Genomic DNA, 72,089 nt, shown 5'->3' with positions numbered 1-72,089 from the left:
CCTGCTCCAGGGGATCTTCCAGACTCCAGAATCAACCCGGGGTCTTCTGCATTGCAGGCGGATTCTTTACCAACTGAGCTACGAGGGAAGCCCAGGTAAAGGGTTCTGAACAATTAAAATAGCATTGAAGGTAAGTGTTCATGCTCACCATTTTATTTTTTTTTCCTTATCTGTATTTTATTTCCCTTTTTTCTCTTTCCAGAAACAAACCGAACTATTTATTTATTTGCTTTCTTTTTTGAATGATTTTTTGCTTGATCTAATATGATCTTGGGCATTTCTTGGCACTGTGGTCATGCTCAGTCGTGTTCGACTCTTGGCGACCCCATGGACCATAGCCCACCAGGCTCCTCTGTCCACAGAATATTCCAGGCAAGAATACGGAAATGGGTTGTCATTTCCTCTCCAAGGGAACTTCCCAACCCAGGGATTGAACCATGTATCCTCTACATCTCCTGCACTGGCAACAAATTTTGACCCTGAGCCATGGGAAGCCCTTTTCCTGGAATATGCCTTAAGAAAATAATTTGAGATGTTGAAACATGCTAAATTCATGGTGTTCTTTTAAGGACAACTGATTTGCAGAATGATGATGTATAGTTATTACCTTTTAAACAGTATCATACAAATTTAGAGAATTTTATTATGAAAAAAGGTCCATTTTAGGAACAGTAATAACAGTTTTAGAAATTATTTTATGTACTTTGTGGAGAAGCAATATAACAGAGTGACTAGTAGCACTTGCTTTGGAACTATCCGTTACAGGATTTCTTTTCTTGATTTGCAACCCTTGTAGCTCTGTAACATTTGAAAAAATCACTGAAACTTTTGGACTAGTTTCCTCAACCTCACCAAGTAAGTAATAATTCCAGATATATAGTGTTATTGTAGATATTATATCACACAATTGATGTAAAGCATTTAAGGCCTTACAACGAAATGCTAACTATTAGAATGTTCACATCCTTGCTTATTTTTAACTTATAATGTTTTATTTTTTTCTTAAAGAATATTATTCTAATTTATAAATTATCTTTAGTTACTTAAAAAACAAATACACAGACAACTAAGTAAATGCTCAACACTTCAAGATTTCTTCAAAAAACTTGGAAAATATAAAATTGGAAAAAAAAAAGTTTTTTATATATGTTCTGGGCATTCCTGTTGCCTTAGTGGTAAAAAAATTGGCCTGCTAATGAAGGAGATACAGGCTCAATCCCTGATTTAGGGAGATCCTCCAGAGAAGGAAATGGTAACCCACTCCAGTATTCTTGCCTGGCAGTCCCCACAGACACAGGAGGCTGATGGGCGACCGTCCATGTAGCCACACACATGTGTCAGACACAACAGAGAAGCTGAACAGCAGCAATAACATATTCTTCTGAGGGACTTCCCTGGTGGCTCAGTGGAAAAGAATCCTCCTGTCAATGCAGGAGTTACCAGTTTGAGCCCTGGTCCCAGAAGATTCCCTGGAGAAGGAAATCGCACTCGCTCCAGTATTCTTGCTTGGAAACGCCCATGGGCAGAAGAACCTGGCAGGCTAGAGTCCACGCGGTCACAAAGAGTTGGACACCAATTAGGGGCCAGCAACAACAGCACATGCTCTAGATCGATAGTTCGTATGTACATGGTATTGCATTAGATAAGTCACATTTCTCTCATTTCCTATGAAGTTTTCAGCAGCTTTCTTTGTACTCTTACAAGTTTACCATTAGTTATTCTTCTGTCATTGAAATCTAGGGTGAATGTGTTTTTGGCAAGTGGGAAAAATCCAGACTCATTTTGCAATGCTTTGGACATGACATGTGTGCAAATTCATCAAGTTAAAAATCTGCATGCAGTGATATTTCTTCAGTAGCTTTCTGAAAACACTTAAAACCCCTAAATGTGTGTGGTGTGTCAAAAGCTTCAGAAAACTGCTTTTTTGGTTGAAATTCTGTGCATTTTAAAATAGCATTGCCTTTCTCATAATTCCTATGTTTGTTATGATTATTAAAAATAAATTCTTGAATTAAAGTTTCACCCTGTTAATGGACATATAGCTTATTTCTATGTTCTGGCCTTTGTAAATAGCATTGCAATGAACATTTGAGTGTATGCACTTTATGAATTATAGTTTTTTCCAGGTATATGCCTAGGAGTGGGGTTTCTTTGTCATATGGTTGTTCTTTTTGTGTTATAATCTTCATGATAGCCCACTGCTCCACAGTGACCTTGTCCCACTCCTTACCTGCATTAACTCATTCTTTATTATTCAATCAATCACAGTCATTTTGATTTGACGACTGACACCCTAACTCTTCTGTCCACACTAATACTGATAGTTCTTGGAATTTTTCCATTTTCCCCTTTCATTCAGAAATGTCCTATTTGCAGAGAAATGCATGCTTTCCTTCCTATTTTATTCTTAATAAGAACATTCAAATGTGTACCTATTCCCTTCCCCCTTGTGAGTTTCCTTTATTTTCCATAGCAGTTATTTACATTTAAGCTTTTGTCATATTTTCTAGCGTATTTGGGTTCTTGTCTGCTGCACCTCACACTATCCTGTAATACGTTTAATGAATGAGGATTCTTGTTTAGTTTGTTCAGCACCATCTCCCCAGCACCTAGCTCTAAACCTCAATGAATGTACCTGAAGGTTGCAATTTATAGAGGATGAAACTAAAGAACACAGTAAACCACTGGTCCATGATCACTCACTAGTCAAAGAATAAGCTCATGTTTGAACACTGATAGTCTAACTCCACTGTTAATATTTCTCATCACCACTGATTGGACATTTTCAACAACATTGTACTATGATTACCAGAACTGAGAAAATAAAATTCATTACTATATTAAAGAAAGTATTACATAAAATACCAGGGGCTGTTGAAAGGCTTATACTGTTGGCAGACATTTTCTAAAACATGCTAATACCAGCCAGCATGATTTGGACAATAGTAGCTAAGTCTTTTCAAACATCCAGGCCCAGCCCTATACACAGAAGGAAAATTCCATTAAGCAAAGAACAGTCTTCCCAAAAATGATATTGTTCTAGGAAGAAAATCTGTAATAGTCAGGGTACAGGCTAGCTTCATGTAAAAATGTGATTCAGAAAGACTGGCTCAGCAAAGAAAAAAGTATCCTTGGTTATAAACTTCCAGATTTTGGCTGACTAGGGTATGTGGATGAGTCTTTTTCACAACATAATTCTCGAAACTGGGCTTCCTTAGTGAATCAGTGGTAAAGAATTCTGCTGCCAAGGCAGGAGCAGCAGATATGGGCCCTGGTCAGTAAGATCCCCTGGAGAAGGCCCAGGCCAGCATTCCTGCCTGGAAAATCCCATGGACAAGGGAAACCTGGTGGGCTACAGTACATGTGACCAAAAAGAGTCTGACATGATTTAGCGAATAAATGATAACAATCCTGCAAACTAAGTTTCTTTTATGTTGCTGATCATTGACCTCCCAAATGCTGTCCTCTTCTGCACTGTTGAATGATTGATTGTGTTTTTAATAATATTTGGTACATTTCATCAGAAAGCCATCTGGTTTTGGTCTAATCTTTGGTATCTAAAGTTATTTAAAAGCATAAATTCACTTAAGTGCATGCATGAGAATGTTCATAAGCACTATGAATGAAAGCCAAAGAATAGAAACAACTCAAATGACCATCAAGGGATTCGTTGGAAGGTCAGATGCTGAAGTGCTGCAGCTGAAGCTCTATTACTTCGGCCACCTAATGGGAAGAACTGACACATTGGAAAAGTCTCTGATGCTGGGAAAGAGTGAAGGCGGGACGACAGAGGATGAGATGGTTGGATGGCATCACAGCCTCAATGGACATGAGTTTTAGCAAATTCCAGAAGTTACTGGAGGACAGAAAAGCCTGGCATGCTGCAGTCCCTGGTGTCACAAAGAGCTGGATGTGATTTTGTGACTGAGCAACAACAAAATATTATTTACGTGAGATGAAGGAAAAGGATCATGGGAATTAAAAAAAAAGAATAAATTCCAGTAAATTAAAGTCAGGAAAATAGAACAAAGGAAAAATATATAGACAAAGAAAGCAAGACATACTTCAAAGATGTTCAAAGATGAACACCAAGCCAAAATAACAGAAACCATATCACAAGATACAAACAAGGTTTATTTTCCCCTGAAAAGAAAAAAAAATTAAACTTCCTATAGAATGGATATAATGTATTCTAAGTCAATGAAAAATGATCAGTACAAAAGTACTTATTAAAGTCATATTTTGCCATTTATTAAATTAATTTTTATATAATTTTAGGAAATAAATTTCTTTAAAATTGCTTTACATTTTTCTTATCTACCCATAAATATTTTTATTTCACACGTCTCTTAGTAAGACAAACATTTCATGATTAGAATTGGTCTTCCTAACTTCATCAAATTTACAATAATTTATTACAACTGTTTTATACAAACCTACAAATCTGCTTCTGAAATTCTGGTGTATAAGCAGAGTTTCCCATAAGAATTCCTTTCAAGTCTACTTGACAACTGGTTTAATTATCATGAATTAATGAAACACTGGGCTGGAAGAAGCACAAGCTGAAATCAAGATTGCCAGGAGAAATATCAATAACCTCAGATATGCAGATGACACCACCCTATGGCAGAAAGTGAAGAGGAGCTAAAAAGCCTCTTGATGAAAGTGAAAGAGGAGAGTGAAAGAGTTGGCTTAAAGCTCAACATTGAGAAAATGAAGATCATGGCATCCGGTCCCATCACTTCATGGGAAATAGATGGGGAAACAGTGGAAACAGTGTCAGACTTTATTTTTGGGGGCTCCAGAATCACTGCAGATGGTGACTGCAGCCATGAAATTAAAAGACGCTTACTCCTTGGAAGAAAAGTTATGATCAACCTAGATAGTATATTCAAAAGCAGAGACATTATTTTGCCAACAAAGGTCCGTCTAGTCAAGGCTATTGTTTTTCCAATAGTCATGTATGTATGTGAGAGTTGGACTATTAAGAAAGCTGAGCATTGAAGAATTGATGCCTTTGAACTGTGGTGTTAGAGAAGACTCTTGAGAGTCCTTGGACTGCAAGGAGATCCAACCAGTCCATCCTAAAGGAGATCAGTCCTGGATGTTCATTGGAAGGACTGATGTTGAAGCTGAAACTCCAGTACTTTGGCCACCTGATGGGAAGAGCTGATTCATTTGAAAAGACCCTAATGCTGGGAAAGATTGAGGGCAGGAGGAGAAGGGGACAACAGAGGATGAGATGGTTGGATGGCATCACCGACTCAGGGACATGGGTTTGGGTAAACTCCAGAAGTTGGTAATGGACAGGGAGGCCTGGCTTGCTGTGGTTCATGGGGTCACAAAGGGTCAGACACAACTGAGCAACTGAACTGAACTGACTTAACCTTAAGCATACTCTCAATAAATATTACTTCTATCTTCAGTATAATTTTTGGAGTTTCAAAACGGACTAATTTTTTTCAATGATTCGACAGTAATAAGAAAATACTTCGATAATGGAAGAAAGATATATGATGTTGAGCCAAAGTGGAAAAGTCATGCCCATATACCTGGATGGAACATATTGTGTGAGCTCACATGGAGGTTCTTCATAGGGGCTCCAGAATGGAGAAGTAATTCACGATGTGTGCTGAAGATTTCCTATAATTAATGTGAGCTAACATCAATCTACAGAATCCCAGGATTATAGCTATAATAGGGTGTGAAACAAATCACAGAATGAATGACACCTGCAATACACTTACATCAGTGAATATTTAATATGGATCAGTTTAAATGTAATAATCAGCATATTTGTAAATTGTTACATTGATGGCCTCAGTTCAGTTCAGTTCAATCACTCAATCGTGTCTGACTCTCTGCAACTCCGTGAACTGCAGCACACCAGGCCTCCCTGTCCATCACCAACTCCCGGAGTTTATTCAAACCTATGTCCACTGAGTTGATGATGCCATCCAATCATCTCATCCTCTGTCATCCCCTTCTCCTCCTGCCCTCAATCTTTCCCAGCATTAGGGTCTTTTCCAATGAGTCAGCTCTTCCCACCAGGTGGACAAAGTATTGGAGTTTCAGCTTCAGCATCAGTCCTTCCAATGAACATCCAGGACTGATCTCCTTTAGAATGGACTGGTTGGATCTCCTTGCAGTCCAAGGGACTCTCAAGAGTCTTCTCCAACACCACAGTTCGAAAGCATCAAGTCTTCGGCACTCAGCTTTCTTCATAGTCCAACTCTCACACACATACATGACTACTGGAAAAACCATAGCCTTGACTAGATGGACCTTTATCACCAAAGTAATGTCTCTTCTTTTTAATATGCTATCTAGGTTGGTCATAACTTTCCTTTCAAGGAGTAAGCGTCTTTTAATTTCATGGCTGCAATCACCATCTGCAGTGATTTTGAAGCCCAGAAAAATAAAATCAGCCACTGCTCCCACTGTTTCCCCATCTATTTCCCATGAAGTGATGATGGGACCGTTTGCCATGATCTTCATTTTCTGAATGTTGAGTTTTAAGCCAACTTTTTCACTCTCCACTTTCACTTTCATCAAGAGGCTCTTTAGTTCTTCACTTTCTGCCATAAGGGTGGTGTCATCTGCATATCTGAGGTTATTGATATTTCTCCTGGCAATCTTGATTCCAGCTTGTGCTTCTTCCAGTCCAGTGTTTCTTATGATGTACTCTGCATATAAGTTAAAGAAGCAGGGTGACAATATACAGCCTCGACGTACTCCTTTTCCTACTTGGAACCAGTCTGTTCCATGTTCAGTCCTAACTGTTGCTTCTTAACCTGCATACAGGTTTCTCAAAATGTGGGTCAGTTAGTCTGGTAGTCCCATCTCTTTCAGAATTTTCCACAGTTTATTGTGATCTACACAGTCAAAGGCTTTGGAATAGTCAATAAAGCAGAAATAGATGTTTTGTTGGAACTCTCTTGCTTTGTCGATGATGCAGCCAATGTTTGCAATTTGATCTCTGGTTCCTCTGCCTTTTCTAAAACCAGTTTGAACGTCTGGAAGTTCACTGTTCAGGTATTGCTGAAGCCTGGCTTGGAGAATTTTGGGTATTACTTCACTAGTGTCTGAGATGAATGCAATTGTGTGGTAGTTGGAGCATTCTCTGGCATTGCCTTTCTTTGGGATTGGAATGAAAACGGACCTTTTTCAGTCCTGTGGCCACTGCTGAGTTTTCCAAATTTGCTGGCATATTTAGCGTGGTACTTTCACAGCATCATTTTTCAGGATTTGAAATAGCTCAACTGAAATTCCATCACTTCCACTGGCATTGTTTGTAGTGATGCTTTCTAAGGCCCACTTGACTTCGCATTCCAGGATGTCTGGCTCTAGGTGAGTGATCACATCGTCATGATTATCTGGGTTGTGAACATCTTTTTTGTACAGTTCTTCTGTGTATTCTTGCTACTTCTTCTTAATATCTTCTGCTTTTGTTATGTCCATACTATTTCTGTCCTTTATTGAGCCCATCTTTGCATGAAATGTTCCCTTGTTTTTTTTAATTTTCTTGAAGAGATCTCTAATCTTTCCCATTATGTTGTTTTACTCTATCTCTTTGCATTGATCACTGAGGAAGGCTTTGTTATCTCTCTTGCTATTATTTGGAACTCTGCATTCAAATGGGTATATCTTTCCTTTTCTCCTTTTCTTTTTGCTTCTCTTCTTTTCACAGCTATTTGCAAGGCTTCCTTCGACAGCCATTTTGCCTTTTCGGATTTCTTTTTTTGAGGATGATCTTAATCCCTGTCTCCTGTACAATGTCATGAACTTTGGTTCATAGTTCATCAGGCATTCTGTCTATCAGATGTAGTCTCTTAAATCTATTTCTCACTTCCACTGTACAGTCATAAGGGATTTGATTTAGGTCATACCTGACAAAGGTCCGTCTAGTTAAGGCTATGGTTTTTCCTGTGGTCATGTATAGATGTGAGAGTTGCAGTGTGAAGAAGGCTGAACGCTGAAGAATTGATGCTTTTGAACTGTGGTGTTGGAGAAGACTCTTGAGAGTCCCTTGGACTGCAAGGAGATCCAACAAGTCCATTCTGAAGGAGATCAGCCCTGGGATTTCTTTGGAGGAAATGATACTGAAGCTGAAATTCCAATACTTTGGCCACCTCATGGGAAGAGTTGACTCATTGGAAAAGACTCTGATGCTGGGAGGGATTGGGGGCAGGAGGAGAAGGGGATGACAGAGAATGAGATGGCTGGATGGCGTCACTGACTCGATGGACGTGAGTCTTAGTGAACTTCGCTAGTTGGTGAGGACAGGGAGGCCTGGCGTGCTGCGATTCATGGGGTCGCAAAGAGTCAGACACGACTGAGCGACTGAACTGAACTGAACTGTACTGAACTGAATGTTCTAGTGTTTTCCCCTACTTTCTTCAATTTAAATCTGAATTTGGCGATAAGGAGTTTATGATCTGAGTCACAGTCAGCTCCCAGTCTTATTTTTGATGGACTAATAATGTTTTATTCTAGGATACACAAACGTTAGTAACTGAAATGGAGCATTTTCTTCTCTAGTTGTTTAGCATCAAGATATCAACATTTAAGTTCTTTGCAGCTTTATTCAGTACTAAAAATACACTATGGTTATAAACCAACTTCTCTTAACAAGTTTTTCATTGCCTCTTTGACATCTTTATTCCTTAAACTGTAGATGATAGGATTCAGCATGGGAATGATAATGGTGTAAAATGTTGACACGATCATGCCGTGGTTTGAGTCATAGCTGGAAGTTGGTTTCATATATGTGAAGAGGATGGTCCCATGGTAAATGGACACTCCAGTTAGGTGAGAGCCACATGTATAGAAGACTTTCCTTCTCCCTTCAGCGGAACACATCCTCAGAATGGCCAGCAGGGTGAAGCCATAGGAGATCAGGACAATCAGGACAGTGACCATCTCAATAGAGCCCACAAGGCAGAAGAGCAGAAGCTGGTTCGTGTGAGTGTCAGAGCGAGAAATAGTGAGGAGGGGAGGGATGTCACAGAAGACGTGTCTGATTTCACTGGAGGCACAGAAGGAGAGGCTGAAAGTGGCCACTGTGTGTACAGTAGCATGCAAGATGCCACCCACATAGGAAGCAATGCTGAGTGGCACGTAGACGCTGGGAGCCATGCTGACTGAACACAGGAGAGGATCGTAGATGCCGCAGAGCAATCATAGGCCATTGCGGCCAGAAGAGAGCATTCTGTGGGCCCAGAAGCAACAAAGAGAAGCTTTTGTGCTGCACATCCAAGATAGGAAACAGTTTTATTCTCTGACAGGAAATTAATCAACATTTTTGAAGTGACCACTGAAAAAGCAAGGGAGTTCCAGAAAAAAACATCTATTTCTGCTTTATTGACTGTGCCAAAGCCTTTGACTGTGTGGATCACAATAAACTGTGGAAAATCCTGAAAGAGACGGGAATATCAGACCACCTGACCTGCCTCTTGAGAAATCTGTATGCCGGCCAGGAAGCAACAGTTAGAACTGGACATGGTACAACAGAATGGTTCCAAATAGGAAAAGGGGTGCGTCAAGGCTGTATATTGTCACCCTGCTTATTTAACTTATATGCAGAGTACATCATGAGAAACGCTGGAAGAAACACAAGCTGGAATCAAGATTGCTGGGAGAAATATCAATAACCTCAGATATGCAGATGACACCACCCTTATGGCAGAAAGTGAAGAGGAGCTAAAAAACCTCTTGATGAAAGTGAAAGAGGAGAGCGAAAAAGTTGGCTTAAAGCTCAACATTCAGAAAATGAAGATCATGGCATCCGGTCCCATCACTTCATGGGAAATAGATGGGGAAACAATGGAAACAGTGTCAGATTTTATTTTTGGGGGCTCCAAAATCACTGCAGATGGTGATTGCATCCATGAAATTAAAAGACGATTACTCCTTGGAAAAAAAGTTATGACCAACCTAGATAGTATATTCACAAGCAGAGACATTACTTTGCCGACTAAGGTCCGTCTAGTCAAGGCTATGGTTTTTCCTGTGGTCATGTATGGATGTGAGAGTTGGACTGTGAAGAAGGCTGAGCACCGAAAAATTGATGCTTTTGAACTGTGGTGTTGGGGAAGACTCTTGAGAGTCCCTTGGATTGCAAGGAGATCCAACCAGTCCATTTTGAAGGAGATCAACCCTGGGATTTCTTTGGAAGGAATAATGCTAAAGCTGAAGCTCAAGTACTTTGGCCACCTCATAAAAAGGGTTCACTCATTGGAAAAGACTCTGATGCTGGGAGTGATTAGGGGCAGGAGGAGAAGCGGTCGACCGAGGATGAGATGGTTGGATGGTATCACTGACTCGGATGACGTGAGTCTGTGTGAACTCTGGGAGATGGTGGTGGACAGGGAGGCCTGGTGTGCCGCAGCAAGCTTTCATGGGGTCGCAAAGAGTTGGACATGACTGAGTGACTGAATTGAACTGAAGTGAACTAAAGACTAGCAGGCATCCAGGAATGATAAGACACTCAGAAAATAGTACATTGGGTTTTGGATCCGAGAATCCACAATGACCAACATAACCAGTCCCAAATTTCCTACTAGTGTAAAAAGATAGATTTCCAGAAAAAGTAAAAATATGTAGACTTGCACCTCTAAATCATCTGCAAAACCCATCAGTATAAACATGTTTAATTTAGTCACGTTTTTCATCTGAATCTGTTATGAATCTAAATCTGATGAGAGCTGCACCATTTCAGTTTTTCTCTATAGGTTCTAAAGGCAGTATTTTGTGAAAATAGAATCCACCCAACTATATCTTCCTATTTGTTTCTTAGCAGGATCTAATGATTTCCTTTGTAGTCATGGAATGGTCAGTGATGAAGATGTTGGATTCAAATGGATGCATTTTGCTGTTAATAAAAGAAGGTATTACACTTAATTGTTGACTAGATTCATCATGTTAAAATAGCATGTCAATTTAAGTGATTTATTTTCTAGTTTATTTTTTGCTATATTCTTTACCATCTGCTTTCATACTACATAGCTTTAAAATCAACAAATATGAATAACCATAGGACTATTACAACCATGAAATATTATAGTGGAAAGTACACAATTAAATACTAGCTTTGCTATAAGGTGCATGAAGTGTCTTTTTATGTTCACAACTGTAAATATGGAAGTAATCACATGTCACAAGATTGGGTTTGATTTAAATAAGAAAACAATATAAAACTATTTAATATTAAATGTTTCCAGATAAGACATAAATGAAATCTATATTTCAACTTTTTGTGCAGAGCTGTTTGTTTAAACGAAATCATTTTAGATCCATTTTTCTGACAATTACACTGTCCCATTAATTTCCATTCAAGAATGATGATACGCTGAACAGCAGACAGTATTTTGGAGATATGTGCCCATTTTGCAAAGAATAACAATGTGAATGTTAATTTTTTTCTAAAAATAGGTGTCATTAACGTGTTCATGTTGGCCTCTGCAGCTTACCATACTGTTACTGATTTTCAAATTTTATTTTAGTAGCAATGTGAGGTGTTTCTATAGTCATATACTATTGTCTCTGCAAAGTTCTTGGATATATTTTTGAGATATATTTCTGTCAAAAACAAATCTTTTAATATATCATAGTTCTTTATGAGGTTTCTAAAATATTTGTGAAATTAATGTCACCTGATCATAGAAAAAAATAGTTTTTTACAAGTTTTTTGCAATAAAATCACTCTATTTGCCACAAAATTGTGTTTGATTTATTGTTTTCCTCTATATTATCACACTGTTTCTCATTTGGTGATATACGAATAAAGGAAAGTACATATATATATACACACACACATACATTTTTTCTAAAGTTAAAGAGTCAATTGCATCTGAACTGAAATCTCAGCTAATTGCTGAAACACAATTAATTACTGGATTCATCACATTCAATCAGCTCAGTTCAGTTGCTCAGTCGTGTCTGACTCTGCGACTACATGGACTGCAGCATGCCAGGCCTCCCTGTCCATCACATTAAAGGGCAGGTTTTGGCATGTTACCTTTTATTTTTCCTTCAGCATGTCGTAATTAAGAAGCATTAAAAAGTGATGAAAAATCTGCCATATACAGGGCTAGGCTGAATTCAAAAACTTATAAGTAATTTATATTTATGATGTTAAACAGACTACATTTTTATTGCATTTAGATGCCACACATTCAGAAGAGAATAAATAAAAATCTTCAACTTGGTGTTAGAAGAAAGCCACGTCTCTATTTTCCCAGAAACGTTCCCATAGATCCATTTAGAGGCTATTTCTAATGAATAAATAGATTGATAAGTGTAAGTTTAAGGACTTCCCTGGTGGCTCAGTGATAAATAATCTGCCAACCAATGCAGGAGACACAGGTTTGATCCCTGGGTCTGAAAGATCCCCTGGAGAAGGAAATGGCAACCCACTTTCATATTCTTTCCTGAGATATTCCATGGACAGAAGCCTGGCAGGCTACAGGCCATGGGGTTGCAAAAGAGCCGGACACGAATTAGGAACCAAACAACAAAGACAAGTGTGAGTTTACAATACCAAAAAATGCTCATTTGATCCTTAGAAAAGTCTAGAGAAAAAAAAAAAAAAGCTTCTGATTTCTGTACGAAAGTGAAGTTGCTCAGTCGTGTCCAACTCTTTGTGACCCCGTGGACTGTAGCCCTCCAGGCTCCTCCGACCATGGGATTCTCCAAGCAAGAATACTGGAGTGGGTTGCCATTTCCTTCTCCAGGGGATCTTCCCCACCCAGGGATCGAACCCAGGTCTCCTGCATTGCAGGCAGATGCTTTAACCTCTGAGCCACCAGGGAATAAATCCATACAACTTACATAATAATTATAAGAACACAAAGAGACAAAAATAATAAAGTATAATTAAATATGAATTGTTATATTAAGAAAATTGTTTTTGTTCAGTCACTAAGTGGTATCTGACTCTACTACCCCATGGACTGCAGCATGCCAGGCCTCCCTGCCACAGTTCAAAAGCATCAGTTCTTCAGCCCTCAGGGTTTCCCTTGTAGCTCAGATGGTAAAGAATCTGCCTGCAATGCAGGAGACCTGGGTTGGATCCCTGGGTCGGGAAGATCCCCTGCAGAAGAATATGGCAACCCACTGCACTATCCCTGTCTGGAAAATCCCATGGACAGAGGAGCTTGGTAGGCTGCAGTCCATTGGGTTGCAAAGAGTCAGACATGACTGAGCGACTAACAGTAACAGCCTTCTTTCTGGACTAAACCTCACATCCGTACATGACTACTGGGAAGAATGCACCTTTGACTCTATGAAGCTTTCTCGGCAAAGTGATGTCTCTGCTTTTTAATACGCTGAGTTTGTCATTGCCTTTGTTCCGAGAAGAGGACGTCTTCTCATCGCATGGCTGCAGTCAGCATCCACAATGATTTTGGAGCCAAAATCTGTCACTGTTTCCAGTTTTTCCCCTTCTATTTGCCATGAAATGATGGGACTGGATGCCATTATCTAATTTTTTTTTTTCTTTTTAATGTTGAGTTTTAAGCCATCATAATAAAATCGTTTATAGAACATCAATTAATATACAAATATGTATTAATAAATTTGGGGCATCATCAAAATTACATTACTTTTTAAAATTTTGTGTTCTCTTTTTCACTTCAAACATATCTCCTTCTTTATTTCTTTTCCTATTTCTTTCTCTCTCAAATCCATGAACTATATATAGAAATATTTACTATAGAGAGTAAGATAAAAAAACAGGAATTAAGCAGGTAGAAATAAGCACGGAGAAAACAGACACAGATATGCAAGCAGATTTTGAAGACTGCACCAGCATGTGGTCCTCTAAGGAAGCCATCACAAAATATATGTTCATGGATATGTACAGGAGAAATTTCAGGGACATTGCAATTGAAGATTTGCTTAACTGATATGCTTATAATAAGACAACTATGAGAAATTATGAACTTTATTGGGAGCTAAAACCTTGTATTAAAATCTCAGATTTAGTGCTTACTAATAGCATATGCTTGGGAAAGTTATTTCTGAACCACCAAAAAAAAAAAAAAAGAGAAAAACTAATTGACCATAATTTTCAGGCATATCTTATTCTTCTACCTGAATATGATGTAATAGGAGGGAACACTTTTCAATCAGCTGCATTAAAATATGTTTTATTAGGTTAAAGTATTAAACATTTGTGAATGATGCGTATACATGAAATATAACTTCCAAACTTTATTTAACTCCAATAGAGTGAAAAATTTTAAATCACATTGAAAAATAACAGCATTTAGCTAGGTTTGATGCAGGATACAGGATGCCTGGGGCTGGTGCACTAGGATGACCCAGAGAGATAGTATGGGGAGGGTGGTGGGAGGGGGAGTTCAGGATTGGGAACACATGTACACCCGTGGCAGATTCATGTTGATGTGTGGCAAAACCAATACAGTATTGTAAAGTAAAATTAAGTAAAATTAAAAAAAATAATAAAAAATACACATATTTGTTATACGGCACTAGATAGATATCAACATACTCTTCTATTGAAATTAAACACAGTAAATACCAATATTCTATAAGAAACTGCATTAAATGCATTAAAATGCATTTCACTCACTGAAATCTGTCTGTTCTGAAATCAGAATGGTGAATCATCTCCTCTAAAAACTAGCCCTCCCGTAAATGTCCTTTGAAGTTAACAGAGTGCTTAAAATTAGAATTTATAAATGGCATTCTGTGATCCAGTCTAAAAAACAAAAGCATATAAAAAGCTTGGCTTATGGACTTTTTGAGCTCAGAAAAGGACAAGGTAAGAATTAGTGTCATTTTTCAAAATAAAAGATATGAATGTTAAAAAGAAAATGTGGCTTGTCAATTTAAAATAATAATGTATTTATTTAAATTCTCCTGTTCTTCTGGCCAGTATAAATTTATAATAATCTTTGATGTCTCTATTCTTACGTGTAGAGCTAAAAGATGAGTTTATTAAAGAAGGTATGCTTTATTCAAAATTGTGTCCAATTAGAGAATTTATTTCATTATAGGGCACTGGAGTCGTGACAGAGAAAAAGTATGATGTTTAGCTACTGCATCCGGTTTTTCAAACAGGCTTTTTTGTTAAGTGGTACTTGAAAAAAAAAAACAGAACTGGCTGTGTTAATGCCTTACTATTTCCCTTTAATGGATGGGAACTAGAAATTATAATTTTTTAGCAAAATATAATGAATCTAAAAGACAAAAACAAAATGTTTCCCAACACTCATGATAAAAAATTTAAAGTACCAGGTGTTGTTGGAAGCAGTATTACAGATAGTAACCTCAATAAGAAGGAAAGTTAGGAGGGCAGCTATTATGTATTATTGAGTGGCTACTAGAGGGTTAGGAATTTTATGCATATTACCTAATGTACTCTACATAGCAACCTGCAAGCTATATAATTCAGCATAATTTTGTATTAATAGATGGGAAAACCAAGGCTCAACTAGACATAAAACTTGACCAGAATCATGAAGTTCCTACGAGAACCAGGACTGAAGCCTAGATTTCTCTGACTTTAGACTCTGTACTATTTCTACATGATTGCATTAAAATTTCATTATGACTTGGCATAATTCAGGAAATTTTACAACCTAGAAACTGTATGAGATAGAAACTTTGAATAGTTTCTTTTTTTAAGCAATTAAGTTTATTAAGCCAAGAAGTTAAAACACGTACACCCACATACAAGTGGCTTTTAAATCAATTAACTGGCAATAAATACATTTAAAATTAGTTTGTATTCTTCTGTCAAAAATTTGTGATTCCAAAGTGTAATATACCCAATGGTTGGTTAATAGTTAATTTTTCTCAATTTAACAATTTTCATAAAATTTAAATGTAACTCCTTAATTGTTCTGCCCCCATACAGAAAATTATCTTTCATCAAAGAAATTAATGGAAATTTCTAATTTACAATTCTATTGACCAAATGTATGTATGGAATCCTTCTTATTTTCTTTGCTATGTTTCCTGAAAGGAGTATATTCTATTTGTAATAAAACTTTGATTTAACTCAAATCTTCTCTCTTGAATAGAAATATTAAGACACTTATTCCAGTTTCAAATTCAAAGGTATATTTTCTAAAATATCTTGCGAGTTATGAAAACACTTTCCTCTTACCTGTGGAAATGAACTCTTTACTTAAGATACTCTGTGAATATTATGTATTTATATTCTTATACTCCACCATCTTCTCAAGTTCTTCTTAAAGTCTACAGTGAAGTCTCTAGAGGAAAGCACTCTACTTTCTGGGACAGAAAAGTTTCAAGATGAACTTTTTTCATTGTAAACAAGTGGATGCTTCTGGATAATGAACTACCTGATGAGAATGATTACATCAACATACTTTAATTTAAAACAATCCCTCAGTGGAAAAAAATCTACTATTATAAGACTGTTCTAAATTCCGGTCCTAAATAGCTGTATGCTATTAGGTTGATCCCCTGGAGAAGGAAATGGTAACCCACTCCAGGATTCTTGCCTGGAAAATCCCAGGGACAGAGGAGCCTGGCAGGCTACAGTCCATGGAGTCACAAAAGAATTGGACAACACTTAGGACTAAATGGCAACAACACATGAAGTTGATAACCACAATTCTGCAAAATCCAGTTGTCTCTTTCTGGAAGTAAAGCCTTTCTAGTTCTCTTCTCTAAAACATGAAGATATTGAAATCATAACATATGACAAAATTTATAATTCTTTGTTGTTGTTCAGTGGCCAGGTCATGTCAGAGATTCTTTGTGACCACGTGGACTGCAGCACATCAGGCCTCCCTGTCCCCCAACATCTCCCAAAGTTTGCTCTCATCCTCTGATGCTCTCTTCTACTCCTGCCCTCATTCTTTCCCACATCAGGGACTTTTCCAGTGAGTTGGCTGTTCGCATCAGATAACCAAAATACTGGCACATCAGCTTCAGTATCAGTCTTTCCAACAAGTATTCAGGGTTGGTTTCCCTTAAGATTGACTGGTTTGATCTCCCTCAGGAGAGTTCTCAGCACCACAGTTCGAAGGCATAAATTCTTTGACATTCCACCTTTTTTAAGATCCAAATCTCACAACTGTATGTGACCACTAGGAAGGTAACGCCCTTGACCCTTGACTATATGGACCTTTGTCAAAAGAGTAGTGTCTCTTCTTAAATAAGGATAATTATATGTGTGTGTGTGTGTGTGTGTGTGTGTATTGTAAATTTTAAAATACTACACTTTTAGTTCATTAACAGTTTAATAAGAGTAGACTTCCCTGCTGCCTCAGTGGTAAAGAATCCTCCTGCCAATGCAGGGGACACGGGCTTGATCCCTGATCTGGGGAGATTCCACTTGCCTCAGAGAAGCTAAGCCCATGTCCGTGTCCCACAACTACTGAGCCTGTGCTCTGCTCCACAATCTAGGTTCAGCCCCTGGGTTGGGAAGATCCCCTGGAGAAGGGAACAGCTACCCACTCCAGTATTCTAGCCTGGAGAATTCCATGAGCAGAGGAGGCTGGCAAGCTAAGTCCGTGGGGTCACAAAGAGCTGAACATGACAGAGCAACTTGCACGTTCACTTTCTGCTCCACAAGAGCAGAAGCCCACGCAGGGCAGCTGGAGAGCAGCCGCCATCACCTACACTATAGCAGAGCCCCTGCAGCAGCGGAGCCCCAGCACAGCCCAAGCAAAGAGATGCAGCTATGTAAGAAAGCTCAGTAAGAATGATGAGATGTGAAAACACAGATAGGAAGGACTGAGGGAGAGATGTGATGGCGCACGGGTCACTACAATCTTCTGTGTTATAGAGCGTTAGAATGTGAGAGAAATGGAGGAGAGAAAGGTCAGACATTTTGAGTGTATAGGGTTCCATATCTGTGGAATGTAAAGACTCCACTTCCGAAAATCGATTAGTAACACTTTGTACATAAGTAATCTGTGGCAAACACACAGATACCAAAGTTCTAAATTAAGAGATTCAGTTCAGTTCAGTTCAGTCGCTCAGTCGTGTCTGACTCTTTGTGACCCCATGAATCACAGCACGCCAGACCTCCCTGTCCATCACCAACTCCCGGAGTTCACTCAGACTCACGTCCTTCCAGTCGGTGATGCCATCCAGCCATCTCATCCTCTATTGTCCCCTTCTCCTCCTGCCCCCAATCCCTCCCAGCATCAGAGTCTTTTCCAATGAGTCAACTCTTTGCATGAGGTGGCCAGAGTACTGCAGTTTCAGCTTTAGCATCATTCCTTCCAAAGAAATCCCAGGGCTGATCTTCAGAATGAACTGGTTGGATCTCCTTGCAGTCCAAGGGACTCTCAAGAGTCTTCTCCAACACCACGGTTCAAAAGCATCAGTTCTTTGACACTCAGCTTTCTTCACAATCCAACTCTCACATCCATACATGACCACTGGAAAAACCATAGCCTTGACTAGACAGACCTTTGTTGGGAAAGTAATGTCTCTGTTTTTGAATATGCTATCTAGGTTGGTCATAACTTTTCTTCCAAGGAGTAAGCGTCTTTTAATATTATGGCAGCAATCACCATCTGCAGTGATTTTGGAGCCCCCAAAAATAAAGTCTGACTCTGTTTCCTCTGTTTCCCCATCTATTTGCCATGAAGTGATCAGACCAGATGTCATGATCTTCGTTTTCTGAATGTTGAGCTTTAAGCCAACTTTTTCCACTCTCCTCTTTCACTTTCATCAAGAGGCTTTTTAGTTCCTCTTCACTTTCTGCCATAAGGGTGGTGTCATCTGCATATCTGAGGTTATTGATATTTCTCCCAACAATCTTGATTCCAGCTTGTGCTTCTTCCAGCCAAGCATTTCTCATGATGTACTCTGCATAGAATTTAAATAAGCAAGGTGACAATATACAGCCTTGACGTACTCCTTTTCCTATTTGGAACCAGTCTGTTGTTCCATGTCCAGTTCTAACTGTTGCTTCCTGGCCTGCATACAAATTTCTCAAGAGGCAGATCAGGTGGTCTGGTATTCCCATCTCTTTCAGAATTTTCCACAGTTTATTGTGATCCACACAGTCAAAGGCTTCAACATAGTCAATCAAGCAGAAATAGATGTTTTTCTGGAACTCTCTTGCTTTTTTGATGATCCAGCGGATGTTGGCAATTTGATCTCTGGTTCCTCTGCTTTTTTTAAAACCAACTTGAACATCTGGAAGTTCAGGCTAGTAAAAAGGAATGTTGGTTTTAAAATCTGAATGTAAATAAACAAAAGAAGAAGAAAAAAAAGATAATACTGACAGGTAGCCCAACTGTGAAGACAGGATCCATCAATTAAATGCAACTCTAAATTAACCTATATACAGATTTAATACAACTACAAGTAAAATTAAACAAGTCTTTTATAAAAATAGATCTTCTGACTCTACAGTTTACATGAAAAAACAAAGAAGTCTGAGAAAGTATAGTCAAGTAGGAATAGTGAGATGTCAGTCAGTAAAAAAACCTAGAAAAGTGAAACAAAAATTTTCTTTTTATTAATGTATAAGTTATATGCTATTATATTGATTAGGTTGATCCTTAATTAGTAATTAGTAGTTAGAAAAAGTATATTATTATATATACTATTAATATAATATACGCTTTTTCCAACTACTCCTCCCTCTATGTTTAAATGAGCTGGACATTTTGAGTATCATAAGGAAATATATATATTTATAATATTTAATATGTATTATATTATAATACAACTATATAATATTTAATTAATATATATATTAATATATATATATATTACTCACTCAGTCATGTCCAACTCTTTGTGACTCTATGGACTGCAGTCCACTAGGTCCATGGGACTTTCTAGGCAACAATACTGGAGTAGATTCTCCTCTGGGAATCTTCCCAATCTTGATTTCAAACTCACGTCTCCTGCATTTCGTGCATTGCAGATTATTTAACACTGAGCCACTGGTGAAGCCTTATATATATGCATGTCTATGTTGAATTGGTGAAGTTAACATTTTAAAATCATGCTCAAATGATGTCTCATATGTTTTTATAATCTTCAAATATGGTCATTTTCTAACTATTTTAACTTTCAGTAGAGGTCTCAAAGTGTCAGACATGACTGAGCAACTAAACTGAAGCCTAATTCATTATAGCTTCTACCTAGAGTTTCTTGAGTCCCACAGCTAGATAAATCTTAGCTTCCAAACTGGTGCCTACATGTTCGACATTGTATGTTGCTATAATAATAGTACTTTCTGAGACCCACTTCTTACAGAAAGCACCTCCCTTATTTCAAGCTTTCCTCCCCAACGTCTTGGCCTAGTCATTGTCATTCATTTCTCAGCTTCCTAAAGGTGAAGCTCAGTCCTTTTGGAAGACAGTTTCTTCTGTGAATTTCTGAAAAATGCAGTGACCTAGAGTGTCAACAGTTTTGCTCTCCCACGTTCACTTTGTGACCCAATGATTGAGTCTACATGAGAGTTGGGGAAATTATCCATCTGCAGCTTGAAATATGTAAAGATCATGGTATCTGGTCCCATCACTTCACGGCAAATAGATGGGGAAACAGTGGCAACAGTATCAGACTTTATTTTGGGGGCTCCAAAATCACTGCAGATGGTGACTGCAGCCATGAAATTAAAAGATGCTTACTCCTTAGAAGGAAAGTTATGACCAACTTAGACAGCATATTGAAAAGCAGAGACATTACTTTGCCGACTAAGGTCTATTTAGTCAAGGTTATGGTTTATCCAGTGGTCATGTATGGATGTGAGAGTTGGACTGTGAAGAAAGCTGAACACCAAAGAATTGACGCTTTTGAACTGTGGTGTTGGAGAAGACTCTTGAGAGTCCCTTGGATTGCAAGGAGATCCAACCAGTCCATCCTAAAGGAGATCAGTCTTGGGTGTTCATTGGAAGGACTGATGCTGAAGCTGAAACTCCAGTACTTTGGCCACCTCATGGGAAGAGTTGACTCATTGGAGAAGAGCCTGATGCTGGGAGGGATTGGGGGCAGGAGGAGAAGGGGACGACAGAGGATGAAATGGCTGGATGGCATCACAGACTCGATGGACATGAATTTGGGTGAATCTGGGAGTTGGTGGTGGACAGGGAGGCCTGGTTTGCTGCAGTTCATGGGGTCTCAAAGAATCGGACATGACTGAGCGACTGAAATGAACTGAACTGAACTGACACCCATGAAAACATCACCACTATCACGTCCATTAGCGAATCCTTACCTCCTAAGTTTTCTTTCGTTTCCTTTATTGCTGTTATAATTTCAACATAAGATCTACCTTCTTAGAATTGTGAGTATACAAAACAGTTTTGTTAATTTTAGGCACTACAAATAGGAAAAGGTGTACGTCAAGGCTGTATATTGTCACCCTGCTTATTTAAATTACATGCAGAGTACATCATGAGAAATGCTGGACTGGAAGAAACACAAGCTGGAATCAAGATTGCCGGGAGAAATATCAATAACCTCAGATATGCAGATGACACCACCCTTATGGCAGAAAGTGAAGAGGAGCTAAAAAGCCTCTTGATGAAAGTGAAAGAGGAGAGTGGAAAAAGTTGGCTTAAAGCTCAACATTCAGAAAACGAAGATCATGGCATCCGGTCCCATCACTTCATGGGAAATAGATGGGGGAACAGTGGAAACAGTGTCAGACTTTATTTTTTTGGTCTCCAAAATCACTGCAGATGGTGACTGCAGCCATGAAATTAAAAGAGGCTTACTCCTTGGAAGAAAAGTTCTGACCAACCTAGATAGCATATTGAAAAGCAGAGACATCAAGGCTATGGTTTTTCCTGTTGTCTTGTATGGATGTGAGAGTTGGACTGTGAAGAAGGCATAGTGCCGAAGAACTGATGCTTTTGAACTGTGGTGTTTGAGAAGACTCTTGAGAGTCCCTTGGACTGCAAGGAGATCCAACCAGTCCATTCTGAAGGAGATCAGCAATGGAATTTCTTTGGAAGAACTGATGCTAAAGCTGAACTCCAGTACTTTGGCCACCTCATGCGAAGAGTTGACTCATTGGAAAAGAGTCTGATGCTGGGAGGGATTGGGGTCAGGAGGAGAAGGGGACGACAGAGGATGAGATGGCTGGATGGCATCACTGACTCAACGGACGTGACTCTGTGTGAACTCCAGGAGTTGGTGATGGACAGGGAGGCCTGGGATGCTGTGATTCATGGGGTTGCAAAGAGTCGGACACGACTGAGTGACTGAACTGAACTGAACACTATATAATAGATTTCCTGAACTTATTTAATTCAAACAGTTCAAACTTTCTATGTTTGACCATCAGCTTCCAAATTCCCCCTTCCCCCAGTCCCTGGAAACCACCATTCTACTCTCTGCTTCTGTGAGATTGTCTATTTTAGATAATTCATATAAATGAGATCACCCAGTGTTTGTCTTTCTGTGTCTGATTTATTTAACTTAGCAAAAGTCCTCCACGTTCATCCATATTATTGCAATGACAGTATTTTCTCAGTTATTAAAGCTGAGTAATATTTCATTGTATATGTATGCACCAGATTTTTAAAATACATTTTTCTTAACGATATTTATGTGGTTCTCATATCTTGGCTGTTGGGAGTGATACTGCAAAGAACATGGGAGTGCAATATCTCACCAAGATTCTAATATCAATCAAGGATAGTCGCTGTTGGAAAAGCTGGATATTCACATGCAAAAGAATGAAAATCAACCCTCATTAAACCATGAACAAAAGTCAACTTAGGCTTAAACATAGTACATGAAACTATAATACTCTCAGAAGAAATATAAGTGAAAATCCTCATGACACTAAGTCTAGTGATAATTTCATAGATATGACAACATAAGGACAGGCAACAACAGCAGAATCAGATAAAGGTGCATGCATCACACTAAAATTATATACAGCAAAGGAAAGAACCCATAGAGTAAGAAGGCCTCCTACAGAGTAGGAAAAAATGTTTGCAGATCACCTGAACAGACTTTTCCCCAAAGAAGACATACAAATGGACAACAGGTTAGCTGAAAAAATACTTAATACCACTAGTTATTACAGAAATACAAATATAAAGCATTGTTATAAATCTGAGGCTGAATGACATTACTTATTCAACAAATATTAGTGGGTCATGAATTTATTCCAGGACCATTTTGTTTTTTATTGAATGAGTCACCATGTTGCTATTTTGAACTAGATTATAATTGGCGTATATTCCCCTTGGGGACTCTCCTGTGGTTTCATCAACAGTTGAGTAGGTAGATATAAGCAGCTTGAGTTAATTGTATTCAAAGGACATCAAAACCTGCTTTGGCTGAGGTAAGAGAGAACTTCAGGACATTTGCTGAATATTTTAGGAGTTTGGACCTAACAAGATCAGATATGCTGTGTAATCCTTTTATTAATAGTTGTTTTCTATCACATAGGTGAACAAATACAGCAAAGAAAATACAAAGGATTAAATTGATGTTTATATTTGATTATTATTGTCATAATTTAGTTACAATTTTTATAAGTGACTTTAATTGTGACTTGGATTGTCTAGTTGATAATTCACTGGAATCACAGTAAACCATGTCTAAACAAGTATAATAATTTAAAAAATTGATTTGTTTTCAGAGAAATTCACCTTTTCACCACAAGTTTTTAGACCATTGGAAATCAGAGACTTTAGATATCTGAAAATAATAAATATGACTGATTATTTAGTAATAAAAAAGAAATATAATGCTAGATATCTCAGAAATACATTTAAATGAACTATAAGTTGCAATATAATTGTTTAATAGTGGCCCATCATCTTGAAAATCTTGATTATTTCCTTTGGATACGCCTAATAAGGGCTAATACAGTTAGAAAGAATTTAGGAATAGCACATAAAATGTTCCAGTCTGAGAGGTTGCTACTCTGCAAGACCAACCTAATTTAGCATTATCTATTTAACAATATTTTGAAGATTCAGAAATATTAATATATTTTATAGTACAGTATTTGCTCCACCTTGTAAAATCAATATTAATGTTTCATTCTATGCATAAGCAAATTATAAGAAAACATTTTAAACAGTTACTAAATGTAACTAGATTGCTGATATTCTATTCAAGTTATCTGCACACTGATACAGTAGGTCATGTTATTGTATGTAAGAAGGAAATTGATTTTAGCCAATATTTGGTGTTTTAAGGTCATTTAATATGGAAACAACTAATAGAATGCAGTGGTAAATTAACTGGTTTATCTAATGGATTTAGATGGCATGAATTCAGCCCATGAGTGAATGAATACACGTATTTTCCCGCTTGAGTCTTCAGTGAGTGGCATGAACACTTGACCCACTGTTCTGAACTACACCTGGAAAATTATACTCTGGCAAAAATAAATATGAGGACACAAATCACATTCCATTGAGTCACAATGTTATTCATTCTTTTGGTAGGAAGTGAATTGCAATTCTTTGAAAATATTTGAGTTTATTCCATGAGGCATCAAGATGAAGAATGTCACCGAAGTAACATCCTTTTTACTGAAAGGCTTCACAGACAATCTTGAACTGCAAATCATCTTATTCTTCTTGTTTCTAGCAATTTACCTCTTCACGCTGATTGGAAATTTGGGCCTGGTTGTATTAGTCATTGGGGATTGCCGGCTCCACAACCCCATGTACTATTTTCTGAGTGTGCTTTCATCTGTGGATGCCTGCTATTCCTCAGTAATTACACCAAAAATGTTAGTAGATTTTATGTCAAAGAACAAAGCCATTTCCTTCCTTGAATGTGCAACACAGATGTTCCTTGCTGTTACTTTTAGAACCACAGAATGTTTTCTCTTGGCCGGAATGGCCTATGATCGCTATGTGGCCATCTACAACCCCCTCCTGTATTCAGTCAGCATGGCTCCCAGAGTCTACGTGCCACTCAGCATTGCTTCCTATGTGGGTGGCATCTTGCATGCTGCTGTACACACAGTGGCCACTTTCAGCCTCTCCTTTTGTGCCTCCAATGAAATCAGACATGTGTTCTGTGACATCCCTCCCCTCCTCGCTATTTCTTGCTCTGACACTCACACGAACCAGCTTCTGCTCTTCTACTTTGCGGGCTCTATTGAGATGGTCACTGTCCTGATTGTCCTGATCTCCTATGGCCTCATCCTGCTGGCCGTTCTGAGGATGCCATCTGCTGTAGGGAGAAGGAGAGTGCTTTCCACATGTGGTTCTCACTTAACTGGAGTGTCCATGTTTCATGGTACTGTTCTCTTCATGTATGTGAGACCAAGTTCCAGCTATGCCACAGATCATGATATGATTGTGTCTATATTTTATAGCATTGTAATTCCCATGCTGAATCCCATCATCTATAGTTTAAGGAACAAAGACGTTAAAGAGGCAATGAAAAAAGTGTTTGGGAAAATTTGGCTTATCAATAAAGTATATTTTCACAGTAAATATTAAAAAATTGAGAGTGAGGTTCTGTATATAATATCAAGAAGACATGAAGAAAATGCTTCGTTTTGGTTCATTAATATATTTCTCTTCTTCCTGGATATTTTAATATAAAGATCAAACTTAAATTTCAATCTATGTTATTTTATATGCAGAAAAAATTGTATCATCCATCTATACGCTAATATTTTCTTACTGATAGATGTATCCACACATATTATCACACACACACATACACACACATATAAATGCTTATATGTAAAAGGCATGTTGATTGACACAACACACACACACAGGCATCTGTGTATGCGACTTTTCTTTAGCATATTATGTATTCCTTTCTTCTTTCATCTTTTTTTTTTTTTTTTGCCTTTTTAATTAAATTATTTTAATTGTAGGCTAATTACAATATTGTGGTGGTTTTTGCCATACGTTGGCATGAATCAGTCAAGGGTACACATGTGTCCCCCCAATCCCAAACCCCCCCACACCTCCCTCCCCATTCCATCCCTCATGGTCATCCCAGTGCACCTGCTTTGAGTGCCCTGTTTCTTTTTCTTATTTTTTTTCTTTCTTTTTTTTTTCTTTTTTTTTTAAATTTTAAAATCTTTAATTCTTACATGCGTTCCCAAACATGAACCCCCCTCCCACCTCCCTCCCCACAACATCTCTCTGGGTCATCCCCATGCACCTGCCCCAAGCAAGCTGCACCCTACGTCAGACATGGACTGGCGATTCAATTCTTACATGACAGTATACATGTTAGAATTCCCATTCTCCCAAATCATCCCACCCTCTCCCTCTCCCTCTGAGTCCAAAAGTCCGTTATACACATCTGTGTCTTTTTTCCTGTCTTGCATACAGGGTCGTCATTGCCATCTTCCTAAATTCCATATATATGTGTTAGTATACTGTATTGGTGTTTTTCTTTCTGGCTTACTTCACTCTGTATAATTGGCTCCAGTTTCACCCATCTCATCAGAACTGATTCAAATGAATTCTTTTTAATGGCTGAGTAATACTCCATTGTGTATATGTACCACTGCTTTCTTATCCATTCATCTGCTGATGGACATCTAGGTTGTTTCCATGTCCTGGCTATTATAAACAGTGCTGCGATGAACATTGGGGTACATGTGTCTCTTTCAATTCTGGTTTCCTCGGTGTGTATGCCCAGAAGTGGGATTGCTGGTTCATAAGGTAGTTCTATTTGCAATTTTTTAAGGAATCTCCACACTGTTCTCCATAGTGGCTGTACTAGTTTGCATTCCCACCAACAGTGTAGGAGGGTTCCCTTTTCTCCACACCCTCTCCAGCATTTATTGCTTGCAGATTTTTGGATCGCAGCCATTCTGACTGGTGTGAAGTGGTACCTCATTGTGGTTTTGATTTGCATTTCTCTAATAATGAGTGATGTTGAGCATCTTTTCATGTGTTTGTTAGCCATCCGTATGTCTTCTTTGGTGAAATGTCTATTTAGTTCTTTGGCCCATTTTTTGATTGGGTCATTTATTTTTCTGGAATTGAGCTGCATAAGTTGCTTGTATATTTTTGAGATTAGTTGTTTGTCAGTTGTTTCATTTGCTATTATTTTCTCCCATTCAGAAGGCTGTCTTTACACCTTGCTTATATTTTCCTTTGTTGTACAGAAGCTTTTAATTTTAATTAGATCCCATTGATTAAAGATCTAAATGTAAGATCAGAAACTATAAAACTCCTAGAGGAGAACATAGGCAAAACACTCTCAGACATAAATCACAGCAGGATCCTTTATGATCCACCTCCCAGAATTCTGGAAATAAAAGCAAAAATAAACAAATGGGATCTAATTAAAATTAAAAGCTTCTTTCATCTTGATATAAACTTGAATGTATAGTCCCCAGTATTCACAACTGTAATTAACATTATATCTGACTAGCTTGATTAAATACCAACTAATCAATAGAAAACCCACAGTTCATATGATCCCATAGCATGGAGTCATTGGTATCTGAATTCATTTCAAAGCATTCTGCTCTATCCTTAGATTTATTCATTGGCAGCTATCTAATCCCAATCTGTGGTTTGGGGAACACAGATAACATGTTCAAATTCCTGGTATTAACTACCGTGCTGATTGGTAAGGATGCATTTCTTCCATTTTTGTTTTTTCATTCAGAGCTTGAGTGCTAAACAAATCTTTAATTTCTCACAGAAAATAAAGTCCAGGCATTGACATCTATCACGATCGCACATTAAAAAAGACAAATACAATTCAGAGAGTAGTGTATAGCTGGCCTGTGTATTCAGTTCTTTCCACAGCTGAGCCCCAGTCCCCCTTTATGGATTAGATTACAGGTCTGGCGCTGACTCAGATTTTAGCTCTCTGTTCCTTGGACCCTTTCAACTCTGATAGGCCCCTGCAGAAACCCCCACTCCTCATGCTCAGGCCCGAGAACCTCGTTACAGAAGGGTCTCTCCTACACGCCTGTTTAAGCCTTGCTTCCAATAGACCTCATTTTCATTACAAGGACATGTGTCCTTCAGAGATAAGTTTAAGATGTAGTGTTCTCCTTTCCTGCTTTTGTTCATTTGTATTTATTAACTTTTAATTACAATTTTTCAAAAACTCATTTTCTTCTTAAAGGAGCATCCTTATTTTTAAATCCAAGACAATCTTTTGAGATTTAGAGTCCAATCTAATGATACTTTTCTGAATTGGGATTAAGTTTAAATCATAATTCAACAGTTCTTGTGCAGAACCCTCTCACCTATATTACCTGTATTTGAAAGTGCTGGTAGCTCAGTCGTCTCCATCTCTTTGCAACCTTGTGGACTATAACCCACCAGGCTCCTCTGTCCATGGAATTCTCTAGGCAAGAATACTGAGATGAGTTGCCATTTCATAATTCAGGGGTTCTTCATGACCCAGGGGTCGAACCTGGATCTCCTGGATTGCACGCAGGTTCTTCTTCACTGCTTGAGCCATCAGGGAAGCCCTTATTGTATTTATTCCTATGCATATCTCTGCTCTAATTTCTCCTGTTTGGGATACTCTCCTCGCTTCTATTCATACAGTTTCTTCTACTAAATATCAAAACTAAGCCATGTTCACTGATATTAGTTATAGTTGCAAATCCATACTATGCAAGTGTGTTGCTGAATAGTGTGTGTGTATGCATGTGTGTGTGTGTATCATTCAGCATTGAAGTGATTCTTAAACATAATTCAATATCACAAAAATAAATTTTATGCTTTAAAGAAAAATAAACACAAATATAGGAAAAAAGCTAGCCATAAACAAGAGAAAATAGATACAGTTATGCTTCTGTTAAATTTATAAATAATAAACTACATACAGAAGTATGTACATAGTATGTACATGCAGAAGAAGTACCTAGAATTATGGTTTCTCAGATGGTGCTGTGGTAAAGAATTAGCCTGCCAATGCAGGAGACACTACAGATGTGGGTTCAATCCCTGTGTCAAGAAAATTCCCTAGAGAAGGAAATGGCAACACACTCCAGTATTTTTGCCTGGGAAAGACCATGGACAGAGAAGTCTGGTGGGCTACGGTCAATGGGGTCCATCAAGCTCCTCTGTTCACGGGGTTGCAACAGAATCAGAAGTGATTGAGATTTTAGCAAGATCAACTAAAGTGATTTAGTGGCTTGGGAACAACGACTAAAGACTTGAGTTAATTGTCTCCATGAAAATCCTATTGCTATAATAGTTACATTCTGAACTACAGAGGGTTAGGATTTCAATGTATGTATACTGGTATATATTCTACGTATATTTACACACACACAGTCCCATGAGCATGAAATCTTTACCTTAAAATATGTAGTATCAACTTTCTTCTCATATAATCCAAAATGGCTATGTTACTGTAGTTGCAATTACTAGTAATTTGATAAGTATATATCGGACTAGCTTAAGCAAACGCAATCTAATCAATAGGAAAGTTCAGTTCAGTTCAGTCTCTCAGTCGTGTCCAACTCTTTGCGACCCAGTGAATCGCAGCACGCCAGGCTTCCCTGTCCATCACCATCTCCCGGAGTTCACTCAGACTCATGTCTATCGAGTCCATGATGCCATCCAGCCATCTCATCCTCTGTCGTCCATTTCTCCTCCAGCCCCCAATCCCTCCCAGCATCAGAGTCTTTTCCAATGAGTCAAATCTTCGCATGAGGTGGCCAAAGTACTGGAGTTTCAGCTTTAACATCATTCCTTCCAAAGAAATCCCAGGGCTGATCTCCTTTAGAATGGACTGGTGGATCTCCTTGCAGTCCAAGGGACCCTCAAGAGTCTTCTCCAACACCACAGTTCAAAAGCATCAATTCTTCGGTGCTCAGCCTTCTTCACAGTCCAACTCTCACATCCATACATGACCACAGGAAAAACCATAGCCTTGACTAGACGGACCTTAGTTGACAAAGTAATGTCTCTGCTTTTGAATATGCTATCTAGGTTGGTCATAACTTTTCTTCCAAGGAAAAAGTGTCTTTTAATTTTTTGGCTGCCGTCACCATCTGCAGTGATTTTGGAGCCCCCCCCCCGCCATAAAAAAGTCTGACACTGTTTCCACTGTTCCCCCTCATCTATTTCCCATGAAGTGATGGGACCGGATGCCATGATCATCGTTTTCTGAATGTTGAGCTTTAAGCCAACTTTTTCGCTGTCCTCTTTCACTTTCATCAAGAGGCTTTTTAGTTCCTCTTCACTTTCTGCCATAAGGGTGGTGTCATCTGCATATCTGAGGTTATTGATATTTCTCCCGGCAATCTTGATTCCAGCTTGTGCTTCTTCCAGTCCAGTGCTTCTCATGATGTACTCTGCATACAAGTTAAATAAGCAGGGTGACAATATACAGCCTTGACGTACTCCTTTTCCTATTTGGAACCAGTCTGTTGTTCCATGTCCAGTTCTAACTGTTGCTTCCTGACCTGCATACAGATTTCTCAAGAGGCAGGTCAGGTGGTCTGGTATTCCCATCTCTTTCAGAATTTTCCACAGTTATTGTGATCCACACAGTCAAAGGCTTCAACATAGTCAATAAAGCAGAAATAGATGTTTTTCTGGAACTCTCTTGCTTTTTCCATGATCCTGTGGATGTTGGCAATTTGATCTCTGGTTCCTCTGCCTTTTCTAAAACCAGCTTGAACATCAGGAAGTCACGGTTCACGTATTGCTGAAGCCTGGCTTGGAGAATTTTGAGCATTACTTTACTAGCCTGTGAGATGAGTGCAATTGTGTGGTAGTTTGAGAATTCTTTGGCATTGCCTTTCTTTAAGATTGGAATGAAAACTGACCTTTTCCAGTCCTGTAGCCCCTGCTGAGTTTTCCAAATTTGCTGGCATATTGAGTGCAGCACTTTCACAGCATCATCCCTCAGGACTTGAAACAGCTCCACTGGAATTCCATCACCTCCACTAGCTTTGTTCGTAGTGATGCTTTCTAAGGCCCACTTGACTTCACATTCCAAGATGTCTGGCTCTGGATTAGTGATCACACCATCATGGTTATCTGGGTCATGAAGATCTTTTTTTACAGTTCTTCCATGTATTCCTGTCACCTCTTCTTAGTATCTTCTGCTTCTGTTAAGTCCATACCATTTCTGTCCTTTATCGAGCCCATCTTTGCATGAAATGTTCCCTTGGTATCTCTAATTTTTTTTAAGAGATCTCTAGTCTTTCCCATTCTGTTATTTTCCTCTATTTCTTTGCATTGATCGCTGAAGAAAGCTTTCTTATCTCTTCTTGCTATTCTTTGGAACTCTGCATTCAGATGCTTATATCTTTCCTTTTCTCCTTTGCTTTTTGCCTCTCTCCTTTTCATAGCTATTTGTAAGGCCTCCCCAGACAGCCATTTTTGCTTTTTTGCATTTCTTTTCCATGGGGATGGTCTTGATCCCTGTCTCCTGTACAATGTCACGAACCTCATTCCATAGTTCACCAGGCACTCCATCTATCAGATCTAGGCCCTTAAATCTATTTTCCCTTCCACTGTATAATCATAAGGGATTTGATTTAGGTCATACCTGAATGGTCTAGCGGTTTTCCCTACTTTCTTCAATTTCAGTCTCAATTTGGCAATAAGGAGTTCATGATCTGAGCCACAGTCAGGTCCTGGTCTTGTTTTTGTTGACTACATAGAGCTTCTCCATCTTTGGCTGCAAAGAATATAATCAATCTGATTTCAGTGTTGACCATCTGGTGATGTCCATGTGTAGAGTCTTCTCTTGTGTTGTTGGAAGAGGGTGTTTGCTATGACCAGTGCGTTTTCTTGGCAAAACTCGATTAGTCTTTGCCCTGCTTCATTCCGCACTCCAAGGCCAAATTTGCCTGCTACTCCAGGTGTTTCTTGACTTCCTACTTTTGCATTCCAGTCCCCTATAATGAAAAGGACATCTTTTTTGGGTATTAGTTCTAAAAGGTCTTGTAGGTCTTCATAAAACCGTTCAACTTCAGCTTCTTCAGTGTTACTTGTTGGGGCATAGACTTGGATTACTGTGATATTGAATGGTTTGCTTGGAGACGAACAGAGATCATTCTGTCGTTTTTTAGATTGCATCCAAGTACTGCATTTCGGACCCTTTTATTGACCATGATGACTACTCCATTTCTTCTGAGGGATTCCTGCCCGCAGTAGTAGATATAATGGTCATCTGAGTTAAATTCACCCAATTCAGTCCATTTTAGTTCGCTGATTCCTAGGATGTCGACATTCACCCTTGCCATCTCTTGTTTGACCACTTCCAATTTGCCTTGATTCATGGACCTGACATTCCAGGTTTGTATGCAATATTGCTCTTTAGAGGATCTTGCTTCTATCACCAGTCACATCCACAACTAGGTATTGTTTTTGTTTTGGCTCCATCCCTTCATTCTTTCTGGGGTTACTTCTCCACTGATCTCCAGTAGCATATTGGGCACCTAATGACCTCTTTTGGTATGCTATCATTTTGCCTTTTCCTACTGTTCATGGGATTCTCAAGGCAAGAATACTGAAGTGGCTTGCCATTCCCTTCTCCAGTGGACCACGTTCTGTCAATCAATCAATAGGAAAACCACAGCTGATTTACTCCCATATCATGTTCCATGGAATCATTGTTTTGGGCTTCAGTTCTAATCACTCTGCTCCAGCCTCAGATCTCTGCATTGGCAGCAGTCTATTCCCAGTCTGTGGTTCACACGTGTGTGTTACAATGCCTGTTGCTATTTTTATGCTGTTTGTGTGGGTGCATTTCTCTCCCTCTTATCATTTCATCCAGAGTATGGGACGATAAGGGGACGACAGAGTATGAGATGGTTGGATGGCATCACTGCCTCAATGGACCTGAGTTTGGGTAAACTCTGGGATTGGTGAAGGACAGGGAAGCTTGGTGTGCTGCAGTCCATGGGGTCACGAAGAGTCGGACATGACTGAGTGACTGAACTGAACTGAACTTATGGACAGTAAATTCATTCACTAATTCATCACAGAATACAGAGACTAGGCATTAGCATTTACCAGGATTACAGTTAATTCTCAAGGATGACAAAGGACAAGCACAAGTCAGAGTTAGGTAGGACTGATTGGCATATGGAGCTTGCCCCAAGCTCAGCTCCACCACGTCTTCCTGGCTTTCCCTGCAGGCCTGGTCCTGACTCAGCTTTGCCTGTTTTCTTTTGACTCTTTACACTCTGTGAGCCCTGGTAGATGCCACCATTCCTCGGTATTGGGGACAATGAACAAGGTACAGAAAACATCCCTACTGTGCTCATATTAAACCCTGCTTCCAACAAACTTCCTTTTCATTGCAAGGGCATGTCTTTCAAAGTTAATTGTATCACTATTATATGTATTTTTCCTTCCTTCTATCAATCCTTCCATTATCATTAATATTTTTGGGGTGTAAAATCGTTTTAGTTTTAATAGGGCCACCTCCTTAAATAGAGACTCTAAGCTGAAAATTTTTCCCTAAAATGGGATTACATTACAAGTTATTACATTTAGTTGTTGGCTAATCATGTTAAAATACCATGTCAATTAAAGTGGTTTATTTTATAGCTTATTTTTTGTTACATTCTTTATCATCTGTTTTCATATTTTAAAGTCCACAAGTATGAATAAATGTAATTCTTTCAATATTGAAATGTTATTGTGGAAAGTATACAACTACGTACTAGCTTTGCTACGAGGTACTTGAAGTGACTTTTTACTTTCACAGTTGTAAAAATGGAAGTAAGTAAGGACACATAGCAAGGTTCGGATTTGCTTTAAATAATAAAATAATATAAAAATTATTTAAGTGCTTCCAGATAAGTAGAAAATGGCATAAATTAAACATTGCAAGTTATTGTGCAGGGCTGCCTGTTTAAGTAAAATCATTTAATACCATTGTCTTATTCCATTAGCTTCCAGTGTTTAATTGAAGAACATACAGTATTTTGGAGATGTACTGTTTTTGCAAAAAATAACAATATGATTTTACTTTTTTTTTTTCTAAAAATACATGTTACTAAGTTGTTCATTTTGACCTCTGCAGCTTATCATATGGGTATTGATTTTCTTTCTTTTTTAAAATTTATTTATTTATTTTTAAATATAAATTTATTTATTTTAATTGGAGGTTAATTACTTTACAATGTTGTATTAGTTTTTGCCATACATCAACATGAATCCGCCATGGGTTTCAAATTTTATCTCAGTAACATGTGAGGTGCTTCTCAGTTCATGGTCTTATTATCTTTGCAAAGTCCTTGGAAATATTTTTGAAATATATTTAAGTCAAAAAGAAAATCTGTGGATGTTCTTTTATTATATTATAATCGCTTATGGAGTTTCTATTTTTTCCCCCAATGTCATTACACTATTTGTTAATTGGTGGTATAGGAACAAAGGGAACTGTATGGCTTTTTTTTTTTTTTAAGTTAAAGACATTCTTGTATCTCAACTGAAATCTTAGTTATTGAAACAAAATTAATTATTAGATTCATCACATTAAGGGGCAGACTTGGCATGTTAACTTTTGTTTTTCCTTCAGCTTGCCATAATTAAAAAAGTATTTAAAAGTAGTGAGAAATCTGACATATACAGGGTCAGGTTGAATTTAATAATTTATATTTATGATGTTAAATGTGCTACATTTTTATTGAATTTAATTGTTCATACCTCAAGAAGAATAAAGCTTCTGCTTGCTATTAGAAGAAAGTCACGTCTTTATTTTCCCAGAAATGTTTCCATAAATCCATGTAGAAGACCTTTCTAATGCATAAAATAAATAGATTGATAAGTATGAATTTAAAGGTTTCCCTGGTTTGTCAGTGGTAAAGAATCTGCCTGCCAATGTAGGAGACCTGGGCTTGATTCCTGGGTTGGGAAGATCCCCTGGAGAAGGAAATGGCAACTCACTCCAGTATTCTTGCATAGGAAATCCCAAGGACAGAGGAGCCTGGCAGGCTACAGTCCATGGAGTCCCAAAGAGTCGGATACGGCTTAGGGATTAAAAAAAAAAAACAATACAGGAATGAGTTTACCACACCAAAAAATGTTCATTTAATTCTCACAAAAGTCTAGTGTAAAAAAAAAACAATTAAATTTTGATTTCTGTATAAATCCATACAACTTACATAATAATCATGAGAACACACAGAAACAAAAATAATAATGTATCATTAGGTTTGAATTGTTATATTAATAAAATAGTCTATAAACCATCAATTAATACTACTAATAAATTTGGAGCATCATAAAAATTACCTTAATCTTTAAAAATTCTACTTTCTTTTTCTCTCCAATCTCTCTCCTACTTTCCTTCTCTTCCTGTTGCTTTCTCTTTCTCTCTCAAATCCATGGAACATACACAAAGATATTTACTATAGAGAGTAAGATGAAAAACAGGAATTAGGTAGAGAAAATAAATACAAATATGCAAATGAATTTTGAAAAATGGACCAGTAGGTAGTCTAGCAAGGATTCCATCACAAAATGTAAATTAACTGATAGATACAGGAGACATTTCATTGACATTACAATTCTAACCTTTCCTTAACTAATATGCTTGAAATAAAATAACTGTGGAAATTAAGAACTTTATTTGGAGTTAAAAAAAAAAACTGTATTGAACAGAATAGAAAGCCCAGAGATAAATCCACACACATATGGACACCTTATCTTTGACAAAGGAGGCAAGAATATACAATGGAGTAAAGACAATCTCTTTAACAAGTGGTGCTGGGAAAACTGGTCAACCACTTGTAAAAGAATTAAACTAGATCACTTTCTAACACCGCACACAAAAATAAACTCAAAATGGATTAAAGATCTAAATGTAAGATCAGAAACTATAAAATTCCTAGAGGAGAACATAGGCAAAACACTCTCCGACATAAATCACAGCAGGATCCTCTATGATCCACCTCCCAGAATTCTGGAAATAAAAGCAAAAATAAACAAATGGGATCTAATTAAAATTAAAAGCTTCTGCACAACAAAGGAAACTATAAGCAAGGTGAAAAGACAGCCTTCTGAATGGGAGAAAATAGTAGCAAATGAAGCAACTGACAAACAACTAATCTCAAAAATATACAAGCAACTTATGCAGCTCAATTCCAGAAAAATAAACAAACCAATCAAAAAATGGGCAGAAGAACTAAATAGACATTTCTCCAAAGAAGACATATGGATGGCTAACAAACACATGAAAAGATGCTCAACATCACTCATTGTCAGAGAAATGCAAATCCAAACCACAATGAGGTACCACTTCACACCAGTCAGAATGGCTGCGATCCAAAAATCTGCAAGCAATAAATGCTGGAGAGGGTGTGGAGAAAAGGGAACCCTCCTACACTGTTGGTGGGAATGCAAACTAGTACAGCCACTATGGAGAACAGTGTGGAGATTCCTTAAAACATTGCAAATAGAACTACCTTATGACCCAGCAATCCCACTTCTGGGCATACACACCGAGGAAACCAGAATTGAAAGAGACACATGTACCCCAATGTTCATTGCAGCACTGTTTATAATAGCCAGGACATGGAAACAACCTAGATGTCCATCAGCAGATGAATGGATAAGAAAGCAGTGGTACATATACACAATGGAGTATTACTCAGCCGTTAGAAAGAATTCATTTGAATCAGTTCTGATGAGATCGATGAAACTGGAGCCGATTATACAGAGTGAAGTAAGCCAGAAAGAAAAACACCAATGCAGTATACTAACACATATATATGGAATTTAGAAAGATGGCAATGACGACCCTGTATGCAAGACAGGAAAAAAGACACAGATGTGTATAACAGACTTTTGGACTCAGAGGGAGAGGGAGAGGGTGGGATGATTTGGGAGAATGGCATTCTAACATGTATACTATCATGTAAGAACTGAATCGCCAGTCTATGTCTGACGCAGGGTGCAGCATGCTTGGGGCTGGTGTATGGGGATGACCCAGAGAGATGTTGTGGGGAGGGAGGTGGGAGGGGGGTTCATGTTTGGGAACGCATGTAAGAATTACAGATTTTAAAATTTAAAAAATTAAAAAAAAAACAAAATGTAAAAAAAAAAAAGAAAAATAAAGTACAAGCAGTAAGTCACTAAAAAAAAAAAAAACTGCATGGAAATCTCAGATCAGCACTTAGTGGCAGCATTAACTTGGAAAAGTTATTTCTGAACTACACACACACAGAAAAAAACTAATTGACCCAAGTTTTCAGGTATATTTTGTTCAACTACATGGAAATGGTGTAATTTCAGAGCATTCTTTAATCAGTTGATTAAAATAATTTTCATAAGTTAAAATATCAAGCGTCTGTGAAGGTTGCCTATATGTGAACTATAACATAAATTTTACTTAAATCAATGAAATTAATAGAGAATTTAAAATCAAAGTGTAAAAATAAAAGGCAATTAATGGGCCCCAGAAAGAAACAAAAAATTTCTTTTTTAAGCTATGCATACACTTGCATGAGATAAAATATATAATAAACTCTATTTTATTGATATTAAACTGGGTGAGTCCTGATATTCTATGCTATAAGAAACTTTAAAAAGCCTTTCTGTCACTGCATTATGCCTTTCCCCAAATTAGAATGGTGAATCATCTTTTCTGAAAATTAGCCTAGTCATGAACATCCTTTCAAATATAAAAGTGTCTTTAAAATTAGAATTTATAAATTGTATTCTGTGATTCAGTACACCGCAACCAATAAATCTTGACTGGTGAACTTTTTAAGCTTAAGAAAGGAAAATTTTAAGAATTAGTGCAGATTTTTTAAATAAAAATATAGAATGATAAATAAAAATTTGTGGACACATCAATAAAATAAAATACTAGTATATTTATTTAAGTTCTCCTGATACTCTTGTAGGTATAAATTTCTAGTAAGCTTTTATGTCTCTCTTCTTGCCTGTAGAGCAAGAAGAAGAGTTTATGAATGAAAGTGTGTTTGATTCCAATTTACGTCCTGTTAGAAAATTTATCTATTTCACTATAGGGCACTGGGTTCATGATAGAGAAAAGTATGAGTTTTAGCTACTGTAAATCCCCAATGACTCTAGCCAACAAGGCATCTCTGCCCATGGAACTCTCCAGGCAAAAATACCAGAGGAAGTAACCACTCCCTTCTCCAGGGGATCTTCCTGACCCAAGGATACTAACCTGCATATCCTACATTGCAGACAGATTCATTACCACTGAGCCACCAGGGAAGCCTGCCATTGAGCTGCAACATATGTAAACTTATGTGCATATTTAATGCCCTCCTCCTGAAGATCTGGGGAAAGAGTACATCCATGAAAGCATGCCCACTATCAAGGCCATAAAGATATCCTTCTTTCTCAAAGTTTCCTCTGCCTCTTTTTTTAATTATAATTTTATAATAAAAACACAACATAGCATCTACCTTATTAGAAGCTTTGAGTATACAAAAGAGAATTATTAACTATAGGGACTACATTGTATAGAAGGTCTCCTGAACTTAATTTGACTTAAATAACCGAAACTTTGTATGCTCTGATGATCACTTTTCCATTTCTCCCTTCCCCAGGCCCTAGAAACCACCACACTTCTCTCTTTGCTTATATGAGTTTGGCTGTTACAGATAACTCATGTAAATTAGATCATTCAGTATTTACTTCTCTGTGTCTGAATTATTTCACTTAAAAAATGACCTCCAAATCCTTTTATATTATTGCAATGTCAGGATTTCCTCCTTTATTAAAGTTGGGTAATGTTTCACTGTTTGTATATGTCAGTTTTTTTTTTAATCCATATTTCCAGAAATAGACATTTAAGTGGTTTTTATATCTTAGTATTGTAAATAATGCTGGAGTGAACATGGGAATGCAATATCTCTCCAAGATTCTAATTTCTATATCTCTGTATAAATATCCAGATATGACTGGAAAATGACATAGTAGGTTTAATTTTTTGACAAACCTTTATAACATTTTCCACAGTGGCTGTACCAATTTCCTTTATATCATCAATGCCCAAGGGGTTTTTCTCCATATCTTTGACAACACTTGCTGATTTTTCCTTCTTCAATAATAGATATCCTAACAGCTCTAGGTTATATGCAATTGTACTTTTGATTTGAATTTGATAAAATATCCATACTACCCAGGTCAATGACAGATTCAATGCAGTGCTTATCAGAAAACATTGGAGTCATCATGCATCCTGGTTTCAAAATATGTTACAAAGTTACATTATTTGAACAATATACTATTGGTATAAAGACAGATGCAAAGACCAACAGAACAGAATAAAAAGCTTGCATATTAATTTATATATATTTAGTCAATTGATATTTGACAAGAGTGTCAACAATGCACCAAGGGAAAAGGACAGTCACTTCAGCAAATTGTGTTGGGAAAACTGGGTATTCACATAAGAAACAATGAAGGTCAACTCTCATCGTTCACCGTGAATGAAAATCAAATGACCTAAAATTAAGACCTAAACTTAAAAAATTCACAGATTATATAAGGGTAAAACTTCATGACACTGTTCAGTTCAGTTCAGTTCAGTCGCTCAGTCGTGACCGACTTTTGTGACCCCATGAATCACAGCACACCAAGCCTCCCTGTCCATCAACAACTCCCGGAGTTCACTCAGACTCATGTCCATTGAGTCAGTGATGCCATCCAGCCATCTCATCCTCTGTCGATCCCTTCTACTCCTGCCCCCAATCCCTCCCAGGATCAGAGTCTTTTTCAATGAGTTAACTCTTCGCATGAGGTGGCCAAAGTATTGGAGTTTCAGATTCAGCATCATTCCCTCCAAAGAAATCCCAGGGCTGACCTCCTTCAGAATGGACTGGTTGGATCTCCTTTCAGTCCAAGGGACTCTCAAGAGTCTTTTAAACACCACAGTTCAAAAGCATCAATTCTGCAGCGTTCAGCTTTCTTCACAGTCCAGCTCTGACATCCATTCATGACCACAGGAAAAACCATAGCCTTTACTAGACAGACCTTAGTCGGCAAAGTAATGTCTCTGCTTTTGAATATGCTATCTAGGTTGGTCATAATTTTCGTTCCAAGGAGCAAGCGTCTTTTAATTTCATGGCTGCAATCACCATCTGCAGTGATCTTGGAGCCCCCCAAAATAAAGTCTGACACTGTTTCCAGTGATTTCCCATCTATTTCCCAGGAAGTGATGGGACCAGATGCCAAGATCTTAGTTTTCTGAATGTTGAGCTTTAAGCCAACTTTTTCGCTCTCCTCTTTCACTTTCATCAAGAGGCTTTTAGGTCCCTCTTCACTTTCTGCCATAAAGGTGGTGTCATCTGCATATCTGAGATAACTGATATTTCTCCCAGCAATCTTGATTCCAGCTTGTGCTTCTTCCAGCCCAGCATTTCTCATGATGTACTCTGCATATAAGTTAAATAAACAGGGTGACAATATACAGCCTCGACGAACTCCTTTTCCTATTTGGAACCAGTCTGTTGTTCCATGTCCAGTTCTAACTGTTGCCTCCTGACCTGCATACAGGTTTCTCAAGAGGCAGGTCAGGTGGTCTGGTAGTCCCATCTCTTTCAGAATTTTCTACAGTTTATTGTGATCCACACAATCAAAAGCTTTGGCATAGTCAATAAAGCAGTAATAAATGTTTTTCTGGAAATTTCTTGCTTTTTCGATGATCCAAGAGATGTTGGCAATTTGATCTCTGGTTCCTCTGCCTTTTCTAAAACCAGCTTTAACTCTGGAAGTTCATGGTTCACATATTGCTGAAGCCTGGTTTGGAGAATTTTGAGCATTACTTTACTAGCGTGTGAGATGAGTGCAATTGTGTGGTAGTTTGAACATTCTTTGGCATTGCCTTTCTTTGGGATTGGAATGAAAACTGACTTTTCCAGTCCTGTGGCCACTGCTGAGTTTTCCAAATTTTCTGGCATATTAAGTGCAACACTTTCACAGCATCATCTTTCAGGATTTGAAACAGCTCAACTGGAATTCCACCACCTCCACTAGCTTCATTCGTAATGATGTTTTCTAAGGCCCACTTGACTTCATATTCCAGAATGTCTGGCTCTTGGTGAGTGATTACACCATCGTGATTATCTTGGTCATGAGGATCTTTTTTGTATAGTTCTTCTGTGTATTCTTGCCACTTCTTCTTAATATCTTCTGCTTCTGTTAGGTCCATACCATTTCTGTCCTTTATCGAGCCCATCTTTGCATGAAATGTTCCCTTGATATCTCTAATTTTCTTGAAGAGATCTCTAGTCTTTCCCATTCTGTTGTTTTCCTCTATTTCTTTGCATTGATAGCTGAGGAAGGCTTTCTTATCTCTCCTTGCTATTCTTTGGAACTCTGCATTCAGATGCTTATATCTTTCCTTTTCTCCTTTGCTTTTTGCCTCTCTCCTTTTCACAGCTATTTGTAAGGCCTCCCCAGACAGCCATTTTGCTTTTTTGCATTTCTTTTCCATGGGGATGGTCTTGATCCCTGTCTCCTGTGCAATGTCACGAACCTCATTCCATAGTTCACCAGGCACTCTAGCTATCAGATCTAGGCCCTTAAATCTATTTCTCACTTCCACTGTATAATCATAAGGGATTTGATTTAGGTCATACCTGAATGGTCTAGCGGTTTTCCCTACTTTCTTCAATTTAAGTCTGAATTTGGCAATAAGGAGTTCATGATCTGAGCCACAGTCAGCTCCTGGTCTTGTTTTTGTTGACTGTATAGAGCTTCTCCATCTTTGGCTGCAAAGAATATAATCAATCTGATTTCGGTGTTGACCATCTGGTGATGTCCACATGTAGAGTCTTCTCTTGTGTTGTTGGAAGAGGGTGTTTGCTATGACCAGTGCATTTTCTTGGCAAAATTCTATTATTCTTTGCCTTGCTTCATTCTGTATTCATGACCCTGTACTTATTAATAATTTCATGGATATGACAGGATAAGCACAGGCAACAAAAGCAAAATTAGATAACTGAGAATACATCAAACTAAAAATATATACAGCAAAGGAAAGAGTCAAGCAGAGTAAGAAGTCAACTTGCAGAATGGGAGAATATATTTGCAAGCCCCTTGAACAAATGTTTTCTTCAAAGTAGATACACAGACAACAGGTTAGTATGAAAAAATAATTAACATCGATAATTATCATGGAAATGTAAATCTAAAATTTTGTTATAAATCAGGGACCAAAGGACTCTATTTATTCAACAAATATTAGCATGCATCCAATCATTCCAGGACTGTTTTCTTTTTTATTGAGTAAATTGTCATGTTTCTATTTTTATCCAGGAGGTAATTAGGACATATTCCCCTTAGAGAATCTCCTGTGGTTTCATCAATAATTGAGTAAGTGTATATAAGCATTTCGAGCTACTTTTATTCACACTGTACCTAAACCTGCCTATGCTGATCCACAGGTAAGATGAAACTTCAGGTCATTTGCAGAATAATTTAATATTTGCAGAATGATAAGACATAATATCAGTATCAGATATGACATGCGATCTTGCTAGTTGTTGCCTATTCCATAGGTGAATAAATACAACAGAGAAAATAGAAGACATGATATGGTTGTAGTTAAATGAGGATGTGTGTATTTGTGCTTAGTTGTATCCAGCTCGTTGCAACTCCATGGACTGGAATCCACCAGGCGCCTCTGTCCACGGAATTCCCTAGGCTAGAGTCCTGGCGTGGGCTGCCGTTTCCTCCCCCAGGGGCCCTTCCCAGCGAGGGGCGGCACGCGCATCTCTGGCAGCTCCGCATTGGCAGACAGGGTTTTACTGCTGCACCGCCTACGTGTATTCTTTCATTTACTTGATAGATGACAAATCAGTTTCAGCCAGAAACAACCCTGAAAATGTCTTATTCAAAAAGCATTTGTCCTATCAAACTATCTGAGGGATTATCTTTTGCTGTAATGAGGAAAACAATTATCCTTTTATTTTTGCCTTTGTGATGTACAAGCTACATCAGATTACTACTGCTTCAGAATGTTTCTCTAGATTAACATTTAGAAAAATCTTTGAAAAATGCATATCAAAAAGCGTGTTTTATTTGCTGGAGGGGTGAAAAATAAGGGGAAAGGACAGATAGGGAGTTTAGAATGGACATGTATACACACCAATATTTAAAATGGATAATCAACAAGGACCTACTGCGGAGCACATGGAATTCAGCTCAGTGTTATGTGGCTGCCTGGATGGGAGGGCAGCTTGTAGGAGAGCAGATACATGTGTGTGTATGGCCAAGTCCCTTTGCTGTCCAACTGAAACTATCACAGCAATGTTAACTGGCTATATGCTTATAAAAATGAAAAGTTAAATAATAAAATAAATAAAAAGTCTCAAAAATGGAATGTTTTATTTCACTGAGAGGAGCAAGTGGGAGGTCAGTTTCAGAATGAAGCCATGGTATTACAGGAGGCGGTGAAAAGTGATGAAAAGCGGATGCATCGTGGGGGATACCTGGGATTGGATCTTGGCTCTGACAGTTATGAGAGCTTCCATAAAGGGGAGATAGAGTAAAATGTACAAAAGCCCATTACTGTTGCACGTGCTCCGTGGATGGCTGTTATTATTTTTCCTCTTTTTGCAAGCTTTGTGTTTCAAGATTGGATCGATATATTGGAATATTTGCCTTTTATTAGCACTGTATTTTTTAGAAGAAGCTTTACATTATTTTAGAAGTTGATCCTATATTATTAAAACCTTTGAGAATCATAGTCATTTCCTCTTTAAAATTCTGAATCCTCTCAATATATTCTAATATGGACACAGTTACACCCAGTAAGATTTTCATTTTGGCATCCAGTAGAAAGCCTGTTTGCAGAGAAATTTAGAAATGGAAATGGCAACCCACTCCAGTATTCTTGCCCGGGAAATTCCATGAAGAGAGAAGCCTGGGAGGCTACAGTCCATCGGGTCCCAAAAGGTTGGACGTGACTGAGCGCGCACACACACACACATACACACATTTAACATGTAAGTATTTCACTATCTAAACTTAAACTCACTGTAACATAGAAAATGGAGAAGGCGATGGCACTCCATTCCAGTTCGCTTGCCTGGAAAATCCCATGGACAGAGGAGCCTGGTAGGCTGCAGTCCGTGGGGTTGCTAAGAGTCACACACGACCGAGCGACTTCACTTTCACTTTTCACTTTCATGCATTGGAGAAGGAAATGGCAACCCACTCCAGTGCTCTTGCCTGGAGAATCCCAGGGATGAGGGAGCCTGGTGGGCTGCCGTCTATAGGGTCGCACAGAGTCGGACACGACTGAAGCAGCAGCAACATAGAAAATAGAATTATGTGATGTGTGTGTGTGTTGGTATTACCAGAATATAAAATTTACAAAGCTTCCTTACTCTCTAAAGAAGAAACCAGAGGCATGAAGAGTGAATAGGGGAATAAAAATCAAAATCAAATTATAATACATTGCATTTCTTCCCAGCAGAATATTGTTTTGGTGTGTATTAAAAATCACAAAACAAATACATGACAAGTAGATAAGGGACAAAATATCTGGATCAAGGATCTGATGACATATATTATAAAATTATTAGTTATAGTATTAATTTTGTAATCCAGCATTTGCTAATGTTGCAAAAATATATACATCTGGTGATCAAAGCTCAATTATACGGTCATCCTAAATGTGTAACCAAACAAGACATAATTAAAGGAAATTGTTTTACACATTTATATTTGTTGCTTTGCATATTTAATTAGCCTGTGTGGCTGTGTATTATTTTATCTGCTTGAGCATGTACATGTATTAGTACTTTGAAGAGGGAAAACTTTAGAGAGCAGTATTAGCATTGCCCATGGCTTTTAATCATGAGCCTGGCCTGTGAACAAATATTTTAAGTTTCTAAATACTGTGTTATTTGTCTTGAATGAACTATATCATTGAAATGGTGTTACGAATCATAATGGGGCTAATCATCTTGTGAATCAAACTCCCCTTTAAAAATAACCATTCTGATATTATCAGAAATGCTAATGTTCTGATTCTGCAGTTGACTAGATAGTCCTTGCAAGCCATTTTACACAGTAACTGAAAGTTCTGGAATGCCGCTATTCTGTTCCAGTGATCTGTACCCTGAGATGCCATCTTCTGTGTTTGGATATCAGGGGGACATTATTCTTTATTCAGTCACTCGGTGTGTTTTAATGTGATTTAGTATGAGAACAGATAATAGGATGCAGTGACACATTGACCAGTTAACCTGCTGGTTTTATAAATTACATGGATTCACGAAGTAGGTGAGCACACAGGTATTGGCATTGGATTGCCCAGTGAGCGGCACGAACACTTTGCCCGCTGCTTTGTCACTGCCTCCGGATCAGCAACTCAGAAATTAAACATCCCCCAAAACAGACTGAGAGCATATGTCACAATCCTTTAAGCCACTACTGAGTTATAATGTTTTTATTATTTTGTAGTAAATGAATTGTAATTTTATGTTTAAATTTGTTCCATGAGGAGTCACCATGAAGAATACCACTGAAGTTACTATATTTGTACTGAAAGGCCTCACAGATAATTCTGAAATACAATTTATCTTATTTTTCCTGTTTCTAGCAATTTATCTCTTTACTTTGATTGGAAATTTAGGACTGGTTGTATTGGTCATTGGGGATTGCCGGCTCCACAACCCCATGTACTATTTTCTGAGTGTGCTTTCATCTGTGGATGCCTGCTATTCCTCAGTAATTACACCAAAAATGTTAGTAGACTTTATGTCAAAAAACAAAACCATTTTGTTGCCTGAGTGTGCAGCACAGATGTTTCTCTTCACTACTTTTGGGACCACAGAATGTTTTCTCTTGGCTGCAATGCCATATGATCGCTATGTGGCCATCTACGAACCCCTCCTGTATTCAGTCAGCATGGCTCCCAGAGTCTATGTGCCACTCATCATTGCTTCCTATGTGGGTGGCATCTTGCATGCTACTTTACACACAGTGGCTACTTTCAGCCTTTCCTTCTGTGCCTCCAGTGAAATCAGACATGTGTTCTGTGACATCCCTCCCCTCCTCGCTATTTCTTGCTCTGACACTCACACGAACCAGCTTCTGCTCTTCTCCTTTGTGGGCTCTATTGAGATGGTCACTGTCCTGATTGTCCTGATCTCCTATGGTTTCATCCTGCTGGCCATTCTGAGGATGCGTTCCGCTGAAGGGAGAAGGAAAGTCTTTTCAACATGTGGCTCTCACCTAACTGGAGTGTCCATTTTTCATGGGACCATCCTCTTCATGTACGTGAGGCCAAGTTCCAGCTATGCCTTGGACCATGACATGGTAGTGTCCCTCTTCTACAGCGTTGTGATTCCCATGCTGAATCCCATCATCTATAGTTTAAGGAATAAGGATGTAAAAGAGGCAATGAAGAGAATGTTCTGGAAAATTTGATTTAGCTGTAAAGCATATTTTCACTGTAAAAATTAAAAGTTAACAAAATTGAGGGTAAGGTTCTTCTATGCCTCAATATCAAGAAGATATGCTGAAAGTATTTTTGCATTATGAATGCATTTCTTTTCTCCCTGGATGTTTTAAAGCAAAGATCAACCCTCTACCTAAACTATACTTATGTGCGGAAAAGCCCATTTGCTATCATCCACATGCTTCTCAGTATGTTCCTACCAACATGTGTATATGTGCACATGTGTGCATGTGTGCGTGTGTATATGTGTATGCATAAGCTGTACTGACTGACAGAACGCTAGCACAGTCAAGGACATATGCATATATAATCTTTATTTTATAATATTTATTAGGTTATCCCCATATAACTTGGATATATAGACTCCAATTTGCATTTATAAATAGTATTATAATTATAAATGACTATTTTATCAAATACTAATTAATCAATACCAAAACTGTAGCTGAAATGACTACATAACCTGGAGTCACTGGTATCTGACTTGGCCTCCATTCTTAGATTTATACATTGTCAGTCATCTAATCCCAGTCTGTGATTTGGAAACCATAGATAACATGTCCAAGTTCCTGGTGTTACTACCGTTCTGATTTGAGGAAGCAGTTTCTCTTTATTTTAAATTCTTTCAAAGCACAAGCATTATATCCACCTTTGATTTCTCACAGATAATAAAGTCCATGAATTAACACTTATAGACATCATGCTTACATTCAAAAATGACAAAAGAAAACACATGGTTGAGAATGTAAGAGGTTAATTCAAAGGAAATTTAGCTTATACGTTGTCAAATTTTACTTTAAATTCGTGCATCCTGTAAGATATATCCACTGTTTAACATGGGTAATGGAAATGTAGTGTCTTTCATGCCATTTTTCTGTACGTTTGTATCTGTGTGTGTGCTTCTTACAAATATTTTTGACAGGAGAGCTTTGTGATCCTGGCACTGTCTTACCGTTTTGTCTGACCAAGAGACGTTTATTATGTAACATACGGAAGATTTAGGAAATTAAAAAACCCTCATACAATAAATAATAAGCTTCAAATGAGAGATCAAGGTGAAAAATAACACACCAATAAGAATGGAAATTGTAAAAAAAGAGGAACCTTAACAATCTTATGTGTGTGTGTGGTCAGTTGTTTCTGACTCTTTGTGACAACAGGGACTCCAGCCAGTCAGACTCCTCTGTCCATGGGATTTCCTAGCAAGAATTCTGGAGTGGATTGCCATTCCTACTCTTGGGAATCTTCCAGATTCAGGGATGAAACCCACATTTCCTCTGTCTCCTGCATTGGCAGACATATTCTTTACCACTGAACCACCTGAAAGCCCAACATTGTTATAGGAATGCTGAATCAATGGAGAGGTTGGCAGAACCATGAACAAATGAAGGTCTTGTTAACTCTGCCTGGTGCAGACAGTGTCATTGGTTACATGACAGACAAGACACAGGACAGCGGAGGAAGCAACAGCACAGCATTCCAGAATTTACATCATTGTAAAAAGTGACTTCATGGTGAACAATCTTTGGAACTTCCTTTCTATCGTCCACGATTTATCTGTTATTTTGTTAAGTTTAGAGCTAAGAACATACCATAACTTTACTAATTTTAGGACTAAGTCGATGAAGAAAGAACAGTTGTGCCCTGCACTAAAGTAGTGACTATTCTAGAAAATGATATGTAGGTTGTCTCTGTTTCTTTATCAAAGTCAAAGTCATTTAAATAATCATATTACTGTAAAACTATGGGCCTTGGAACAAAAATCTCATGCTTTATTTCAGGATTTCAGGGCTGATATTGTAGACATTCATTCCTTCACTTACTCTCCATTTGTCTCTTTCAGTCCGTCAGTTAGCAAGTAACTTTTGAACATCTGCTGCTCAAAAGTAGATTTTGGGTTTATTTTAGAAGCTGTTAATACAAAGGCAATTTATTTACACATACTCTATATCCCACAATACTTATAGACCAGGAACTTGCAAAAGGAGAAAGGGCAAAGGATAAAGGGGAAAATATACCCAACTGAATGCAGATTTCCAGAGAATAGCAAGGTAAGAAAGCCTTCTTAAGAGAGCAATATAAAGAAATAGACAAAAAGAATAGAATGGGAAAGACTTCAGATCTCGTCAAGAAAATTGGAGATACTAACGGAATATTTTACGCAAAGATGTACTTAGCAAAGAACAGAAACATCAAGGGCCTAACAGCAGTAGAAGAGATCAAGAAGAGGTGGCAAGAATACACAGAACATTATACAAAAAAGTTCCTAATGAGCCAGATAACCACAACAGTGTGCTCATTCACTTAGAGCCAGACATACTGGAGTATGAAGTCAAGCGGGCCTTAGGTAGCATTACTACAAACAAAGCTAGTGGAGGTGATAGAATTCCAGTTGAGCTAACTCAAACCTTAAAAACTGATATTGTTAAAGTGCTGCACTCAATATGCCTGCAAATTTGGAAAACTTGGCAGTGGCCACAGGGCTGGAAAAGGTCAGTTTTCATTCCAATCCCAAAGAATGTTCAAGCTACGAAACAATTGCTTTCATTTCACATGCTGCCAAGGTAATGCTCAAAATCCTTCAAGTTAGGCCTCAGCAGTGCATGAACCAAAAACTTCCACATGTACAAGCTGGATATAGAAAAGGCAGAGGAACCAGAGGTCAACTTGTCAAACATCTGTTGGATTATAGAAAAAGAAGAGAATTAAAAAAAAATCTACTTCTGCTTCATTGACTTTGCTAAAGTCTTTGACTGTTTGGATGGCAACAAACTGTGGAAAGTTCTTTAAAAAAAGTGAAGTTGATCAGTTGTGTCTGACTCTTTGCACCCTATGGACTGTATCCTGCAAGACTCCTCTGTCCATGGAATTTTCCAGGTCAGAATACTGGAAAGGGTTGCTACCTCCTTTTCCAGGGCATCTTCCTGACCAAGGGATCAAACCTGGGTCTCCCACACTGCAAGCAGACTTTTTACCCTCTGAGCCATTAGAGGGTAATTCTTCAAGAGATAGGAATGCCACACCATCCTACCTGCTGCCTGAGAAATCTGTATGCAGCCAAGAAATGTTTAGAAACGGACATGGGACTCTGGACTGGTTCAAATATGAGAAAGGAGTATTAAGGTTGTATATCGTCACCCTGTATATTTAACTTATATGTAGAGTATATCATGCTAAATACAGGGCTGGATAACTCACAAGCTGGAGTCAAGATGGCAGGGAGTAATATCAACAACCTCAGATATGCAGATGATACCATTCTAATGAAAAAAACCAGCAGGAACTAAAGAGGTTGAAAGAAGAGAGTGAAAAAGCAGGCTTAAAATGCAACATTCAAAAAACTGAGTTGATGGCATTTGGTCCCATCAGTTCAGTCGCTCAGTCGTGTCTGACTTGGTGACACCATGGACTGCAGCACGCAAGGCCTCCTTGTCCATCACTAACTCCCGGAGTTCACATAAACTCATATCCATTGAGTCAGTGATGCCATCCAACCATCTCATCCTCTGTCGACCCTTTCTCTTCCCTCCTTCAATCTTTCCCAGCATCAGGGTCTTTTCTAAAGAGTCAGCTCTTAGTATCAGGTGGCCAAAGTATGGGAGTTTCAGCTTCAGCATCAGTCCTTCCAATGAATATTCTGGACTGATTTCCTTTAGAATGGACTGGTTGGATCTCCTTGCAGTCTAAGGGATCTCAAGGGTCTTCAACACCACAGTTCAAAAGCATCAATTCTTTGGCGCTCAGCTTTTTTTTTCCCCAAAAATTACATTTTCTTTCTTTCTTTTTTTTAATATAAATTTATTTGATATTTTTTTCTTTATTTTACTTTACAATATTGTATTGGTTTTGCCATACAACAAGATTAATCACTTTACAATATTGAATTGGTTTTGCCGTATATCAGTATAGTCCAACTCTCACATCCATACATGACCACTGGAAAAACCATAGCCTTAACTAGACCGACCTTTGTTGACAAAATAATGTCTCTGTTTTTTAATATTCTGTGTAGGTCAGTCATAACTTTTCTTCCAAAGAATAAACGTCTTTTAATTTCATGGCTGAAGTCACCATCTGCAGTGATTTTAGAGCCCCCAAAAATAAAGTCTGACACTCTTTCCCATCTATTTGCCATGAAGTGATGAGATTAGATACCATGATCTTAATTTTCTGAATATTGAGTTTTAAGTCAACTTTTTCACTCTTCTTTCATGCTCATCAAGATGCTCTTTAGTTCCTCTTCACTTTCTGCCATAAGGATGGTGTCATCTGCATATCTGGTTATTGATATTTCTCCTGGCAATCTTGATTCCAGCTTATGCTTCTTCCAGTCTAGCATATCTTATGATGTACTCTGTATGCAAGTTAAATAAGCAGGGTGACAATATACAAACTTGGAGTATTCTTTTCTTGATTTGGAACCAGTTTGTTGTTCCTTGTTCAGTTCTAAACTGTTGCTTCCTGACCTGCATATAGATTTCTCAGGAGGCAGGTCAGGTGGTCTGATATTCCCATCTCATTATGAAATTTCCACAGTTTGATGTTATCCACATAGTCGAAGGCTTTGGCATGTTCAATAAAGGAGAAGTAGATATTTTTTCTGGAGCTCTTCTGCTTTTTTCCCTCACTAAGAAGAAATCTGCAATATAGATAGCTCCAGGGAACTGCGCTCAAGTGATTAAATTCATTCTAATGAGGATCTCAGACCGTCCAGAACTCAGGATTCCTCTTTTCTGGGTGTTCCTGGTCATCTATGGAATGAACATGACAGGGAACCTGGGAATCATCATCCTCACCAGCATGGACTTTCAGCTTCAACCCCTCCATGTACTTTTCCTCTGGTACTTGGCTATCATCAATTTGGGCAATTCTTCTGTTATTGCCCCTAAAATGTTGGTTAACTTCTTGGTTACAAAGAAAACCATATCTTACTATGCATGTGCAGCCCAGCTGAATGGATTCATAGCCATTGTTGTGGCTGAGATTTTTGTGCTGGCTGCTGTGGCCTACGACCGCTATGTGGCTATTTGCAGCCCCCTGCTCTGCCGGGTGGTGGTTTCTCCACAGATCTGCCTTCTCCTGGTGGCCCTTATACATGTCTGCAATCTGACCACAGCCCTGACATTTTTTCCTGTGCATTTTCCGTGTAATATTGTTCATCCAATGTGGTCCACCATTTTTATTGTGGTTATGTCCCTTTGTTGCTGCTGCTGCTGCTAAGTCGCTTCAGTCATGTCCGAGTCTGTGCGACCCCATAGATGGCAGCCCACCAGGCTCCCCTATCCCTGGGATTCTCCAGGCAAGAACACTGGAGTGGGTTGCCATTTCCTTCTCCAATGCATGAAAGTGAAAAGTGAAATTGAAGTCGCTCAGTTGTGTCTGACTCTTAGCCACCCCATGGACCACAGCCTACCAGGCTCCTCCATTCATCGGAGTTTCCAGGCAAGAGTACTGGAGTGGGGTGCCATTGCCTTCTCTAGGGAATCTTCCTGACCCAGGGATAGGACCTACATTTCTAGTGTCTCCTGCATTGGCAGGCTAATTCCTTACCATAGCACCACGTGGGAAACAATAATTCTATGTACTTCTAGTCTATTATTTATAAATTTAACAGATGCATAACTGTATCTATTTTCTCTGTTTATGGTTAGTTTTTTTCCTATATTAGTGTTTACTTTCTTAAAAACTAAAATTTTAAAGCATAAAATTTATTTTTGTAATGTTGAGTTATGTTTAAGAATCTCTTCAATGCTGAATGATACACACACACACACATACACACACACTATTCAACAACACACTTGCATAGTATGGATTTGCAACTATAACTAATATCAGGGAACATGGTTTAGTTTTGATATTTAGTAGAAGGAACCATGTGAATAGCAGCGAGGAAAGTATCCCAAACAGGAGAAATTAGAGCAGAGATATGCATAGGAATAAATACAATAAGGGCTTCCCTGATGGCTCAAATGGTGAAGAAGAACCTGCCTGCAATGCAGGAGACCCAGGTTCGATCCCTGGGTCAGGAAGACTCCCTGAAGTAGGAAATGGCAACCCACTAAAGTATTCTTGCCTGGAGAATTCCATGGACAGAGGAGCCTGGCAGGCTATAGTCCACAAGGTTGCAAAGAGATGGAGACGACTGAGCTACCAGCACTTTCACATACAGGTAATATAGGTGAGAGGGTTCTGCACAAGAGCTGTTGAATTATAATTTAAACTTAATTCCAATTCAGAAAAGTATCATTAGGTTGGACTCTAAATCTCAGAAGATTGTCTTGGGTTTAAAAGTAAGGATGCTCCTTTAAGAAAATGAGTTTTTGAAAAATTGTGATTAAAAGTAATAAATACAAATGAGTGAAAGCAGGAAAGGAGAACACTACATCTTAAACTTATCTCTGAAGGACTCATGTTCTCGCAATGAAAATGAGGCCTATTGGAAACAAGGCTTAAACAGGCATGTAGGAGAGACCCTTCTGTAATGAGGTTCTCGGGCCTGAGCATGAGGAGTGGGGGTTTCTGCAGGGGCCTATCAGAGTTGAAAGGGTCCAAGGAACAGAGAGCTGAAATCTGAGGCAGTGCCAGACCTGTAATCTAATCCATAAAGGGGGATTGGGGCTCAGCTGTGGAAAGAACCGAATACACAGGCCAGCTATACACTACTCTCTTAATTGTGTTTGTCTTTTTTTAATGTGTGATCGTGATAGATGTCAATGCCTGGACTTTATTTTTTGAGAGAAATTAGAGATTTGTTTAGCACTCAAGCTCTGAATGAAATAACAAAAATGGAAAAAATGCATCCTTACCAATCAGCACAGTAGTTAACACCAGGAATTTGAACATGTTATCTATGTTCCCCAAACCACAGAGTGGGATTATATAGCTGCCAATGAATAAATCTAAGGATAGAGTAGAATGCTTTGAAATGAATTCAGATACCAATGACTCCATGCTATGGGATCATATGAACTGTGGGTTTGCTATTGATTAGTTGGCATTTGATCAAGCTAATCAGATATAATGTTAATTACAGTTGTGAATATTGGGAACTATACATTCAAGTTGTATCAAGATGAAAGAAGAAAAGAATATATAATATGCTAAAGAAAAGTTACATACACATATGCCTGTGTGTGTTTGTGTTATATCAATCAGCATGTTTTTACATACAAACGTGTATAGGTGTGTGTGCATGTGTGTGTGAGGGTGTGTGTGGACACCTCTATCAATGGGATAATATTGAGGCACAAATGGATGATACAATTTTTCTGCTTATAAAAATAACATAGATAGAAGGTTAGCTATGATGTTTGTATTGAAATAAGTTTAAACAGAAGAATTTCATCATATCTTCTTGGTATTATGGTACATAACATCACTCTCAATATTTTTAGATTAATTTTTACTGTGATAATATACTTTATTGATAAAGCATTTTTTGGCAAACACTCTCTTCATCGCCTCTTTTACATCTTTGTTCCTTAAACTATAGATGATAGGATTCAGCATTGGAATCACAATGCTATAAATTATAGACACAATCATATCATGATCTGAGGCACAGTTGGAACTTGGCCTCACATACATGAAGAGAACAGTACCATGAAAAATGGACACTCTGGTTAGGTGAGAGCCACATGTGGAAAACACTCTCCTTCTGCCTTCAGCGGAACGCATCCTCAGAATGGCCAGCAGGATGAGGCCATAGGAGATCGGGACAGTCAGGACAGTGACCATCTCAATAGAGCCCACAAAGGAGAAGAGCAGAAGCTGTGAGTGTCAGAGCAACAAATAGCGAGGAGGGGAGGGATGTCACAGAAGACGTGTCTGATTTCACTGGAGGCACAGAAGGAGAGGCTGAAAGTGGCCACTGTGTGTACAGAAGCATGCAAGATGCCACCCACATGGGAAGCAATGCTGAGTGGCATGTAGACTCTGGGAGCCATGCTGACTGAACACAGGAGGGGCCGTAGATGCCACATAGCGACCATAGGCCATTGTGGCCAGAAGAGAGCATTCTGTGGGCCCAGAAGTAACAGCAAGGAACATCTGTATTGCACATTCAAGCAAGGAAATGGCTTTGCTCTTTGACAAAAAATCTACTAACATTTTGGGAGTAATTACTGAGGAATAGCAGGCATCCACAGATGAAAGCACACTCAGAAAATAGTACACGGGGTTGTGGAGCCGGCAATCCCCAATGACTAATACAACCAGTTCTAAATTTCCAATCAGCGTAAAGAGGTAAATTGCTGGAAACAAGAAGAAAAAGATGATTTGCAGTTCAAGATTGTCTGTGAAGTCTTTCAGTAAAAAGGATGTTACTTCGATGACATTCTTCATGTTGATGCCTCATGGAACAAACTTGAAGATTTTTTAAAAATTGCAATTCATTTCCTACCAAAAGAATGAATAACATTGTGACTCAACGGAATGTGATTTGTGTCCTCGTATTTACTTTTTGCCAGGGTATAATTTCCCAGGTGTAGATCAGAACGTGGTGGCAGCACAGTGTGTCAGGCGTTCATGCCACTCCCTGAAGACTCAAGTGGGAAAATACGTGTATTCACTCACTCACGGGCTGAATTCATGCCATCTAAATCCACTGGATAAACCAGTTAATTTACCACTGCATTCTATTAGTTGCTTCCATATTAAATTAGCTTAAAACACCAAATTATTGGCTAAAATCAATTTCCTTCCTACATACAATAACATGACCTACTGTATCAGTGTGCAGATACCTGGAATAGAATATCAGCGTTCTAGTTACTTTCAGTAACTGTGTAAAATGATTTGTTATAATTTGTTTATAAAATGAAATCATTAATATTGATTTAACAAAGTGGAGTAAATCAAAATTTATTTACAAATATTGTAACATAAAATACATTAATAAAACTGAATATATTTAAAATGATGTTAAATAGATAATGCTAAATTAGCCTGGTCCTACAGAGTAGCAGCCTCTCAGACTGTAATATTTTATGAGCTATTCCCTAGCTCATAAATTCTTTCTAACTCTTTTGTCCTTCTTAGGTGTATCCAAAAGAATAATGAAGATTTTTTTCTAAGATGATGGGCCATGATTAAATTATTATATGACAACATATTTCATTCAAATGTATTTCTCCATTATTTTGCATTACATTGTTTTTTTTTCTTTTACTAAATAATCACTCATTTATTACTTTTGAATATCTAAAGTCTTTGATTTTCAACTGTCTCAAGACTTGTGGTGAAAATGTAAAGAATTTTTTTGAAAGAACAAAACAAAACATTTTTTTCAAAATTATTATACTTGTTTCAATATCGTTTACTGTGGATCCAGTGAATTATCAACTAGACAAGCTGAGTCACAGTTTAAGTCACTTGTAAAAAATTGTAACTGAACTATGACAACAATAATTAACCAATAAAAATTTAATATTTTATTTTCTTTGATGTATTTATTCAACTATATGAGAGACAATAGCTATTAATGAAAGGATTACACAACATACCTGATGTTATTAGGTCCAAACTCCTAAAGTACTCAGCAAATGCCTGAAACTTTCTCTTACCTGTGGATTGGCAAAAGCAGATTTTGATATACTCTGAATGTAATTAACTCAAACTGCTTATATCTACCTACTCAACTGCCGATCAAACCACAGGAGAGTCCCCAAGGGGAATACACTCCAATTATGATCTGGTTCAAAGTAGCAACATGATGATTCACTCAAAAAAGAAAATAATCTTGGAATAATTCATGACCTAGTAATATTTGTTGAATAAATAAGTCATTCAGCCTCTGATTTACAATAATGCTTTATATTTGTATTTCCCTAATAACTAGTGGTTTTATGTACTTTTTCCTATAACCTGTTGTCCATTTGTGTGTCTTCCTTGGAGGAGATTCTGTTCAAGTGGTTTGAACATTTTCTCCCACTCTGTAGGAGGCCTCCTTACTCTGTGGGTTGCTTTCTTTGCTGTATATACTTTTACTGTCATGTATTCACACTTACCTAATTTTTCTTTTGTGCCTGTGCTTGTGATGTAATATCTATTAAATTATCACTAATGTCATGAGGCTTTTCCTTTATATTTCTTCTGAGAGTTTTATGGTGTCATGCATTATGTTTGAGTCTTTAAGTTTACTTTTGTTCATGGTTTAAGATGAGGGTTGAGTTTTGTTGTTTTGCATATGGATATCCAGTTTTGCCAACACAGCTTGTTGAAGTGATTATCCTTTTCACACTGTCTTTTGTCGAACCCCTTGTTGAAGATCAATTGACTAAATACATGCGAACTGATCTGTGGGCTCCTTATTCTGCTCCATTAGTCTATGCTGCTAAGTCACTTCAGTCGTGCCCAACTCCGTGCGACCCCAGAGACAGCAGCCCACCGGGCTCCCCCATCCCTGGGATTTTCCAGGTAAGAAGACTGGAGTGGGTTGCCATTTCCTTCCCCAGTGCATGAAAGTGAAAAGTGAAAGTGAAGTCGCTCAGTCGTGTCCAACTCTTAGCGACCCCATGGACTACAGTCCACCAGGCTCTTCCGTCCATTGGATTTTCCAGGCAAGAGTACTGGAGTGGGGTGCCATTGCCTTCTCCATTGGTCTATATGTCTGTTTTTATACCAATACTGTATGGTTCAAGTACTGTAGCTTTGTAATACATTTTTGAAACCAAGATGTGTGATGACAGAAGATTTGTACTTTTGCACAAGATATCTTTGGATATTTGAAATCTTTGGCATCACATAAATTTAGAATGTTTTTTTCCTATTTAAAAAAATACCAATGTTATTTGATAAGCATTGCATTATATTTTTCATTGCCTTGGGTAGTACAGAAATTTTATCAAATGCAAATCAAAAGTGCAACTGCATATCACCTCACATCTGTTAGGTTATTATTAAAGAAGAAAAAACCTACAAACATGACAATCGGAGAACACAAGGGATAAAATGATCAGTGGTTGCCAGAGGTTTGGGAACAGGAGGATAAAGAGACAGAGTACAGAGGACTTTTAGGGCATTGAAAACAATTCTATATAAGAATATGATGATGGATTCATGTCATTATATGTATTTCTGAAACTCATAGGACATACAGCCCCAATAGTGAAGTCTAATGTAAATAATGGACTTTGAGTGATTATGATGTGTCAATGTGGGCTTATCAAATGTAAAAAATATACCATTTTGATGCAGAATATTAATAAGGGGCATGCATGTAAAATATCTGTACCTCCCTCTTAATTTTGCTGTGAACTATTACTTCTCTTTATAAAGTAATTAAAAAATTGAACAGAAATTATACATCAGGCAGAAGAAAATTCTCATTAATAAGCCAGAATATCCTCCAGAATGCTTCCTGAAATAAAGCATAGAAATAGCAATAAACAAGCTAAAATAAAGAAAGCAGTGAAAGACGAATAGATGATAATTAGATAAAATAATATCACAAAATTACTCTATTAATCCCTCAATAAGTATCTCTGAAATGTCAGGGCACTTTAAAACATTGGCCTATTATTGGAATCAACACTTTTTCTTCAAGCACAAGAGTCGCATGAAGAGGAAGGTATTAACATGAGCTATGACACTGAAACCTAGCAGTTTACTGTGTGAGAATTAAATGTTTATATGCATTCAAGTAAGTTGTAGAAGACTCTTGAGAGTCGCTTGGACAGCAAGGAGATTAAACCAGTCAATCCTAAGGGAAAGCAGCCCTGAGTATTCACTGGAAGGACTGGCTCTGAAGCTGAAGCTCCAGTAGTAAATCAAGCACCCGATTTAATTTTAATAGGGCTACCTCCTTCAATACAGAGTCTAAGCTAAATTTTTTTTCCCTAAAATGGGCTTACATTATAAATTATTACATTCAGTTGTTGGCTAAATTAATCATGTTAAAATACCATGTCAACTAAAGTGGTTTATTTTACAGTTTATTTTCTGTTACATTCTTTATCATGTTTTCATATTTTAAAATCCACAGATATGAATAAATGTAGCTCTTTCAATATTGAAATGTTATTGTGGAAAGTATACAACTACATACAAGCTTTGCTACGAGGTGCTTGAAGTGCCTTTTTACATTCACAGTTGTAAAAATGGAAGTAAGTAAGCACACATAGCAAGATTTTTGCTTTTATGTTGTACATTGTCTGGTTCTTGTGGTAAATACACCAGGGTTTATCTTGACCCAAGAATGTGGGCTTTACATTTGGTTCTGTTTCCAATATGTACGTTAAAATTCAACATTGGAGCCAGAATCCTGTGCTTTTCTCCGTTCAAGAGCCAGAGGCAACACTTCCAAGCAATTTAGGGGTAAAATTCAGAATAAAAAAGGCTGGAATGAATGGATGCAATAGTTAATCAGCGGTTTTCAAGAATACTCCCTGGCTATCGACAGATTTGCACCTTACGTGGCATTTCTGCATAGAGGCTTGACTAATAAACATTCAGTTTTTCCTTACTTCCCTGGGGGACCTAATCTGTACTGGGAATTTTGATTCTCCTGTTTAGGGACTAGGGCCGTGACACAGATTTCCGTGTGAAGGTCTTCAGAGACTTCAAGCACTTGTATAAACCAGTTAGCACACTTCATGCAAAGGCCTCCAGACCAGGTCTGGGCAGATCACTCTGCTCAGGTGAGTAAAATCAAATACCTTAATTATTTCAAATTTCAGAAGAGGAGAACAAGGATACTGGATGATATCTGGTCCATTCTCTTGCCAAGTCACTCACATCTCTGCCCACTGATTGCTAAGTAGAAGTGCTGATGATACATATAAAAGAATGATTTTTAAAACCCTATTGATAGATTATGGAGAAGGAAATGGCAACCTCCTCCAATATTCTTGACTTGAGAACCCCATGGACAGAGAAACCTGGCGGTCTATAGTCCCTGGGATCAGAGTTGGACATGACTGAACAACTAACTCCTATTGGTATATTAAACTCTGAGCATTTGTACAGAATAATGAATAGTCCTTGAAGTACATTTTATTTTGAACTATAAGGGAATGTTTTCTGCCATGGAACTGGACACTTCACACTAGATCAGAAACTCAAGTGTCTTTGAAATATAAGATTCTCTCCTTATACAGTTCTCTCCCACATAAAAATGCTCTCCTTTTAAAAAGCTGATTACACACATTCAGAGTAGACAATAATTGTTGTTAATGCTTTTTCTTGTTAAATTAAGAATAGACTTATTATATATGTTATCTCTGAGTGAAACATACATTGAGTTGCTATATGCGTAGCAAACAAATACTTTAATTAGAGTGAGGGTTGCCACTATGTTTTCCATCAAGAGCTTACTTATGCATATATTTTATAGTGTTAGAAGGCAAGAAATAAGGGATAGTTGTTGCATCGCCATTGGATCAGCTCATCAAACACAGAGCTGATGTATGGAATAGATATCCTCAGGCACTTCCCAAGTGGGGCAGTGGTAATGAATCTGCCTGCCAACACAGCAGATACAGGGTAGATATCAATAAGAGTAACAATCAACAGCAACAAAAACACCACAGATTTAAGAGAGAATCAGGTTGAGGGAGAGTACACTGGGTTTTTGTTGTTGTTGCTAAATATATAGTTAGATACCATGTGTTCCAGTGTTTTGTATATGCAAAATTATAATTCACTTGCTATTTCTATCTCAACTATGAAAACTCTCAGTAAGATAGAATGAGTTATTGGAACTGAAATAGGAAATCACATTTCAAAAATCATTCAAAACATGTGAATATCAGTAACTTCTGGTACAAATTATTTTGCTTTCATTGTCACAAGGCTCTGTGCTAAATAACAAACATATGTACACGATCTCATTTAAGCCATACCACACAAAACTATAAATATTTGGAAAAATCATGTGGCTATTAGTAAAGTGCTTCCCTGGTAGCTCAGATGGTAAAGCATCCACCTGCAATGCGGGAGGCCTGGATTCAGGTTAATGTATGGAATAGATATCCTTAGGCACTTCCCAAGTGGCACAGTGGTAATGAATCTGCCTGCCAACACAGTGGAGAAGGGAAAGGTTACTCACTTCAGTATTTTTGCCTGGAGAATTATTTGGAGAGATGATCCTGGCAGGCTATAGTCTATGGTGTTGCAAAGAGTTGGTTATGACTGAGTGACTTTTACTTTTTCATTAGTAAGTGTACTAACAACTAACCACCAACTAAACGGACAAAAAAAAAAAAAAACACCCAAAACATCATAGAAACATACTACTGATAAATATCCTATAAAGGCTCTTGGGCTTCCCTGGTGGCTCACTGGTAAAGAATCTGCCTGTAATGCAGGAGACTCAGGATATACAGGTTCTGTTCCCTGGATTGGGAAGATCCCCTGGAGGAGGAAACGACAACCTACTCCAGTATTCACACCAGGAAAGTCCCATTGACAAAGAAGCCTGGTGGGCTGCAGTCCATAGAGTCACAAAGATCTGGACATGACTGAGCAACTGAACAGACATGCACGTGTGCACACACACATACACACACACACACGAGGCTCTTTGAGTAACTGAATCTCACTGAGCCTAAATTATCTCATCAGACATATAAATAATTAATCATGCACACATTCTGGGACACTCCTGCAGAACAAAGAAATCATTATTCAAAGTGCCTCTGTATGTGCTGGCGTGGACTACAGTACTATTAAATAATGTTAGACTCTATGATTTCCATATAGAAGCAAAAAAACAATCAACCTTTAACAAATCAAAACTATGCATTATGTATTTAAAAAAATAAAAATGAGCTTTAAGTTATTTAAAGGAAAAACATACAGCTTTTCTTTAAATAAGAAAAGAAAGAAAGGGTTGCCAGAACAAAATAAAAAGATTGAGCTGCTAAAAGACAGAGATTAGATAAGAGCAATTTATTTTACAAAACAAAGGAAAGGTGATTTTCAAAAAGCAGATTCAGAATGTCTGAATGATATTAAGAATGAACAGTAGCAAAGTGTAAATTTTCTTGTGGCAGCTGAATCCGAGGAGTATTGTAATTATTGTTAAGGAAAAAGCTGACTATTGAACAAGTTTTCCACAGAAATACTAAAATAACCAGTATGATGACAATATATGAGAGGGTGGGAAGCCCTGTAGCAGCTAAGAGAAAAATAACTAGATGTCACTTGAGCTCATCAACTTCTTATAGGAGCTCTATTTTATCTCAAGAAACACAAACACACAGATAGGCATGCATGTGTATATAAATAAACACCTACACATATATAGATGCCGTATATTTTTACGAGTGCTAAGCCACTTCAGCCATGTCCGACTCTGCGACACTATGGACTGTAAACTGCCGGGCTCCTCAGTCCACGGATTCTCCAGGCGAGGTTACTGGAGTGTCATTTCCTTCTCCAACATACATATACAAGCAGCATATTTGCATGAGACATTAATATAATTTACATGTGCATGTAAATATAAATACATCTCATGATGCAATTTATGTATGTTTATCCAATAAAAACCATATCCTATAGTACATAAATACATCAATTGCTTGGTCAGACAGTTCTAAGATCCTGAAATGGAACTCTGGAGAGTTTGTATTGCTGAATTTGATGAAAAGATGAAGGGAAAAGACAATTGAGAAAGTGCCAAAACTTTTAAGTGTTTGTCAACAGAAGTGAACTGATTTTAAGTGAAACACTTAACAATATGGCATGCAACAAAAATAGAGACCACTTTACAGTCTATTAATCACTTTCCATTTTCCCCACTAAGCTGAAATCAGCGAAATACATGGCTCCAGGGAATCACACTCAAGTGACTGAGTTCATTCTAATGGGAATCTCAGACCGTCCAGAACTCCAGATTCCTCTATTCTGTGTGTTCCTGGTCATCTATGGACAGATTGTAACAGGGAACCTGGGAATCGTCATCCTCACCAGCGTGGACTCTCAGCTTCAAACCCCCATGTACTTTTCCTCTGGCACTTGGCTATCACCAATTTGAGACAATTCTTCTGTCATTGCCCCCAAAATATTGGTTAACTTCTCGGTTACAAAGAAAACCATATCTTATTATGGATGTGCAGCCCAGCTAGGTGGATTCATAGCTATTGTTGTGGCTGAGATTTTCGTGCTGGCTGCCATGGCCTATGACCGCTATGTGGCTATTTGCAGCCCCCTGCTCTACCGGGTGGTGGTTTCTCCAGGGATCTGCCTTCTCCTGCTGGCCCTTATTTACACCTACAGTCTGACCACAGCACTGACGGTCTCCTCCTGTGTGTTTTCCGTGTCATACTGCTCGTCCAATGTGATCAACCATTTTTACTGCGATAATGTCCCTTTGTTAGCATTGTCCTGTTCTGATACTTACATTCCAGAAACAGCAGTGTTTGCCTTTTCAGGGACCAATTTGTTTTTCTCTACGATTGTTGTTCTAACATCCTATTTCAACATCATCCTTGCCATTTTGAGGATACGTTCTTCAGAAGGGCGACACAAAGCCTTTTCCACCTTTGCGTCTCACATGATGGCTGTCACTGTGTCCTATGGGACTCTTCCCTTCATGTATTTGCAGCCGAGGACCAACCGCTCATTAGATACTGATAAGATGGCCTCGGTCTTCTATACCCTGGTGATTCCAATGCTGAATCCCCTCATTTGCAGCCTGAGGAACAAGGACGTGAAGGATGCATTGAAGAGATTCCTGGATAACCCAAGTCAGTCACTCAGATTAATGCAAATTTAAAACAACAGCTATCTTCATTTAAGAATTAAATCCTGCTAAGTGAAGAGGTAGTAAATTGTTAAAAATTCCATTAATATCAACAGAGAAAGCTTAATCCTTTTCATTCCAACTTCAAGTACCCAATATTCCCCATTTTAAAAGCCATTAATTATTCAAAGAAAACATACTAATATAAATAATACACAATAATTTGAAAATAAATACAATCTAAAATAAAATGTATGTTAGAAAAATATTTTTATAATTTTTTAAAATATAAATTTATTTATTTTAATTGGAGGCTAATTACTTTACAATATTGTAGATGATCTGACTCTTAACAACCATCGGAGAATTGATTCCAACATAAATCCAACTTAACTGTCAAGATTTTTCTTTCTTGTTAAAAAATTACAAAAATATTTTTCTTCACAAGAAAGAAAAATCCTGATAGTTAAAGTGAATTTATGTTGGAATCAATTCTTTGATGGTTGTTAAGAGTCAGATCATTTTCCTTGCCACAGACATGTTGACATTTTGTTTGATTATTAAAAGTTTTATTATTTTTTGCAGCACTTTACCTATTAAGTTATCAACCTTTCTGAACTCATTGATATCTTGCATCTAACCAAATTTATATCACAAAAAATAAAGCTTTCAGGTATAATGAAACCTAATAAAAAAAAACTTTTTCAAAAAAAATTTTGTTGAAACGAATAGGCAAGCACATCAACCAAGTACCAGTTTTCAAGGAAGCAAGATAGAAAAAGTAATTTTTCTGCCAGCTCTCATTTTTATTAGTCAAAGCTTACCCTGTGGGACATTGTCACCTCTAATTCCAAATTATGCTTACTTGAGTGCTCAAGTGGTTACAAAACATTCATGTCCAAACTATTAGAGCAAAACCTATTGGTGCTTAGGGGAGACAGGAAACACAGGACATAGTCATGAAGCAAGGTCTGAGAATACCTGTCAAAGTTCAGTTCAGTCAGTTCAGTCACTCAGTCATCCATGAACTGCAGCACGCCAGGCCTCCCTGTCCATCATCAACTCCCGGAGTTCACCCAAACTCATGTCCTTTGAGTTGGTGATGCCATCCAACCACCTCATCCTCTGTCGTCCCCTTTTCCACCTGCCCCCAATGCCTCCCAGCATCAGGCTCTTTTCCAATGAGTCAACTCTTCCCATGAGGTGGCCAAAGTACTGGAGTTTCAGCTTCAGCATCAGTTCTTCCAGTGAACACCCAGGACTGATCTCCTTTAGGATGGACTGGTTGGATCTCCTTGCAGTCCAAGGGACTCTCAAGAGTCTTCTCCAACACCACAGTTCAAAAGCATCAATTCTTCGGCACTTAGCTTTCTTCACAGTCCAACTCTCACATCCATACATGACCAATGGAAAAGCCATAGCCTTGACTAGATGGACCTTTGTTGGCAAAGTAATGTCTCTGCTTTTGAATATGCTGTCTAGGTTGGTCATAACTTTCCTTCCAAGGAGTAAGCGTCTTTTAATTTCATGGCTGCAATCACCACATGCAGTGATTTTGGAGCCCCCAAAATAAAGTCTGACACTGTTTCCACTGTTTCCCCATCTATTTCCCATGAACTGATGGGACCAGATGCCATGATCTTAGTTTTCTAAATGTGAAAATTTAGGAACGAGGAAAAAACAACTACAGGGTCTCTCATTCTGTAGTTGCAATAGAACTAATTATTAAGAGCTTCATAAATTTGCATGCATATATCCAGTATCTCGGTACTGTAAATTCATCTTTAGTGTTCATAATAAAACTACAATCATATACCATTGCCTCCTTTCAGCTAGCAAAGTTTAACTTACATGACATTATGAAAAGCTGTTAGAGGTGTTGTTGTTGTTTAGTAGCAAAGTCATATCTCACTCTATTGTGATCCCATAGAATGTAGTCTCCCGGTCTCTTCTGCCCATGGGATTTTCCAGGCAAAAATACTGGAGTGCATTGCCATTTTCCTTCTCCAGGGGATATTTCCAATCCAGGGACTAGACCTAAGTCTTCTGCATTGGCTGGTGGATTCTTTACCTCTGAGCCACCAGGGATACAGTTCAGTTCAGTCCCTCAGTCTTGTCCAACTCTTTGCAAACCCATGGACTGCAGCACACCAGGCTTCCCTTTCCATCACCAACTCCCTGAGCTTACCTTTACCAGGGCTACAGGTGTTAGGAAATAAACAATCCCCAAATTTTCTCAATATAGAAACTGATAGAATCACTATGAAACATCTCTGATGTATCTATTAGATGCAAAAGTATTTATACACTATGACTAATAATTTTGAAGTATTATCCAAGTACTAGACACATTATTGTGTATGGGTAACATGAGGAATAAAAATATGTGACCTGCATCATTATCCGTAATAAAGAATATTCAAGAATAACTACAATGTCTATGTAGCTCAAATATGTGAATCAAATCTGTACCAATCAAGATAGTTAATCTCAAACTTTTAGGTTGAGCAAGGAAAGAGCATACATATACATACATATATGTAACACCAATCACAAATTACATACACATAGACATATACAATTACACATGTATATCAGCTGAGTTCAGTTCAGTCGCTCAGTCGTGTCCGATGCTTTGTGACCCCATGAATCGCAGCACACCAGGCCTCCCTGTCCATCATCAGCTCCCGGAGTTCACTCAGACTCATGTCCATCAAGTCAGTGATGCCATGCAGCCATCTCATTCTCTGCCGTCCCCTTCTCCTCCTGCCCCCAATCCCTCCCAGCATCAGAGTCTTTTCCAATGAGTCAACTCTTCGCATGAGGCAGCCAAAGTACTGGAGTTTCAGCTTGAGCATCATTCCTTCCAAAGAACACCCAGGGCTGATCTCCTTCAGAATGGACTGGTTGGATCTCCTTGCAGTCCAAGGGACTCTCAAGAGTCTTCTCCAACACCACAGTTCAAAAGCATCAATTCTTCTGCCCTCAGCCTTCTTCCCAGTCCAACTCTCACATCCATACATGACCACTGGAAAAACCATAGCCTTGACTAGATGGACCTTTGTTGGCAAAGTAATGTCTCTGCTTTTCAACATGCTATCTAGGTTGGTCATAACTTTTCTTCCAAGGAGTAAGCATCTTTTAATTTCATGGCTGCAGTCACTATCTGCAGTGATTCTGGAGCCCCGAAAAATAAAGTCTGACACTGTTTCCACATCTATTTGCCATGAAGTGATGGGACTAGATGCCATGATCTTCATTTTCTGAATGTTGAGCTTTAAGCCAACTTTTTCACTCTCCTCTTTCACTTTCATCAAAAGGCTTTTTAGTTCCTCTTCACTTTCTGCCATAAGGGTGGTGTCATCTGCATATCTGAGGTTACTGATATTTCTCCCAGCAATCTTGATTCCAGCTTGTGTTTCTTCCAATCCAGCTCTTCTCATGATGTACTCTGCATATAAGTTAAATGATCAGGGTGACAATATACAGCCTTGATGTACTCCTTTTCCTATTTGGAACCAGTCTCTTGTTCCATGTCCAGTTCTAACTGTTGCTTCCTGACCTGCATACAGATTTCTCAAGAGGCAGGTCTGGTGGTCTGGTATTCCCATCTCTCTCAGAATTTTCCACAGTTTATTGTGATCCACACAGTCATAGGCTTCAACATAGTCAATAAAGCAGAAATAGATGTTTTTCTGGAACTCTCTTGCTTTTTTCATGGTCCAGCAGATGTTGGCAATTTGATCTCTGGTTCCTCTGACTTTTCTAAAACCAGCTTGAACATCAGGGAGTTCACAATTCACATATTGTTGAAGCCTGGCTTGGAGAATTTTGAACATTGCTTTACTAGCATGTGAGATGAGTGCAACTGTGCCATAGTTTGAGCATTCTTTGGCATTGCCTTTGTTTGGGATTGGAATGAAAACTGACGTTTTCCAGTCCTGTGGCCACTGCTGAGTTTTCCAAATTTGCTGGCATATTGAGTGCAACATTTTCACAGCATCATCTTTCAGGTTTTGAAATAGCTCCACTGGAATTCCATCACCTCCACTAGCTTTGTTCGTAGTGATGCTTTCTAAGGCCCACTTGACTTCACATTCCAGGATGTCTGGCTCTAGATGAGTGATCACACCATCGTGATTATCTGGGTCATGAAGCTCTTTTTTGTACAGTTCTTTCTATTCTTGCCACCTCGATGGAGAAGCTCTATACAGTCAGCAAAAACAAGACCGGGAGCTGACTGTGGCTCAGATCATGAACTCCTTATTGCCAAATCCAGACTTAAATTGAAGAAAGTAGGGAAAACTGCTAGACCATTCAGGTATGACCTAAATTAAATCCCTTATGGTTATACAGTGGAAGTGAGGAATAGATTTAAGAGACTAGGTCTGATAGATAGAGTGCCTGATGAACTATGGAATGAGGTTCGTGACATTGTACAGGAGACAGGGATCAAGATCATCCCCATGGAAAAGAAATGCAAAAAAGCAAAATGGCTGTCTGGGGAGGTCTTACAAATAGCTGTGAAAAGAAGAGAAGTGAAAAGCCAAAGAGAAAAGGAAAGATATAAACAGCTGAATGCAGAGTTCCAAAGAATAGCAAGAAGAGATAAGAAAGCCTTCTTCAGCGATCAATGCAAAGAAATCGAGGAAAACAACAGAATGGGAAAGACTAGGGATCTCTTTAAAAAAATTAGAGATACCAAGGGAACATTTCATGCAAAGATGGGCTTGATAAAGGACAAAAATGGTATGGATCTAACAGAAGCAGAAGATATTAAAAAGAGGTGGCAAGAATACACATGTATATAACCAATCACAAAAATATATAAATATCTTAAATTCTCTCATATCAATTTTAAAACCACATAACTAACAATTATACATATGTACATATTTAATATGTATATGGGGCTTCCCTGTTGACTCAGATGGTAGATCCTCTGCCTGCAGCGTGGGAGACCTGGGTTCAATTCCTGGGTCAGAAAGATCCCCTGCAGAAGGGAATGGCAGCCCACTCCAGTACCCTTGCCTGGAAAATCCCATGGATGGAGGAGCCTGGTAGGCTACAGTCCATAGGGTTGCAGAGAGTCAGACCCTACTGAGCAACTTCACTTTTCACATATGTATATAGTGCTTCCCTGCTCGCTCAGTGGTAAAGAATCCTCTTCAGTGCAATGGGTTTGATCCCTGGATTAGGAAGATCCACTGGAGATGGCAATGGCAACCCACACCAGTATTACTGACTGGGAAATCCCATGGACAGAGGAGCCTGGTAGGCTATAGTCCATGGGGTCACAAAGAGTCAGACATATTGTATTAGTCAATAGTTATTTCCTCTAGATGAGGTGGATGGAATGGGATTGAGAGAGGCTGGACTGATGGAAATTTGGCTTACATGTAATTCTGTGTTACTTTAAAATAATAAACCTAGTAAGATAAAACTATGGTTTAATGTGAGTGATTGAATTATAGTGTCCATAATGTCATTTTTCTGCTTATTTATATGTGTGTGCTTCTTATGAATAGTTTGAAAGTGAAATTTTGTAATTCTGTGATAGAAAATACCTCTTATACAATAAATAGCAGGCTACTATGAGAGATCAAGTTGTCAAATAAAGCATCAATGAAAGTGAAAAGTTGCAAAAGAAGTAGTTAACTAAACAACAGCAGTAGCATGCATGAGAGCTACTCTAAGAATTTCAATTAAAAAGTTGATATTCACTGTCTTGACAACCATTCCCATTTGACTTTATGTTGAAATTGTCTGTTTTTTTTTTTAAATATGCAGCAAATACAGCAGGGTTTATTGTTGACACAAAAATGGAGGCTTTGCAGTTGGTTCTACTTCCAACATTCACATTAAGTTGAACATTGGGATCAGAATTCTGTGTTTTCTAGCCATTGGATTTTCTCCATCCCAGGGCCAGAGGCAACACTCTCAGAAAATGTCAGAAGTTGTAGAGGTACATTTCAAACCAATCAAAAGATGAAATCACTGTAGGCGATAGTTATTGAATGTGCTTATCCAAGCATGCCCACAAGCAGTCTCCACGTTTTCACTTTGGGGGGCAGTTTTGCACAGACTTGACTAATGAATATTCAGTTTGTCATTCTTTCCCTGGGGAATCTGGCCTGAGCCAGGGGATTCTGGTTCTCCTGTTCAGGAACTAGGCAATGAATGGAGATTTCATTGTGAAGGTCTTCAGGGACTTCAGAGTCTTGTATAATTCAGTCACTGGTGGCTCAATAGTAAGGAATTATCCTGCCAGGGAGGAGACACAGGAGATGCAGGTTCTATCCCTGGGTTGGGAAGATCTCCCAGGGGAAGGCATTACAACCCATTCCATTTTTCTTGCCTGGAAAATGCCCCCGACAGAGCAGCCTGGCAGGAACAGTCTCCAAAGAGGCACAGAGAATGAGACATGACTGAAGCCACTGAGCACAGCACATAAACCAGTTAGTGCAACTCAGGCCAAGGCCTCAGGAGCGGGTCTCCCCAGCTCTCTCTGTGCAGGTAGGTAAACTTAAAAATCTTGTTTATTACAAATTCTGGAAGAGACAAGCAAGGATATTGAAAACTTATTCAATTCAAATCAGAACTGGCACTTGTCCAGTGGTTAAGATTCCACACTCTAATGCTGAAGGCATGGGTTCAATTTCCTAATCGGGGGAGTAATATCTATCCTGCATGCTTTTCAGAGCATGGCCAAGAGGGAAAAAAAAGATAAAAAGTAGTGAACTGCAAGCAGAATTGAAGTTATATCCACTTTGTTCTCTTTTCAAGTCATTCACTTCTCTACCTGCTGATTGATTGCAAAGTGGAAGTGCTGGTGATATAGCATAAACCGTACTTTCTAGCATTTCCAGCAATAGACTGACCTTTTGCACAGAATAACAAAGTGTGACTAAGGAATTATATTTTACCTTAATTTATAAAGAAATGTTTTCTGCAGAATTGATGGATGTTTTAGGGGACACACTGCACCACATTGGAAACTCTGTGTCTATACAAGATTCTATGTCTCCAAGTAAGATCTATTCTTACCTAATGCCAATAAAAACAAGTTTTTGTTCCCTTCCTGTTTTTTGTGTTGCCCAGTGTGATAAACCTTCAGACGGAAAGAGTTTTGGCGTAAGCAGTCATTTTCTATTGCTGGTGGACACTGAGAGCTCATGTTGAGATGCAGCGTTTGTCCCTAACACAACCCATTCAGGATAAATTCCGTAGTCAGAGACCAATGGAACATACTCTTGAAATCACATCAGCATCTATTTAAAAAATAACTTGCAATATTATTTTTCATTCACATTTGGAGATAAATGATTAACATTTGTATTTTTAAAAATTTTATTCACTGAGAATCTGTTGTTTTACAAAATCTACAAAATAGTTCATTTTGAAAATAAATTTGAGAAAACTATTTTTCAAGAATTAAAATAGCTACCATCAGTAGCAAATTCTAAGTCAAACAAGATGATTGTAAATACATAGGTGAAAACTGGGGCTCTTCTATAAAAACTTTATTTCAATGACAAGTATTTACCTAATGAAAAAGCTTTGCATTCTTTATATTTTATGGTAAGTGGTAACCAGTAATAGACCATGATGCATATCATGGTCTCCATTTTAAAAGCTAACCACACAAATTGAGACTGGACAATATTTTCTGTTATTGACACTCTTTTTATTCTTGTTAAATTAAGAATGAGTTTATTGACTATATTATATCATAGTGAAACTTGCATTGACTTGCTTTATGTATAGCAAGTGAACATTTTGCTGTAAGTGTTGCCATTATGTTTGCCATCAAAAGCTTACTTATGCATTTAATTTAAACGCAGTGGTAGATGGCAAGAAATAAGGCATAGATGGTGCAGCAACACCAGATCAACTCATTAGACACATATGTGATGTATGGAGCAGAGTGTCTTTACTTAACAGAAACGAAAAAGGCAGATGTAAGAGAGTCAGCTCATACGAGAGCATATCTGGATTTGAATAACTGTAGAGCTGGAAACAATCTGTCCCTGTGTTTTGAATATACAAAATTATAATTCACTTAATATTTTCATCTCAACTATAAAATTTCCAGTAAGGGAAAATGAGTTACTGGGACTGAAATGAGAAACCACATTTTAAAAAGTTACTCAAGGGACTTTCCTGGTGGTTTCAGTGGTTGAAAATCTGCTTGTCAATACTGGGAACACGGGTTCAGTTCCTGGTCTGGGGAGATCCCAGATGCCGTGCTGCAACTAAGCCCGTGAACCACGACTACTCAGCCTGTGCTCTAGAGCCTGCAGGCTCCAACCACTGAGCCTCAAGCTGCAAGTGCTGAAGGCCGCATGGCTAGTTATGTGAGGTTCATTATTTCCACTTTGTGAGAACTGAGTTTACGTGTAAAACACCTCATTTAATTTATAAAGCACAAAGACACAATTACCTGGTAAAAATCACACAACTAATAATTGGTGGACTAACAAATAACCAAAAGACTAATAGACCAAACAAGCAATATAAAAAATTATAAAACCATGTTATTAACTGATATCCTATACAGACACTGAGTAACTTAATTTCACTAGGCTTAAATTGTCTCAACAGACCAAAAAAAAAAAAAAAAACAAAACAAAACAAAAAACACCCATCTTCCTGGATGCTCCTGCAAAATAATAAAATGATTATTTCAAAATACTTCACATAACTCTGGGCACAGAGTAAAGAAAGGAAGAAAACAGAGTGAAGTCACTCAGTTATGTCCAACTCTTTGCGACCCCATGGGCTATAGTCTGCCAGGCTTCTCCATCCGTGGGATTTCCCAGGCAAGGATACTAGAGTGGATTGCCCTTTTCTTCTCCAGAGGGAATTGGACCTGGGTCTCCTGCAGTGCAGGCAGTCTTTTTACCATCTGAGACACCAGGGACGTGTATACTACATACTAAGTAATGTTAAGCTTTCTACTCATTTATCTGTATAAATAAACAAATGGATTGAATTTTCACAAAATCAAAACTGCCCACAGTATGCTTTTTAAAAATCAAAATGGACTTTAAACCATTTAAGGGAAAAAAGGTATATGTTGGAAAGGAAAAAAAAAAAGGCTGTTAAA

General features: G+C 38.2%; 2 protein-coding genes and 4 pseudogenes across 2 annotated transcripts; 4 read left to right on the top strand and 2 right to left on the bottom strand.

The window, feature by feature from the left end:
- On the bottom strand, positions 8,611 to 10,763 carry LOC102185108 (annotated as a pseudogene).
- On the top strand, positions 17,539 to 45,253 carry LOC106502922 (olfactory receptor 1086-like). Its single transcript, XM_018058882.1, is given in 5 exon segments — positions 17,539 to 17,688; positions 24,349 to 24,394; positions 24,397 to 25,398; positions 27,427 to 27,519; positions 45,111 to 45,253. Coding segments are annotated over 5 exon segments (1,434 nt in total).
- Positions 45,294 to 46,259, top strand: LOC102185387 (olfactory receptor 5T2-like). The gene is given in 1 exon segment (XM_013969914.2): positions 45,294 to 46,259. A coding segment is annotated over 1 exon segment (966 nt).
- On the top strand, positions 48,458 to 53,369 carry LOC102185678 (annotated as a pseudogene).
- Positions 53,689 to 58,442, bottom strand: LOC102185943 (annotated as a pseudogene).
- LOC108637600 lies at positions 62,060 to 63,013 on the top strand (annotated as a pseudogene).

This window comes from Capra hircus, chromosome 15, assembly GCF_001704415.2.
Source record: "Capra hircus breed San Clemente chromosome 15, ASM170441v1, whole genome shotgun sequence".
NCBI lineage: Eukaryota > Metazoa > Chordata > Mammalia > Artiodactyla > Bovidae > Capra > Capra hircus.
Note: the sequence above shows the minus strand (reverse complement) of the source record. Positions and strands in the feature narration are given on the sequence as shown.